The following is a 72,089-nucleotide window of genomic DNA, read 5'->3' as shown; positions in this document are numbered from 1 at the left end:
ATATCTCGACGCATGCTCGACATTAGAACAAATTGAATAATTTATATTGAACAAGAGGCCCATGGGACTTATAGGTCACGTTAGCATTATGTAACAACTTTCCAGTGATTGAATTTGATTCATGTTTTAAGCCATGACTTTCACAATTTTGAAAGAGGCACCCTTGATCATCTTAACGATACACTTAACAGTTGCGTAGTTTGTTTACTTAATACCCATAGGCAGAGTAGGGGAACAAAAAATGCATTTCAACTAATCAGTAATATTCAGCAATAATCGGTAGTGCCCCTACCACACATGAACCCCTGACCCTTAGGCCCAGATCAACACATTGCACAATTTTTGAAAAGGCATCCCTGCTTTTCAAAAATATTTAATTAATACCAAGGAGCAGATTTCAAACAATTCATTCCTTTTCACTATATAAGTACCGCCCCCCTTCTATGGTACCCCTGACCCTGGGGTCTTGAAATTCACAATTCTGGAAGATTAGGGCCCTTGTCCAGCATAACTATATAGGTATTCCTCTGTTTAATACCCAAGAGCAGAGAAGATTTTCAAAGAATTCGTGTATTTTCATTATATAATTAATAGAACCCCATCCTAACACCAGAACCCCTGACCCTGGGGTCATAAAATTAACAATTTCGGTAGAGGCACTCTTGCTCATCATAACTATGCACTTAGTTAGTTTATTAAATACCTAAGAGCAGAGAAGAAGATTTTCAAAGAATTCATGTATTTTCACTAAAGCTTTATATATATATATTTATTTATTTACCAATCAAGGGTCCTCTGGAGGCATATACAATAAAGAAACAAACAAAATAATCATGACTATAACAGTGCAAAATTGACATAATCCTCACTTGTATAATCTATAGAACTCCTGACGGGCCATAAACTTCACAATTACGGTAGAGGCACTCTTGCTCAATATAACTATGCACTTAGTTAGTTTATTTAATACCCAGGAGCAGAGAAGAAGATTTTCAAAGAATTCGTGTATTTTCAATATATAATCAATAGAGCCGCGCCCTAACACTAGAATCCCTGACCCTGGGGCCATAAAATTCACAATTTCCGTAGAGGCACTCTTGCTCATCATAACTATGCACTTAGTTTAATTCCTAGGAGCAGATAAGAAGATTTTCAAAGAATTCATGTATTTTCACCATATAATCAATAGAGCCCCGCCCTAACACTAGAAACCCTGACCCTCGGGCCATAAAATTCACAATTTTGGTAGAGGCACTCTTGCTCATCATAACTATGTACTTAGTTTATTTAATACCCAGGAGCAAAAAAAGATTTTCAAAGAAATAATGCATTTTCATTACATACTTATTTAGCTCCGCCCTAGCACTAGAACCCCTGACCCCAGGGCCATGAATTTCACGATTTTGGTAGAGGACTCAACGCTGATTACAATTATGCAAACAGTTTGACTGCTTGATGTCCAGGAGTAAAGAAGATTTTTAAAGATTGCATCAATTTTAGTGGTTTTGGCCTCGCCCCTCAGGCCCCAGGGGGACAGGGATCATGAAATTCACAATTTTTGTTCCCCTTCACCCATAGATGCTTTGTGCCAAATTTGGTTGAAAATGGTTCAGTGGTTGCAGAGGAGAAGCTGAAAATGTTCAAATGTTAACGCACGACAACGGATGAAATCAGATAGCAATAAGTCACCTGAGTTTACTCAGGTGACCTAAAAATGTATTTATCATTATTAAGCAATGGTGCCTCTTTCAAAATTTTGAATTTTCTTGCCTCTTGTTTAAAACACAAACCAAACTCCATTGTTTGATAGTTGTTACGTGATACTCAGATGACCTATAAGGCCCGTGGGCCTCTTGTTTTATTTGCGACAAACAAATTTCAAGTAGGTGAAATCTTTCATTTCTCTGTATATTTAGTTCTGTAAACAATCATGTCAATCAGTCAACATTTGTTGTCATGTACAAGATTACATGTAATTGTGATGAACGTCCAATTGGCATAAAAAAATCAGTGGAGTCAATCTGTCTTTAAGAAAAGGATATACATGACATCAAATGCATGGCTGAATGAAATAAAAATTAAATAGAATGTTCATTAATACAAAAGATAATTTCTACTTCTTGATCATGTCTTTGGGCAAAGTTTACTTTCTAAAATGCAAGGTTACCTTCTGAAAATGCAGGCTAACTACATGTATATGTTTTAATTAAACGCATCCCGGAATTCGTAGTTTATTAGAAGTTTCTAAACATGCTTTTTCATAAATTTGGGTGTGAAATGCTCTACTGACATATGTCATATTATATAGACATTTCCGAATACACGAGCTTCAAATCTATGTCCTAGTCTCCTTAAGGACAGAATTAGATTACTTAAAGAAGGATATGGAGATAACGAACAGTATTCAATCTCAACGTCCATTAAACAATATACAAAATAAGAGCAGAGCAAACACGGACCTCCGAAACATCAGAGGTGGGATAAGGATAAAGTGAAGGACAGAGAATTTTCAGATTGCAAAACTGATAATTTTTGGAAAAAATTGTTTTGCAGAATGTTCAAAACTGCTAAATTCTTTTGGATTCAAATACTTTCTAGTATTAAAATAATTCATTAATCAATTCCTCTTAATTATTAAGATTTAAAAAAAAGAAAAATTTTAAAAAATGCTGATTGAACAAGAACCTTTATAGTATTATAATTTTTAAAAGGGATTTTATCTTATATAATTTTGATTAAAGAGCCGAAGAACGGTACACTTGTAGTTTTGTACTGATCATACAGGAATTTATTTGAAATACGTGAAGATTTAGATTACGTACCTTATATTAGAGAATCCTGTAGTTTATTTGAGGTTCCTTGATTTTACACTTATATAGATATATAAATTATTGAGGATCGAAAACACATGTTATATGACAGGTATCATATGAACAATTAAAATTATGGTGTTTTAACGATTTACAGAGGACGTATCAATGAGTCATCTTGCAAAGGATGAAATTGCATATTTTTGCCTATTAACACGTCTATACCACGTATTTGTCAAAAGACTGACAAATTCATGATCAATTACAGAACAATTATTTCATGCTAGTAGGCAGAGAATATCAAGTTTCTGAAACTTAAAACACCTGCAACATATGATAAAACAGAAAACAAGAGGCCCATTGGCCACATCGCTCACCGGAGTAACTTGGGTGATGCAGTTTCTTTAGCAGATTTCCGCTCTTGCTATACCCATCGTGTAAAAATTGCATTCCCTTTTGTGCCCTCCCTCCCTTCCCCCGGGGGTCATGATTTTACAATTTAATATCTACACTACCCAAAGATGATCTCCCACATAAGTTTCAACTTTCCTGGCCCAGTGGTTCTTGAGAAGAAGATTGTTAATAAAGATTTGTTCTACATATTTCCATGTAAAACTTGCATTCCCTATTGTGCCCCACCTACCCCCGGGGGTCATGAATATAACAATTTAATATCTACACTACCCAAGGATGCTTCCATAAAAGTTTCAGCTTTCCTGGTCCAGTAGTTCTTGAGAAGAAGGTTTTTAAAGATTTGTTCTATATATTTCTGTGTAAAACTTGCATTCCCTATTGCAGCCATGCCCTACCCCCGGGGGTCATGAATTTAATATCTACACTACCCAAGGATGCTCCCATATAAGGCTCATTGGTTCTCGAGAAGAAGAGTTTTAAAGATTTGTTTTATATATTTCTATGTAAAAATTGCATTCCCTATTGTGGCTCCTCCCTACCCCCGGGGGTGATGATTTTAAAATTTTAATATTTACACTTCCCAAGGATGCTTCCACATAAATTTCAGCTTTCCTGGCCCAGTGGTTCTTCAGAAGATTTTTTTAATGACCCCACCTTATTTGTGTCTTTTCTTGATTATCTCCCCTTGCAAGGGAACCTAGTCCCTCATTTTAACAATTTAAACTCCCCCTCACTCAAGGATGCTTTGTACCAAGTTTGGTTAAAGTTGGTCCATTGGTTCTTGAGTAGAAGTCGCAATCGCAGTACTGTTAAGGCTTTCCGTAGCTTAAAATGCATTTAAAATGTACCACTGCATTCCAAAGATGATTTTGAGTTTTATTTTTAAGTTATGTACTTCAGTACGCCAAATTCATACAGAGAATCCTCTAGGCTATATATAAAAATATTTTTACGATGTCACATGACCTTGATAATCATGTGACGGTCATTTCTTCTTTTTTTGAAATGTTTCACATAAATCGCTTTGGCGCAGGATATTAACCCAATAATTAATGACTTTTTGTCACATAAATAAACTCGTTGCATTCTTGTGAAACCAAAATGTGCTTGGGAAAAGTTAAACAATTTCTTTGGAACAATTTATTTCATATTAACTTCAACTTACCGACAAATCTGAGGGTATTTTCCGCTGAATATCGTCATCTGTTTTAAAACAAAGCCATCATACATTTTTCCCAAGTAGGATTCGGTTAGAGGGGAAACGCCTCTTACATATTTCCACAGAAAATATTAAATAAATCCTCATTAACAACCTGCGCCAGGCTCTTTTATACACATATTATGAATTCTGCCTCTGTCCACGGGAATGAAAAAGGGTAAATGTCGAACGTATATTTTCGTTCGTAGTTTGAACACGCTGACTCTTAAACAAGAGTAATAAAGCAAAGTTTTCTAAATTATTCGGATATATAAGACTTTAAAACAAATGATAAAAACACGTTTATTTTAAACTAGCATTCTGAAACTTTAAATTTTAAACTTTAAAACCAGATTGAAATAAGGTGTAAAGTTTATGACACTCTCCCCATTATTACAGCTCAAGTATGCAGTGACTTGACGTCATTTTCAATTATGACGTCATACATTTGTAGTTCAGAGAAGTGCATGCAGCAGTAAATATTCTCTGGGGAAGCCTTATCGTACCTGCGATGTGAAAAGTTTACAGACGGACGACGGACAAAATGTGATCAGAAAAGCTCACTTGAGCCTTCGGCTCAGGTGAGCTAAAAAAAAATGAAATTTCTTTAATAAACCCACCTATCATGTAAATCATTGGGCAAAAAAAGTATTTACATTTACTTGTCATTTGAAATAACTTTATCAGTGGAGTATGCATACAAAAAATGAAGTCTGTGTCTCCTATGGTTCAAAAGTTATGGCGAAAATTCGGAAAAAGCTATTTTTAGCAGTTTTTTTTGACACTCAAGGTCATAAGGTCATTTATCTTGGTGTCATTTGTATAAGTTTAATTCGCGAAGTATGCATACCAAATATGACGTCTCCATCTTCTATGGTTTGAACGTTATGGCAAAAGTTAGAAAAAGCTAATTTTATCATGTAGGTTACAGTCAAGGTCACGAGGTCATTGATTTTGAAAGAACTTTAATAGTGGAATGGCATACCAAATATCAAGACTCTATCTCTCAAGGTCCAAAAGTTATGGCGAAGGTTAAAAGTTGACTACAGACAGACAGATAAACAGACAGGAAAAAAAACAATATACATGTACGCCTCGAATCTATCGATCCGGGCGCATAAAAATTATCATGATTATCAGTAGGTGTGGAATACTGTAAACCAACTTTTATTCGCATGCAAGATATTATTGCGAGTTTTACGACCTACTTCAAGTCGGAATAATAATCGTCGCGAGCCATTTAGTTTGCTTTTGTAGAAAATGTTTCCTTATCCGTAACGTTAGTCATCGCAGATTGATTTCAAACTGCCTAATTGTGAATAAAAGATGACGCTAAAAATAGTTGGTTTACAGTATAGTTTTACTTTGCTAATTTATGCGCTTTAGATGGTGACCGTCATAAAAATACTGAAATTCAATTTCTATGAGTCCACGTGAAAATATTCAATTTCCAATAATCCTTTGCGATGGCACCGTGCATAGCAACATGGTGGCTAAAACATAGCAATTGAAAAAAAATACAAACAACGGTTAAAAGCAATTTCCATGCCACAAAACTATCGTTTGCCTTCTAAGTCAACAGGACTTTTTATTTGACATCAAACTTTCGTCACTTAAACGGCTCAGGTATTTCTGATTTTGTCGGAAACTTCCAAAAAGTTCGGAATCTCCATCCCGATGCCTGGGAGGTGGTTTTTTAAAATTCTTTTCTTCTTTTTTTAATGAACCAGCTGAGGATAGGCAGTGCAAGTAAAAGCTGTGCAAGTTTTTGAAAGTAAATAGCTGCGCTCGCCCCAACAGTAGCTCCGTAAAACATGTATTACTTCAATGATGTGGAGGTCAAGCAGATAAAAATTAAAAAAATGTTTTAGTGCCAATTCACACTTGTGTTGTTACTTGCAAGTTTTTAGAGTAAATACGTAGTTAATAAACATTCTACAAGTGATTATGTTGAAAATTTGACTTAAGTCTATGTCTGTTTCATGATCATGATGATCCTGGAGCGAGCAAGAAGTCTTAGATTATATGACATGATACTTCAAATACATGGATACTGGATCCCATAATACTGACTGCATTACTACATTAATCATACATGTACGATGCTTTTCTTTTTAATTGTTATACATTTTTCCTCAACCTGTACATTTCGATTTTTGTTTATCAATTAAAATATATATTGTATTTTAAGTTGTTTTGCCACATCCTATATCTCGCCCCTATACCTACAGTGCGAGTTTCCATCATGCCCACTGTGCATTATTTTTGTTTAAGCTTTGTGAATTTACATCGGTATCTACAAAAACATAGCGTTAAGATGAATATCTTCGTTTATAAAATCGTCAGACTTAGCCGGCAATATTGATTGCAGAATAAGTCTGAATAACTCAAAATGTTGAATTCATAATATCTCGGAGTCTCAATGCAAATAAAAACATCGCATCAGGATGATCTCGGACCATCTCCATCATTGAATCGGTACTTCCACATAAGTTTCAGCTTTCCTGGCACAATGGTTCTTGAATTTTTTTAAAAAGATTTGTTCTATATATTTCTATGTAAAACTTGGATTCCCTATTGTGGCTCCGCCCTATTCCCGGGGGTCATGATTTGAACAATTTAAAATCTACACTACCTAAGGATGCTTCCACATAAGTTTCAGCTTTATTGGCCCAGTGGTTCTTGAGAAGAAGATTTTTTAATGACCCTTCCCTTTTTTTTGTCTTTTCTTGATTATCTTCCCTTGTAAGGGGACTTGGCCCTTCATTTTTATAATTTTAAACTCCTCTTTACCCAAAATGCTTTGTAGCAAGTTTGGTTAAAATTGGCCCATTGGTTCTTCAGAAGAAGTCGAAAATGCAAGTTTACAGACGGACGGACGACGGACAAAATGTGACCAGAAAGGCCTTCGGCTCAGGTGAGCTAAAAATTGTCTTTAAAGTCAAATATCTTCTAGCCTTCCTTCACCTTCACCTATCCCTTGACTTCCGTGGATGACGTTGGGGCACCATAATTTTAAATTACATCTACAATTTGCGTCCAAATGAGGAAAACATGCATGTTGTCAGGCCTTAGAACAAAACTATTTTGACCTTAAGCCCAAAGATAAACAGTTTGCCTCAAAAGGTCGAGTCGCCTGCGTGGCGCAGTGGTTAGAGCGTCTGCTCTAAAGTCGCGAAGTAAGGAGTCAATCCTTACGTCGCGGGTTCGAATCCTACTGCAGGACGTGGAGACCGATCTTCGGATGAGACCGTATAAACCGAGGCCCCGTGTCGCAGTAGGTGCTGGCACGATAGAGATCTCTCACTGCTCAAAGGCCCCGAGTGCCGAGCATAGGACAAAATTTGTAGCCCTCCACCGGCAAGTGGTGGCGTCTCCATATGAGTGAAAAATTCTCGAGAGGGACGTTAAACAATATACAATCAATCAATCAATCAAAAGGTCAACAAACGCATTTTGCCACAAAACACAGTCCATAATTTTTTGCGATACATTAACTATTCATTTTGATGTCCTGAAATGGGTTCCATGTTGTCGACAAATAGGTGATACGCTTACAGTGTGTCAAGCAGACTAGGACAGATTTTATATAGATAGGTGGATGGTAAAACTGTTTGTTCTCCATTTAATCTTGGGGGGGGGGAGACACAATATTCATATAAAATTATTCTTTATGAAGTTAAAATCTAACAATTACCGAAATGTTAGCAAATTTCTTCATATCAAATCATATACAACGTCTTTGAGATGATGAAATGTTTTCTTCACATAGTAGTATCTTAAACGAGACAATTAAAACATACGGAGATAACGTACATTATTCAAGCTCTTAAGTCCATAAGACAATACGAAAAAGTAACAAACACGGACCTCCAAAACATCATAGGTGGGATCAGGTGCCATGGAGGAGTGAACTTTCCCTGCCGACCGGCCAAATCCGCCGTGTGCTCCTTGTCATGATCGGGAAATAATGGGAATATCCGTCGACAACTCACACAAATTATCGACGGTTAAATAAGCGGCGAAGTTCGCTAACAAATCCAATTTTCTCTCTCTTCTGCTGAAATGAAAGGTAAACATAATCATTTTTTAAGGAATCGTTTTTGACATTAGTTATACAGAGTGAGAAGTGGGACACATTACGGAAAATCAGCTGTGAGATTCATAAAAAATTATTGAAAGAAGAGGAGATTCAACCGGAGATCCATGATTCAGGTGAGTGTATGTTAAAATTAGGACTAAAAGTAGCAGAATTGACCAAGAATGCTTCATCTAACAAGGCCTCTGAGAATTTTCAAAAATTTACATCTATGAATTTAACCCAGAAGTCTTTGTCGAGACTGTAGCTCTACTGGTTTATACTTAAATCAAAGGAAGAGAAAAGACGCAGTTGGGACTTGAAACTTTAAAACAGCATTAAATAGGAAAATGATCATTGCGGCTCATTAAAATAAAAACAGATACACAGAATTATTTATTTAAGTATAGTCTACTTGTGTGCCAAGTTATAGAAGGAGTAGCATTTTGAAATGCATTTCACACAAATTTCTATTTTTAGTAACGATGGCAACACTTCATCGAAATCAAAAACCAATGCACTGAATTACTTATCCTAGTGAAGTCTACTTGTGTGCAAAGTTATATTGAAATTGGACCAAAACTGTAGGAGGAGTAGCATTTTAAAAGAATTTCACAGAATTTCTAATTTTAGTAACAACGGAAACACCGTTCATCGAAAATCAAAAATCGATGCACAGAATTACGTATCTTAGTGTTGTCTACTTTACTGCCAAGTTATATTGAAATCGGACCAAAACTGTAGGAGGAGTAGCATTTTGAAAAATTGTTTACAGACAGACAGACGGGCGGACGACGGACGCATTACTATCGCATAAGCTCTTCTGGTCTCTGACCAGTAGAGCTAAAAATGCACCGTCGTTTATTTCTACAGTGTAGCAACGATCGTCGATCGCTTTTAAGTGAGGAAGCACTTAGCATTGTATCAGGATTTAGGGGACGACCATTTGATTCTGAAAGGGGGGGGGGGGCTGGCAGATTTTGGAAATAAATAATCTGTCCCTGAAAATATTGAAAATAAATAATCTTTCCTCCACTACAGAGAAAATAAATAATCTGACCTTGACTTATGATATTTAAATATTGTGAAAAATATCTTTTTTTTTATTTACGTGTAATTTAATCTCAAAAGTCTTCAATTCAAAAAAAAATTTTTGGCTCGCTTCGCTCGCCATTTTAGAACCAAATAGTATTTAAAATCAGATTATATGGAACGTCATTACTGCCTTATAGCATAAAACTATGCATTGATTATGTCAATCTATCATTACGTGATGTGAACATATCTTTACGTTATGTCAATTTTTTATGGGGTGATGTAAAAACATCTTTACATCATGTCAACGCTGCATTACATGAAGTAAACACATTCTTCCATTATGTCCGCACTTTATAACTTGAAGTCCAAAGTTCATTATGTGAAGTGAAAATATGTTTACATTGTGTTAAAACTTTATTTCGTGAAATGAATGTTTCTTTATATCATTTCATTTCTTTAATATGTGAGGTCAAAATTGCATTACGTCAAGTTAATTTCGTTTTACATGTGTTCAATGATTAAATTTATCATTACGTTAAGTCAAAGTCCATTCCCTTTTGTGAGTGTATATTTCTATTATAATTAAGCATTATTACGTGATGTTAATTTATCTTTATTTTACGCCGAGGTCATCACAATGTGAGGTGAAAACATCTTACCTTTATGTCAGTGTTTTTTTACGTGATGTAAAAAGGTTTATAACATAATGTGAACATATATTATGGAAACAGTCCCGGCGTTCCATATTATGCCAACACTTTATTACATTATGTCAAAACTCCATTCCGTGATGTGGATGTATAATTACGTTTTATCTCATACGTGTTGGTGATACAGGCCGTTGGATAAACTTATGCTTTATCAACGGGTAGATGCTTTATCAATAGCACTTCCGGTTTTGACACGATCCCTCGATTCAAGATTTTATTTCATTGAAACTTTTATTTGTGAAAATCATTGACCTAATAAAATGAACGATGAAGAGCTATAATATCGTTAAAAGCCAGAAAAAGAAGAAGTGTCTTTTTTTTTTTATCAAGGAACCTGTATTGGCTACTTGAAGACAGATGTTACCCCCCCCCCCCCCTTTTAAGGTTTCGTCAAAGGTCAACATGGTCAAAAATTATTTTTACAATAGCCCCAAAATTACGTGAGGTATAAAGTTAAAACTTTTACAGTTTATAAATTTTTAATTGCTTAACAGATAAAAAATATCACTTGATAAAAAAATACTTGGAAAAAATATTAATTGAGAAAAATTCCTCTTAAAAATGCACATATTTTTTAAAAATACACCTAATTAATCCCGCGCTCTTAGTGAAAACCATCATTGCAGAAATAATATACGTTTATCAATGAAGGGCAAGTTGGACTTGGATTGCCTATGGAAAGTTGTTTTTCCTGTTTATTTTGTCCAAATGTTAAGACTTGAAAGTGAAAGTACATTGCAAATGGCGGATTCTATAGGGGAATTGTCTTTATACATGCCATGCTCTCAATAACAGCCTTTCAGAGACCATTCACGTTCAACTTGCCCTTTAATGATAAACGTATATTATTTCTGCAATGATGGTTTTCACAAAAAGGACAGAATTAAACAGGTGCATTTTTTTTTAAAATATGCACATTTTCTGATACAATTTTTCTAAAAAAAAATCTTTTTTAAAACATTTGTTATCAAGTGATACTTTCTATCTATTAATCAATGATATATTTATAAACTGTAAACGTTTTGACCGTATACAACACATAGTTTTGGAGCTATTGTAAAAATAATCTTTTAGACATGATGACCTTTGACGAAACCTTAATTCGTTTTCGGAAAAAGTAAAGCCTAGCAGTTAAGTTGTTGTAATAAGATTCCTTTAACATCTTCAATATTGCTTTCTTATATTATACTACGTATGCCTACCTAGTAATGTAGGTGTAACTTACCATGGATCAACAATGAGTCTACAAGTAGGCCCCTAACGTTAGCCTTGCCCCACACGTTTTGTACTGCCATCGTCCAAAGAGTTCATTTTCACGATCCTATGGTCCTTACAACTTTCATTCAGAAGTTCGATTGATGTTAAGCTCCAGCAATTGTCACAAAATGTTTTCAAATACGCAGATAGCAAAAATTCTACATTTTGAATACGATCTACTTTCTTTCGAGGGAATATAAACATCAACGGTGCTACGTCATCAAGTTAGCCTAGATACGTCACCAATTTGCAATCATTCATGTAGTTTCGCAGGGGAAGTCTCAAACTTTTGTTAAAACGAAAGTCGTATGAGATAAATAGAACATTTATAATTGTGTGATTTGATATTGGCTTTATCCAACTCGTCGAAATGGTGTATATTCGCTCGGCAAGCCTCGCGAATATATACACCATTTCAACTCGTTGGATAAAGCCAATATCAAATCACACAATATAGATATCCTCTATATATCAATTCTTTCTTATGTGATTTAAAACTATCTTTACAGTGTGTTAATTCTTTATCATGCTGATTTCTAATGTTCATTACGTGCTGTAAAATACATTTACATTATCTCAAAGTTGATAACCGTCTTTTCACGACTGGGAAGGGGGGTGGGGGGAGGGGGGGTCTTGATTAATTAGGCCGAATTACAGACACATTATATGAGGGGGGGGGGGGAGTCTGGGTTTCCTCTTTTTTTTCGACAAAACTTTCTCATAGAAAATGCTCATTAAAAATCCGCCCCACTTTTTGCTGAAGTATATGGGTAATGTTGTATATTTGGAAATTTTTTAGGACTCATCGAAGTTGCCCCCCCCCCCCCCCTCTTCCACCAAAAAGGATTTTCGAGTTAGGATTTTTTGCTTTATTTTTTTCTGGCTGACAAGCATCCCCAACTAAACATAGGCACATATCAGTGGCGATCTTGGGTTCTTGAAAAGAGTAGCTATTGGGGGACGGTATAGTGTCCAAGTTGGGGATCAGGGGGTGAAAGCCTGGAGGCTTTCAGGCTTAAGTTTTATATATATATATATATATATATATATATATATATATATATATATATATATATATATATATATATATATATATATATAAACGTTTCAACTTATTTCAGTTATACTTTTTGTGAAACTAATGCAATGTCCTACAAAGTTAAACCAATTGTTTAATTTCATGCATATTTTGGTCACTAAAGATGGGAGGGCGGGATCCCTCTCTCCCCACCCGACCACCAGTGCACGTATGAAATACGATGTGTTTACACTTAAAAAAAAAGGAGGGTTAAAGACTAATAAAAAGCTTAGGACAGTGTGTTGTAGTTAGATCAGAAGTTTCGGACTTTTCAAAATAATTTTAAACAAGAGGCCCGGGGGCCACAGCGCTCACCTGAGCACATCGGGCTTTAATTTAACCCCCCCCCCAGGCGTTCATCATTTGAACAAACTAGAATCTACACTACCTGAGGATGATTCCATGTAAGTAACACTAAAGAAGATTTTAAAAGGTTTCCCTATATATATCCCTATGTAAAACTTGGATGGGCCATTTTGGCCCCACCCTAACCCCAGGGGTCATGATTTGAACAAACTTGAATTTACACTACCTGAGGATGATTCCACATGAATTTCATCTTTCCTGGCCCAGTGGTTCTGGAGAAGAAGATTTTAAAAGATTTTTTCCTACATATTCCTATGTAAAACTTGGGTCGGCCATTTTGGCCCCACCCTAGCCCCAGGGGTCATCATTTGAAAAAACTTGAATCTACACTATCGGAGGATAATTATGTTCCCCAAACGAAGTTGGGGAACATATTGTTTTTACTCTGTTTCTTATTATGTTCCCCAAACGAAGTTGGGGAACATATTGTTTTTACTCTGTTTCTTATTATTATTATTATTATTATGTTCCCCAAACGAAGTTGGGGAACATATTGTTTTTACTCTGTTTCTTATTATTAAGGTCTTCCGACTTCCTTCGGAAGACCTTATTGTTATTCGTCTGTTTTTTATTATTATTATTATTAAGGTCTTCCGACTTCCTTCGGAAGACCTTATTGTTTTCCTTCTGTTTTTTATTATTATTATTATTCTATTTTCATAGTACAGCCGATATCTCAGCTATGAATGGACAGATTTCAAAGATTTTCTCAGGGAAGATGCATCATGAGAATATCTCCAGACGTGTTTTTCCTTTTTTCAAAATTTACTTCCGTTCGCGATTTTTGGGGATTTTTGGTTTTTTTTAAAAGGCATTTGTCCAGCAGTTTTCTCGAGAACGGCTAAAGATATGAAAGTGAAACTCACTAAGCTGATAGAACATCAAACTCCATTATGGGCAACGACCTTTATTTTTCGTCGTCGGCACTTCCGGTCGCAAACGGAAGTGAATTCAAAAAGTCCCATTTATCAACTTTTTTGTTTTTCAATATTTTTCTTTAGGATTTACAGGGTTTATAGTGTGTCTTATGAGAATTCTAAATATGTGTTCAGTATCTTGATGCGTGCATATATTGATAAGATATGACCGAACCAAACTTTGTCCTACTGTCGGTGGTTCGAATCCCGCTGGGGCCGTTTTAAAATTTTTTTCTTTGTTTTTGTCTTTTTTCAGTTGCAAATGACTTTTATCTCTTTTATTATACGTATGGAAGATTTTGCCGATTTTTTAAAAGCTATTTTTGAGATATTTTGAGTAATACGAGGGGCATTTCAAAAGTCCTGAGAACTGTTTAATAAAAAATTAACCGTTTTACGGAAATTATTGAGTTTGGTATCATTGGAAAGAGCAGAAAAATACACACATATTGTGACGTCACTTTATAATTTTTATGACGAAATATCTCCGAAAATGACGTCAAACTTCCACATACTTACAATACTGACCATAAAAATGACGTAACAAAAGACACAATTTCATCAATGTAAAATTTAAAAAAACTTTTGCTCATTAATCGGGTGCAAGCTATCGGACGTAAATGACAGTTGGTAGAATCTTTACATAGACTACAATCTATTATATGGTGGTCTATTTCAGAGATCTTCTTGTTCTGAAATGGTTTAAGCGATTGTCAAACATCGCAATTTTTTATCGAATCTTGCTCAAAATATTGCGTAAAACAGACCCAACTGTGAGAATAAGGCAAAGTTGGCAATCAAAGAAAAATAGACGATCGTGTTACTTAATTTCATGGCATCAATTCGTCAGGTGTTTTAACTATATTTGTGGGATCGATGAAGGCTCAAGAGAAGTTAAGTTGAGTGTGCCCCATATTTTCTCGTAAAATCCAAAATGGCGAGGGCGCAGTTGTAACCCCACTGTACCTCCACATATTCGCAAAAATAAATTCATGGAAATTAAATAAGATTCTATATGTCTGTGTAACATAAACCTTTTTTGGAGTTAAAAGTCAAAAGAAGTTCTGAATTTTGGGGGCGCCGAAGTTGAATTAATGAGAAAAATACGTACAGAAACAAGTCAGGGGCAAGACTTTTGTACATTTTATTTGTAAACGGTAAGAGTACTGTTACTCAAAATATATTTGTTGAAAATTGCAATAATATACTTTAGTTTTATACAGAAAATATTTAATTTCATACAATGTAGAACTATATAAAAGACCGAAAATACCGTCGTATCATGTAACTTAAAATCTTGGATGAATGTCGATGATAGCATAACCGGACATAAACCATGTAAACCGCGCTAGTAAACGAACAAAACAATGAAATATAGTATTGTTGATAAACAGTACCATAGTCCTACTCAACTTCCTTGCAAATGAAAATTTTCTTTGAAATATATTTTCAAATAAGCCTTTGGCAGCACTTTTGAAATTGTGCCATGTGGATAAAAACGCGAGTTTTCAGTATGCTAAACATTTTATATTCTGGCGTCATTTTCGGAGATATTTCGTCATAAAAATTATAAAGTGACGTCACAATATGTGTGTATTTTTCTTTTGTTTCCAATGATACCAAACTCAATAATTTCCGTGAAACGGTTAATTTTTTATTAAACAGTTCTCAGGACTTTTGAAATGCCCCTCGTACTTGTAATAATCATGAGGTATGTTGAGAGGCTGCTGTAAATGAACGTAAACGAAAAAAAAAACACATTCTGAAATCTATTTCATGGGATGACGCAGTATAGAATTCTAACAAAAATCGATCGGAAGACCTGCTTGTTGCAACAGCAACAAGAACGCATCTAGTTATTATTATTATTTTTCTTTTTTTCATAGTTAGAGCGATATCTCAGCTGTGCGTGGACGGATCTAAAAGATTTTTACAAGGATGATGCATCATGAGAATATCTCCAGACGTGTTTTTCATTTTTTCGAAATTCACTTTCGTTCGCGATTTTGGGGGATTTTTGTTTTTTTTAAACGGCAATTTGTCCAGCAGTTTTCTCGAGAACGGCTGAAGATATGAAAGTGAAAATCACTGAGGTAATAGAACATCGAACTCCAATCTGAACAACGACCTTTATTTTTCGTCGTCGGCACATCCGGTCGCAAACGGAAGTGAATTCAAAAAGTCCCATTTTTCAACTTTTTTATTTTTCTATATTTTTCTTTAGGATTTACAGGGTATAAAGTGTGTCTAATGTGTATTCTAAATATGTGTTCCGTGTCTTGATGCGTGCATATATTGAAAAGATATGACCGAACCAAACTTTGTCCCACTGTCGGGGGTTCGAATCCCGCCGTGGACGTTCCCAATTTTTTTTCTTTGTTTCTGTCATTTTTCAATTGCAAATGCCTTTTCTGACTTTTATAACATGTATAAAATATTTTGCCGATTTTTAAAAGCTATATTTAAAGATATTTTGAGGTTTACCTGTAATAATCATGATATATGTTGAGAGACTGCTGTAAATGAACGTAAACAAAAAAAAAATTCTGAAATGGGATGAGGCAGCTTAGATCTCTAACGAAAAGTCGGTCGGAAGACCGCTTGTTGCTCTAGCAACAAGAACACATCTAGTTATTATTATTTTTCTTCTCCCTGGGAAAATTTTGTCCACGAGTGATCTTGTTAACTACACATCCTACTAAGGTAAAATGTTTTTAGGGTTAGTAGGCATGTTAAGTAGAGTTGCCGAACGAAGGTCATTTTGCGCGCACGTGCTTGTAAGAGCGGGCACGTGCAACACGTGAAATGACCAATATAATGACTCCTACCGTAACTTTTCTATTTTTTGATGAAATGTTTTGAAACTCATAATATAAGGATATATTAGTAGTTTAAATAAGATGACGTGGTCAATATGGCAAGATCTCACGCGCATGCACGTGCGCTTCCCTCTGATTGGCTGAAACTAAAGTCTCAATATCTTTCTTGTTTCTTGTCATAATCTTTTGAAATTTTGAACATAGTCCTATATTATGAAGATCTACAGCATGATATATAAAAATTTTCATGAAAGTATGCGCATGCGCGTGTGCTGTAATCTGATTGGCTGAAACTTTAAAAGGCAAAATCTCCTATCAATTATGACGAAATTCTATGAAATTTAAAACATAGTCATGAATTAGGATATACTAAAATATGATATAGAAAAAAAATAATGAAATCACGCGCATGCACGTGTGCTGCAATCTGATTGGCTGAAACTTTAAATGGCTATATCTCCTTTGTTTTTTGACGAAATATTTGGAATTTTAAAATATAGTAATTCATTTTGATATCCTTCAATACGATAAAGATAAAAAATTATGAAATCACGCGCATGCATGTGTGCTGCAATTTGATTGGCTGAAACTTCAAATGGCTATAACTCCCTTGTTTTTCAACCAAACAGGATGGGATTTAGAGCATAGATAAATATAAGAGACTCCTACAAGAAGGTGAAGTCATTATGCACGTGCTTGCACGTGCGTGCAAGTCCGTGCACGTGAAATAAGTAAAATTAAAAATACACTCGAATGAGTGCATTTTTAATGCTTTTGGATTAAATGCTTTGATATTAAGTATATTAAAATTTTAGATAGTGTAGACAAGATAATATGGTCGTTACGCACATGGACACGCGTGCAATGCCTATTTTAAAATATATTTTGTTTTTTTCTAAATTCCATAAAGTATTTCTTATTTAATAGAGATTACAGGGAATATGGCACCAAAAGGGAGTTGGGGAGCGTTTGGGGAACATCTGTAACGGTCCCCGTTACAATTAGCACTAGTTATTATTCTTTTTTCTTCTTATTTCTTCTCCGGTACTTTTTTGTCCGGAAGTGTTCTCAGAAACTGTTCACCAAACTAAGTTAAAACCTTTTTAGGGTTACTAGGCATGTTGTGTAGATGTGCCGAACGAAGGTCATTTTGCGCGCATTCGCATGCACGTGCGGGCGCGTGCAATGAGTAAACTGACTGATATATTTAATATGGATGTAACTTTTATATTTTTTGATAAAATGTTTTGAAACTCATTATATAAAGATATATAAGTTGTGTAGATAAGATGACATGGTCAAATTTGCATGAACTCACGCGCATGCACGTGCGCTTTGCTCTGATTGGCTGAAACAGAAATCTTAATATCTTTTTTGTTTTATAATGAAATGCTTTGAAATTTATAACATAAACATGCATTAGGATGTACTACAATATGATATATGAAATTTTTCATGAAATCACGCGCATGCACGTGCGCTGCAATCTGATTGGCTGAAACTTTAAATGACTATAACTCCCTTGGTTTTCAACCAAACAGCATGGGATTTAGAACATAGATAGACATAAAGGTCTCCTACAAGATGGTATGGTCACCATTCACATGCATGCACGTGCGTGTACGTGCGCTTTGCTCTGATTGGCTGAAACAAAAATCTCTATATTTTTTCTGTTTTTTCACAAAATGCTTTGAAATTTAAAACATAGGCATACTTTAAGATGTCCTACAATATGATATATAATAATTGTCATGAAAACACGCACATGCACGTGTGCTGCAATCTGATTGGCTTAAACTTATAATTGCTATAACTCCCTTGTTTTTCAACCAAACAGGATGGGATTAAGAACATAGACAGACATAATGGACTCCTAAAAGAAGGTATGGTCATCATGCAGGTGCATGCACGTGCATATGAGTAAAATAGTGTAAACAAGATGATATCGTCATTACGCTCATGCAATTACATGCGCACGCCTGCATTGCTTAAATTTGAAATACTTGGTATACTTTTGGGGAAACGTTGTTTACGTCTTAAATGCATAGATTTTGCCTTCTTTAATGAAAATTACAGGGAATATGGCACGAGAAGGGAGTTGGGGAGCGTTTGGGGAACATCTGTAACGGTTCCCGTTACAATTAGCACTAGTTATTATTATAATGTTCCCCAAACGAAGTTGGGGAAAATAATGTTTTTACTCTGTTTCTTATTATTATTATTATTATTTTTTTCTTCTTCTTCTTCCTGGGTACTTTTTTGTCCGGGAATGATCTTGTAAACTGTTCGTCCGATGTAGGTAAAACCTTTTTAGGGTAAGTAGACATGTTATGTAGATTTGCGGAATCAAGGTCATTTTGCGCGCACGTGCTTGCAAGAGCGCGCACGTGCAACACGTGAAATAACCAATATAATAGATATAGCCGCAACTTTTCTATTTTTTGATGGAATGCTTTGAAACTCATAATCTGAGGATATGTTAGTAGCTTAGACATGATGACATGGTCAAAATAGCAAGATCTCACGCGCATGCACGTGCGCATCACTCTGATTGGCTGAAACTAAAGTCTCAATATCTTTATTGTTTTTTTATGAAATCCTTTGAAATTTTGAACATAGTCATGCAATAGGATATCCTACAACATGACATATAGCAATTATCATGAAAACACGTACATGCACGTGCGCTGCAATCTGATTGGCTTAAACTTTAAATAGCTATAACTCCCTTGCTTTTCAACCAAACAGGATGGGATTTGGAACATAGATAGATATAATGGACTTCTACAAGAATGTATCGTCACCATGCACATGCATACACGTGCGGGTACGTGCGCTGTAATATGATTGGCTGAAACTTTAAACAGCTATAACTCCCTTGGTTTTCAACCGAACGGGGTGGGATTTAGAACATAGATAGATGTAATGGACTTCTACAAGAAGGTACGGTCACCTCGCTCATGTATGCACGTGTGTGCACGTAAAATGAGTAAAATCAAAATACTCTTAAATGAGCGTATTTTTTCTAATACTTTTGGATTAAATACTTTAATGTTTAGTATATTAAAGTATATAGATTGTGTAGACAAAATGATATGGTCATTATGCACATGCATTCACATGTGAATGCTGCAATGCTAAAATTTTAATGTACTTGGTACACTTCTGGGTAAACGTTGTTAAAGTCTCAAATGCATATAGGGTTTGTCTTTTTTAATGAAGCTTACATGGAATATGGCACCAAAAGAGATATGGGGAGCGTTTGGGGAACATCTGTAACGGTCCCCGTTACAATTAGCACTAGTTATTATTAAGGTCTTCCGTCTTCACGGAAGACCTTATAGTGATTCTATTGTTTCTTATTATTCTTATTATTATTCTTTTTTTTTTGACAAAATTTTGTGCAGGCGATTTCTCGAAAACTATTCAGTGGTTTTTCATTAAATTTTCACAAAATATGCGTCATTATATGAAGTTGTTACATCCGAAGAGTAATTTGGAAAATTCGCTTCTGGTGCCAAGTTATGGACAATTTCCTGATTTTAAAATGCGATTTTGCCGCGCACTTTTATCGAAAATGGCTACGGATATGAACTGGAGACTTATTGGAGATGATAGATCATGACTTTGTGGCTTGCAGAATCGCCTTTTCGTGCGTCGTCAGTACTTCCGGTCGTTACGAGATGCAAATTTAAAAAAGTCGTATTTTCTAACTTTTTTGTTTTTCAGTATTTTTCATTTTTATTTGGTATGGTAATAGAAGCCCTCCTTATAATGCTTACTATTTAATTTGTTTGAATGTTGATAAATCTAAAGTCTAGATATTTGCATTCAAAAATCTGAAGCGGGTCCAAAATGGCGGCTGTCTCTGTCAACTCCGCCATTTCGCGAGTAGGGGTTTATGGAGGCAGCTGAGCGTTTGATTAAACCATTCTGACATAAGGATACATGAAATGTAAAAAACTACTTCGACTCTCACGTAGTATTAAATGGTTGGAGGAGTTACCTCCCGTTACTTGTTTATATTATAATAGATAATCAATGTAAATATTGTAATTAATTGGTCAATTGACTAAAGAATTAAACAAGTATTATTGATAAATGATGTTCTGTTAGAAAATGATAATGGTGTTGCCAAAAGAAAGACAGTCTGTTTTATTTTATCAATATGATATCTGATAACTTATGATCATTGATTAAGTTGAGGTACACGGGGGCAGTACAGCCAACTGGCTTCTGTCTTCACTTTGGTACAGAAACCAATTGGTGTATCAATCAAATCGGATTGAGCAAAGTTGCCATAGTCAGTGACTAGTTAAAATATAGCTGTGTGACATTAGCTATAGGTTTGTCATTAGGACAGAGAAGCTCTTACAAAGTTAAATCATACTGTGTAAGTATATTGTAGCCACTTGGCTAGAGTTATATAGGCAACTTGGTAAGCAGTAAGACACCAGGCAGATGTTAAAGGCTAATTCAAGAGGCACCAGGCAGATAGATGTTGACTTATATAGTCACTTTTACGAGTATAGTGAGGCAATTATCATATGGCACCAGGCAGGTGCCGGTATTAACTGAAGATATATAATTATACAAAGCACTTAGGTCATTTGATTTAAAGACACCAGGCAGGTGTCATATTATTATCTGTATATATTGCATTCAATCATATCCCCAGTAAAACTCGGTAATCCGAGCACGGACCTACTGACCGCTCAGATCCGACACGTTACAGTAGTACGTTGCAATTGAGTGTCAATCTTAAAACTTAATTTCCGTTTCACTGCTTTAGTGTAACTGGGCTAGATACGACATGTAATGTGTATAATGTGTTACATATACTTTCTTAACGTCAAAATGAAATAAAGGCGCTAAGAATGTTTTATTTTTAAAATTTAATTGATGCTATCATACCTATCTAATAGATCAGTCCAAAGAAAAGGCGCAAATATTTACTCGTGGCGTTTGGTGCGAAATTATGAATGCTTTTTATAATTCTTAGACTGGTGAACTGTTGCAAAAGTACCGTGGTATACACAAGTATATTTAGAGCAGTACTCCCAATAGCTTAATTGTTAGCGCGTTGGGGATATAAAAGTAAAAAAAGAAGCGCATTCACGTTGGCGACATGGTTTCAATCCTCCTTGTGACCAAAATTTTGAATCTCTTTTCAGCTCGATTTTATGTGGGTTTCTTTTCCTAAAATGGACGGAAGACCTCTCGTTGCTCGCAACGAGATCGTTTCTAGTATTCTTACTATTTTCGTATTGACCAACTTTTGGAAATGACCTTTGTCCGGTCCATTTCTCCAGAACAGCTTAAGATATGAAAGTTTACTGTGTCGAATATCATAGATCATGACTTGAAGATGTGTCGAACAACATTTTGTCCGTCGTCAATTCTTCCGGTCGTCACAAAAAAGGGGATTAAAAGTCGATTTTTTAAATTTCTTTGTCTTTCTTTCTATCTTTTTCTGTGATATTCACGGCATAAGTAAAGGCCCCTATTTGCTGATTTTACGTATAACCAGTTTCTTGATTTGATAAAGAAGGAATTAAATATCTTTGAATGTCTTAGAACTTTCACAAACGTAGGTTTAGCGTTTCCTTAAACACTAAAAAATATTAATTTCTTTTTCTCATAAATAGACTGCGCGAGAGATAATACACGTTGTACCAATGTGCAGGTACGGTCTTCCCCGGGATGGGGAATGGACCTTTACAAAACCTTCCCTGGTTCAATAGAGACGAGATATTAGCAAATAAAATGTTGAAAACATACTAGTATATCATGTGTGTGCATCTTATTACCCCCACCCCCCATTTTTTTGTAAACTGTTAAAAACCTATCCCTACCTTTCTAACTTATTGAAAAGAATGCTAATTCCGCTTTAATGTTTTACATTCTACAAAAAATGACCTTGACGTTTATATAACAAGGCACTCTTCTAGAAGTTAAGAAAATGATAAGGCTTAATTCTTTCTACAAAATAATGGTAATTTACAAGTCTATATTCAAGACAGCCCCCCCCCCCCCTCGGAAGCGCGCAGCCAGGTAGAATTCGCAGATATAACATATACAACTTACAAATAACTTTTTAAAAGTTTCATTCATAAACAAATTAGTTCCCCTAATGTCATCTGATAATTTGCTATCATTCATTCTTTCTATGTTTTGTCTGTAGAATTTATAATTATTTCATTTAAAAAAAAATTTATCTTGAGAAAATAAAGATTGTCAGCTGCATTTATTAGCATCTCGCATTTTCTTCTATATCTTTTACTTGCATATAAATAATGTCATTAAATAAAATAAAAGAAATTGAACTCTATTACCATCTTTTTTAATTCATTCATAAATCCTTGGATCCGCTCGCAGCTGCGCGGTGGCCTCATCGCTACTGTAAACAATTCATTCATCACGCCGAAAATGTTCATGATTCCGCTAAACTAAGAAAGTTTACACATGGTTTATCATCTCATATCAAACATCAGACCTGTCCAATGCAGGAAGCCTCGAGTTAAAGAGGAAAATTCAGGAATTATTTTGCGTCGGTCATATTTTGCCGTGAACCTAGGCGACATTTTGTAATTAAGGTCTTCCGACTTCCTTCGGAAGACCTTATTGTTTTCCTTCTGTTTTCTATTATTATTATTATTATTATTATTATTATTCCACTTTTCATAGTACAGGTCATATCTCAGCTGTGCGTGGTTCAATTTGAACAATTTTTTCAGGGATGGTGCATCATGTTTATATCTCCAGGGGTATCCCTCACTTTTTCGAAATTTACTTCCGTTCGCGTTTTTTGGGGAAATTTGTATTTTTTAAATGGAATTTTGTCGCAAAAAATTCTCGAGGATGACAATTGATATGAAACTGAAACTCACGGACGTGATAGAGTATCGAATGTAGATGTGTTGAACGACCTTCATTTTTCGTCATTCTGACTTCCGGTCGCAAAAGGAAGTGAATTCTAAAAGTTTAATTTTTCAACTTTTTTCTTTTTCAATATTTTTCTTTGGAAATCACAGGGTTGATAGAGTATCTTTTAAGAACTCTAAATATGTTTTCAACATTTTCATGCGTGCATTTGTTGCAAAGATATGACCGATCCAAACTTTGTCTCACTGTCGGGGGTTCGAATCCCGCTGGGGGTGTTGCAAAAATTTTTTCTTTGTTTCTGTCTTTTTTCAGTTGCAAATGACTTTTCTTTCTTTTTTATCATGTATGGAAGATTTTGTCGATTTTTAAAAGCTATATTTTGAGATATTTTGTGGAATAACTGTAATAATCAGGATCTATGTTGAGAGACTGCTGTCAATGAAAGTAAACGATAAAAATACATTCTGAAATCTATTTCATGGCCTGACGGAGCAGAGATTTCTAACGAAAAGTCGGGCGGAAGACCTGCTTGTTGCCCTAGCAACAAGAACGCATCTAGTTAAGGTCTTCCGTCTCCAACGGAAGACCTTCTTGTTATTCTTCGGTTTCTTTTTCCCTATTATTATTATTATTCTTCCAACCGATTTTGTGCAAGCGATTTCTCAGAGATGGCTCGTCCGATTTCTACCAAACTTTCAGATCTGAAAGATATTCAATTGATCTTGATAGGTTTTTTTCCTTTTTGATTATCTCACTTCCGGTCGTGAGATATGGACGATTTTCTGATTTTCAGAGGGTCGGCTTGTCCGGGAAACTCCTCCGAAACGACTTAAGATATGGACTTGAGATTTTCAGGGAAAATAGAGGAAGGTTTGGTGAGTTGTAATTGGGTCTCCAAATCTTTCTAGCGCAAAAGGCACCGAAGTTCGGTAGGGCCGAAAAAATGTCTCAGAAATATCTCACAAAATTTGACGCATTTTGTCTCATATCTTCACTCCTGTTCATAATTTGTTAAAACATATTGAAGACAAAATATTCAATATCGCAAGACCTTTCATTTGATATAAAAAAAATAGGGCTGACCCTTCAAATTAGGGGCTAAGAGGGGCCAAAAGTCTTTTATCTATAACTCTCTAATGATCAATTCTTTGTTATACATTACTGATCAAAAGTATTCATCTTAACAATTAGATTATTACTATCTAAGTTGTTTGAAAATTGGCTTATCTGAATTCTAGATATTAATATTTGAAAATCTGAAGCGGGCCCCAGATGGCGGCTGTCTTTGTCAATTCCGCCATTTCGCAATTGGGGTTTATGGAGGCAGCTGAGCGTTTGATTAAACCATTCTGACATACGAATGCATGAAATGTAAACAAAACTACTTGGACTTTCACGTCGTAGTTCGTTGCAATTCAGTGTCGATCTTAACACTTAATTTCCGTTTCACTACTTAAGTGTAACTGGGCTAGATACGATATATGTAACGTGTACAAAGACTTTTTAAACGTCGAAATAAAATAAAGGCGATAAGAACGTTTTATTTATTTTATTTCATTGCAATTTAATAGATAAGTTCAAAGAAAATGCGCGAATATTTACTCGTGGCGTTTGGCGCAAATTATTAATAGTGACCAGCCTTTTATGATTCTTAGACAGGTGTACTGTTGCAAAAGTATACACAAAAGTATATTTAGAGCAGTACTCCCAAAAGCTTAATGGTTTGCGCGTTGGGGATAAAACAGAAAAAGGCGACATGGGTTCAATCCTCTTTGCGACCAAAATTTTGAATCTTTTTCTGTGATATTCATGGCATAAGTAAAGGCCCCTTTTTGCTGATTTAACGTATAATCAGTTTCTTGATTTGATAAAGAAGAAATTAAATATCTTTGAATCTCTTAGAACTTTCGCAAGCGTAGGTTCAACGTTTTCTTAAACACTAAAAAATATTCATTTCATTTTCTCATAAATAGGCTGCGCGGATAATACACATGGTGCCAATGTGCAGGTAAGGTCATCCCCGTGATGGGGAATGGACCTGTAGAAAACCTTCTCTGGTTCTGCAGAGTCGAGTTTTTAGCAAATAAAATGTATGAAAATGCGCGAATATTTACTCGTGGCGTTTGGCGCAAATTATTAATAGTGACCCACCTTTTATGATTCTTAGACAGGTGTACTGTTGCAAAATTATACACACAAGTATATTTAGAGCAGTACTCCCAAAAGCCTAATGGTTTGCGCGTTGGGGATAAAACAGAAAAAGGCGACATGGGTTCAATCCTCTTTGCGACCAAAATTTTGAATCTTTTTCTGTGATATTCATGGCATAAGTAAAGGCCCCTTTTTGCTGATTTAACGTATAATCAGTTTCTTGATTTGATAAAGAAGAAATTAAATATCTTTGAATGTCTTAGAACTTTTGCAAGCGTAGGTTCAACGTTTTCTTAAACACTAAAAAATATTCATTTCATTTTCTCATAAATAGGCTGTGCGGATTATACACATGGTGCTAATGTGCAGGTAAGGTCATCCCCGTGATGGGGAATGGACCTCTAGAAAACCTTCTCTGGTTCTGCGGAGTCGAGTTTTTAGCAAATGATATGTATGAAAATGCGAGAATATTTACTCGTGGCATTTGGCGCAAATTATTAATAGTGACCCGCCTTTTATAATTCTTAGACAGGTGTACTGTTGCAAAAGTATACACACAAGTATATTTAGAGCAGTACTCCCAAAAGCTTTATGGTTTGCGCGTTGGGGATAAAACAGAAAAAGGCGACATGGGTTCAATCCTCTTTGCGACCAAAATTTTGAATCACTTTTCAGCTCGATTATACGAGTTTTTTTTCCTGAATCGGACGGAAGACCTCTCGTTGCTAGCAACGAGATCGTTTCTAGTTATTCTTCTTCTTCTTCCTGGGTACTTTTTTGTCCGGGAGTGATCTTGTAAACTGTTCATCCGATGAAGGTAAAACCTTTTTAGGGTCAGTAGACATGTTATGTAGATTTGTGGAATCAAGGTCATTTTGCGCGCACGTGCTTGCAAGAGCGTGCGCGTGCAACACGTGAAATGACCAATATAATAGATATAGCCGTAACTTTTTTATTTTTTGATGAAATGCTTTGAAACTCATAATTTGATTATTTATTAGTAGTATAGACATAATGACATGGTCAAAATAGCAAGATCTCACGCGCATGCACGTGTGCTTTGCTCTGATTGGCTGAAACTAAAGTCTCTATATCTTTCTTGTTTTTCGACGAAATCCTATCAAATTTTGAACATAGCCATGCATTAATATATCCTACAACATGGTGTATAGCATTTGTCATAAAATCACGTGCATGCACGTGCGCTGCAATCTGATTGGCTTAAACTTTAAATAGCTATAACTCCCTTGGTTTTCAACCAAACAGGATGGGATTTGGAACATAGATAGATATAATGAACTTCTACAACATGATATGGTCGCCATGCACTTGCATACACGTGCGTGTACTTGCGCTGTAATCTGATTGGCTGAAACTGTAAACAGCTATACCTGCTTTGGTTTTCAACCAAACGGAGTGGGATTTAGAACATAGAGAGATGTAATGAACGTCTACAAGAAGATATCGACACCATGCTCATGTATGCACGTGCGTGCATGTGAAATGAGTTAAATCAAAAATACACTTGAATGAGCGTATTTTTAAATACTTGTAGATTAAATACTTTAATATTGTGTAGACAAGATGATATGGTCATTACGCACATGCATTCACATGCGCACGCGTGCAATGCTAAAATTTGAATGAACTTGGCGTTGTTAAAGTCTCAATGCATAGATTTTGTCCTATTTAATGAAGCTTACAGGGAATATGGCACCAAAAGGGAGTTGGGGAGCGTTTGGGGAACATCTGTAACGGTCCCCGTTACAATTAGCACTAGTTTTTCTTCTTCTTCCTGGGTACTTTTTTGTCCGGGAGTAATCTTGTAAACTGTTCATCCGAAGTAGGTAAAACCTTTTTAGGGTCAGTAGACATGTTATGTAGATTTGCGGAATCAAGGTCATTTTGCGCGCACGTGCTTGAAAGAGCGCGCACGTGCAACACGTGAAATTACCAATATAACAGGTATAGCCGTAATTTTTCTATTTTTTGATTAAATACTTTGAAACTCACAATGTGAGGATATATTAATAGTATAGACATGATGACATGGTCAAAAAAGCAAGATCTCACGCGCATGCACGTGCGCTTTGCTCTGATTGGCTGAAACTGAAGTCTCAATGTCTTTCTTGTTTTTTGACAAAATCCTTTGAAATTTTGAACATAGTCATACACTATGAAGATCTACAAGCATGATATATAAGAATTGTCATGAAAGCATGCGCATGCACGTGTGCTGCAATCTGATTGGCTGAAACTATAAATGACTATATCTCCTTTGTTTTCTAACGAAATGCTTTGAAATTTAAAACATGGTCATACATTAGGATATCCTGCAATACGATATACAAAAAAATTCAAGAAATCACGCGCATGCACGTGTGCTGCAATCTGATTGGCTAAAACTTTAAATAGCTATATCTCCTTTGTTTTTTGACAAAATGTTTTGAAATTTAAAAGATAGTCATTCATTAGGATATCCAACAATACGATATAGAAAAAAATTCATGAAATCACGTGCATGCATGTGTGCTAAAATCTTATTGGTTTAAACTTGAAATGACTATAACTCCCTTGTTTTTCAACCAAACAGGATGGGATTAAGAACATAGATAAATATAAGGGACTTCTACAAGAAGGTATGGACATCATGCACGTGCACGCACGTGCGTGCATTTAAAACGAGTGAAATTAAAAATACACTTAGATGAGTGATTCTTAATACTTTTGGACTGAATGCTTTAATATATAGTATATTAAAATATATAGATAGTGTAAACAAGATGATATGGTCATAACGCACATGCTTTCACATGCGCACGCCTGCAATGCTAAAATTTGAATATAATTGGTATCCTTCTGTTAAAGTAAAAAATGCACAGACTTTGTCTTATTTAATGAAGCTTACAGGGAATATGGCACCAAAAGGGAGTTGGGGAGCGTTTGGGGAACATCTGTAACGGTTCCCGTTACATTTAGGACTAGTTCCACTTGAGTTTCACCTTTCCTGGCCCATTGGTTCTTGAGAAGAAGATTTTTAAAAGATCTTTCCTATATATTCCTATGTAAAACTTGGGTCGGCCATTTTGGCCCCACCTTGTCCTGGGGGTCATCATTTGAACAAACTTGAATCTACACTACCTGAGGACGATTCCACATGATTTTCGTCTTTCCTGGCTTAGTGGTTCTGGAGAAGATTTTTAAAGATTTTACCTATATATATCCCTATGTAAAACTTGGGTGGGCCATTTTGGCCCCTGAGGATGATTCCACATGAATTTCATCTTTCCTGGCCCAGTGGTTCTGGAGAAGAAGATTTTAAAAGATTTTTTCCTACATATTCCTATGTAAAACTTGGGTCGGCCATTTTGGCCCCACCCTAGCCCCAGGGGCATCATTTGAAACCAGAAGTCTCTGTCGAGACTGAAGCTCTACTGGTTTGTACTTATAGCAAAGGAAGAGAAAAGTACTTAAGCAGTTGGAAATTGAAACTTTTCAACAGCAATAAATAGAATAATGATCCTTGATTAAGTCTCTTTATGTTCTTAAAGCAGTCTACTTGCATGCCATATTTATATTGTAATCAGACTAAAATTGTATTTGGAGTATCATTTTGAAAGAATTTCACAGAAATTTCTATTTTTAGTAACCATGGCAACATCGTTCATCGAAATCAAAAACTGATACACAGAATTATGTATCTTATTGTAGTCTACTTGTGTGCCAAGTTATATTGAAATCAGACTAAAACTGTTGAAAAAGTAGCATTTTGAAAGAATTTCACAGAAATTTTTATTTTTAGTAACCACTGCAACACCGTTCATTGAAATCAAAAACCGATATACAGAATTGTGTATCTTAGTGTAGTCTACTTGTGTGCCAAGTTATATTGAAATCAGACTAAAACTGTACGAGGAGTAGCATTTTGAAACAATTTCACAGAAATTTCTATTTCTAGTAACCACGGCAACACCGTTCATCGAAATCAAAAACCGATAGTCAGAATTATATATCTTAGTGTAGTCTACTCGTGTGCCAATTTATACTGTAATCAGACTAAAACTGTAGAAGGAGTAGCATTTTGAAAGAATTTCACAGAAAATTCTATTTTTAGTAACCACGGCAACACCGTTCATCGAAATCAAAAACCGATACACAGAATTATGTATCTTATTATAGTCTACTTGTGTGCCAAGTTATATTGAAATCAGACTAAAACTGTAGAAGGAGTAGCATTTTGAAAGAATTTCACAGAAATTTCTATTTTTAGTAACCACGGCAACACCGTTCATTGAAATCAAAAACCGATACAAAGAATTGTGTATCTTAGTGTAGTCTACTTGTGTGCCAAGTTATATTGAAATCAGACTAAAACTGGACGAGGAGTAGCATTTTGAAACAATTTCACAGAAATTTCTATTTTTAGTAACCACGGCAACACCGTTCATCGAAATCAAAAACCGATATAAAGAATTATGTATCTTATTGTAGCCTACTTGTGTGTCAAGTTCTACTGAAATCAGACTAAAACTGTAGAAGGAGTAGCATTTTGAAAGAATTTCACAGAAATTTCTATTTTTAGTAACCACGACAACACCGTTCATCGAAATCAAAAACTGATACACAGAATTATGTATCTTATTGTAGTCTACTTGTGTGCCAAGTTATATTGAAATCAGACTAAAACTGTAGAAGAAGTAGCATTTTGAAAGAATTTCACAGAAATTTTTATTTTTAGTAACCACAGCAACACCGTTCATCGAAATCAGAAACCGATATACAGAATTGTGTATCTTAGTGTAGTCTACTTGTGTGCCAAGTTATATTGAAATCAGACTAAAACTGTACGAGGAGTAGCATTTTGAAACAATTTCACAGAAATTTCTATTTCTAGTAACCACGGCAACACCGTTCATCGAAATCAAAAACCGATAGTCAGAATTATATATCTTAGTGTAGTCTACTCGTGTGCCAAGTTATACTGTAATCAGACTAAAACTGTACGAGGAGTAGCATTTTGAAAGAATTTCACAGAAAATTCTATTTTTAGTAACCACGGCAACACCGTTCATCGAAATCAAAAACCGATACACAGAATTATGTATCTTATTATAGTCTACTTGTGTGCCAAGTTATATTGAAATCAGACTAAAACTGTACGAGGAGTAGCATTTTGAAACAATTTCACAGAAATTTCTATTTCTAGTAACCACGGCAACACCGTTCATCGAAATCAAAAACCGATAGTCAGAATTATATATCTTAGTGTAGTCTACTTGTGTGCCAAGTTATACTGTAATCAGACTAAAACTGTAGAAGGAGTAGCATTTTGAAAGAATTTCACAGAAAATTCTATTTTTAGTAACCACGGCAACACCGTTCATCGAAATCAAAAACCGATACACAGAATTATGTATCTTATTATAGTCTACTTGTGTGCCAAGTTATATTTAAATCAGACTAAAACTGTAGAAGGAGTAGCATTTTGAAAGAATTTCACAGAAATTTCTATTTTTAGTAACCACGGCAACACCGTTCATTGAAATCAAAAACCGATATAAAGAATTGTGTATCTTAGTGTAGTCTACTTGTGTGCCAAGTTATATTGAAATCAGACTAAAACTGTACGAGGAGTAGCATTTTGAAACAATTTCACAGAAATTTCTATTTTCAGTAACCACGGCAACACCGTTCATCGAAATCAAAAACCGATACACAGAATTATGTATCTTATTGTAGCCTACTTGTGTGTCAAGTTCTACTGAAATCAGACTAAAACTGTAGAAGGAGTAGCATTTTGAAAGAATTTCACAGAAATTTCTATTTTTAGTAACCACGACAACACCGTTCATCGAAATCAAAAACTGATACACAGAATTATGTATCTTATTGTAGTCTACTTGTGTGCCAAGTTATATTGAAATCAGACTAAAACTGTAGAAGAAGTAGCATTTTGAAAGAATTTCACAGAAATTTCTATTTTTAGTAACCACAGCAACACCGTTCATCGAAATCAAAAACCGATATACAGAATTGTGTATCTTAGTGTAGTCTACTTGTGTGCCAAGTTATATTGAAATCAGACTAAAACTGTACGAGGAGTAGCATTTTGAAACAATTTCACAGAAATTTCTATTTCTAGTAACCACGGCAACACCGTTCATCGAAATCAAAAACCGATAGTCAGAATTATATATCTTAGTGTAGTCTACTCGTGTGCCAAGTCATACTGTAATCAGACTAAAACTGTAGAAGGAGTAGCATTTTGAAAGAATTTCACAGAAAATTCTATTTTTAGTAACCACGGCAACACCGTTCATCGAAATCAAAAACCGATACACAGAATTATGTATCTTATTATAGTCTACTTGTGTGCCAAGTTATATTGAAATCAGACTAAAACTGTAGAAGGAGTAGCATTTTGAAAGAATTTCACAGAAATTTCTATTTTTAGTAACCACGGCAACACCGTTCATTGAAATCAAAAACCGATATAAAGAATTGTGTATCTTAGTGTAGTCTACTTGTGTGCCAAGTTATATTGAAATCAGACTAAAACTGTACGAGGAGTAGCATTTTGAAACAATTTCACAGAAATTTCTATTTTTAGTAACCACGGCAACACCGTTCATCGAAATCAAAAACCGATACACAGAATTATGTATCTTATTGTAGCCTACTTGTGTGTCAAGTTCTACTGAAATCAGACTAAAACTGTAGAAGGAGTAGCATTTTGAAAGAATTTCACAGAAATTTCTATTTTTAGTAACCACGACAACACCGTTCATCGAAATCAAAAACTGATACACAGAATTACAGTGCAGGGAAATAATTTTGTTACAGCATCAATGCTGATTTTGGTGCTTCCTATGCTTGCTGATTTTGATGCTTCCTTTGCTTGCTGATTTTGATGCTAGTTATCCTTATCCTGATCCTGGTTTGATCCTTATCCTGATGCTGGTTTGAAACTAGGTCAATGCTAGTAATGCTACCGGAAGTAGGATTATCCTGCCGGAAGTGGATAATTCAAAAACAGCATCGCTATTTTAAGCCATTAAAAATAATTTTTGGGGTAACTTTTATTTGTAATATGTATTTAATGACTTTCCTTTATCTGTTTTCACTTTTTACCGAAAAAATTAGCGATTTTTAACGAATTTCGTTTTGTCGTATTGCAATCGTAAAGAAACAAAATGGCGACATAGTGGAAGTTGGAAGTAAATCTTCATCTTGCGAAGTTATCGTAACATAGTTATTTGATATTGATTGCAGCTAAAATGCGATGATTTATCCTTTTTGTGATGCGATTTCAGTAGGTGAAATAGTCCTAGTGTGTGCAACGTGTAAGCATGGAAACGTGATGGACAATGATGAAGTTTATGTCAAATCCAGATGAAAATTTATTGCGTGTCCTGTGAATATTTTAGCGAAAATATTATGCTTTAGCCTAAATGGAAAAGTCGTAATCCAAGGAACCAATAGATCATCAGTACAGTCACTACAACCACTCAGAGGGTATGTAAACAATGTTTTTTTTTTTTTTTAAATAAGATTATATAAAAATGGTAAAGATTATGTGTTACAAAAAATCAAAAACTCAAAATTCTGAGCGATTAAGGCATTTAAACATGGTAAACCCATGTGATTTTAAAGGTCAATTTTTACAATTGAGTAAAAAATAAATGATTTTTTTTTTAATTTAGAATCTGCAGATGCAGTATTCTGTAGTTAATCCACAAAGTATCAAGTCAAATTATACATAACCCATTGTTGCAACCACGGCCAAAATGTACAACCTTCTCCCATTCTGACCGTGGTCAAATGAGAAAGAATATTTTGTAGCTCGATCATTAATATTTTGTAGCTCATTCAAATATTGACCACTTGCAAATAAAGCAAAGTAAGATATTTTACTTTGATCATGATACCCAGTCGCAGTGTAAGAAACACTGTTGAATGAATGTAAATTGTTCATTTCAATTGGGATGGAAAGAAACCCATGTTCACTTACACTGTCATATGACGTCACAATAAGATTGAGGCATCAAGATAACGATTAGGAAATTTTTTGATCAAGCAGCCACGAGCAGGAGAGCTTTACGCTTACAACAATGTGGTAATGTACATATATAACCTGACCGACTGATAACCAAGTCCACTCAAATGTACTTCACTCAAACGTAGTACATGTATTTCAACTTTTGAACCAATCTAGAAGTCAACTCTTAAACAATAGTATGCATGGTTACGGATTTTATCTTTGCAGTCTTAGTTAGGCTGTTCCCTATCAAGTACTGTCCTGTGTCTAGTTTATGAGTAGAATCTAGATTGTACTTAAGGCTTTAAACAGATATATAATTTTTTCAGAAGGCAGATATGTATCTATCCTGATATTTGAGCTACAATACATTACAATGTCAATATGTATCAAATATTTGAATTGGTCATGTTGATCAGGAAGTCTTTTTTTGTATTGAACAAGATGTGTTTGTGAAACACTGTGCGGCTGGCGGTAACAAAGTTAAAAAAAAACTGTTTTAGCATATAGGTCACAGTCTAGGTCATAAGGTCATTGATCTCAATGTCGTTTGAAAGAACTTTATCAGTGGAATATGCATACCGAGTATGAAGTCTCCATCTCCTATGATTCAAAAGTTATGGTAAAAGTTCGAAAGAACTATTTTAAGCATGTAGATCACAGTCAAGGTCACAAGGTCATTGAAGTTGGTGTCTTTTGGAAGAACTTTTTAAGTTGAGTACGCATGCCAAATATCAAGTCTCTACCTCTCAGAGTTAAAAAGTTATGGCGAATGTTCAAATTGACAATAGACAGACAGACAAACAGCTGAACAGATAAACAGACAGGACATAAACAATATACGCCTCAGATCTATCGATCCGGGGGCATAAAAATTTTAAGAACAAACCATTTCTTCACAATTATTTATGAATAATTTTCATTTGATTTAAAAGAATAAGCTGTATACATGGTATATCCCCGCTGTAAAACAAAATTATTTTATATAAGTGGTGAGAATTATTACTGGTATGTATTTTTATGTAAAATTTTTTTATTTTAAAATATGTTTATCGTATATAATTTAATTAACACAAAATATAAGTATAAACAAAAAAATGCCTTATTCTTTTTGCGATATTTAAATATTTTTACTTACATATTGATATACGTGTACTTAATCCTCACACAGAATCTTTATTATCGATTAATCATTTCAGCCTCAATGGCTCCTTTTAAATTTTACTGGAGTTAAAAGAGAAAAGATGAGTGTTTGAAACTGTGATCATTACTTTGATATTAAATAGCCAAATTATGTTCAAGTTGTAAAGTTACTTATTGTCATTGTGCCCCTATTTCATAGCACAAGTTTTAGTAGTCAGTGACAATTTATTTTCTTTTACCTGTAAAAAAAAAATTAATTGCTCTAAATGTGTAATATTAAATAATTTCCTCCTCAAGTTTGTATATGTATATTTGTGTGATGTACACATTACTCACTGTATAAAGTTAACAACTATAGTTAAAACTGTATTATTAGCATTGTATTTTAATATTTGGCATTTTTTGAAATTAACCTAATTAATGTTTCATATTTTTTCAGGCCCATGACAGAGTAAACAAAGCAGAAATTGCTCCAGGATTAAAGTATGCTGGTCTTCTCTATGGACCTAAATCCAGCTGATGAAATTCTGTTAAAATAGTGAAAATTCAAGCCAGGAACTTCTGTTAATCAGACAGTGGCATTAAAACCGTTGTGATGATGTGCACCAAATCCATTGATGACATACATATATACATTTTAAAGTTATCTCCCACTTAGATCTAAAATGAAATGGACAGAATTTAAAGTTTAAAGTGGATTTCAAGTGATTTGTGTATTGTACATAATTAGATATGAGATGTATGTAAATAGAAATGCATCCTGCTCTTTTGTACAATCTTACAACTGTTCATGATGATTGTCCATATATAAATTGATTTTATAGAATAAATGAAAACATATATTTTACAATATAGTGTGATGTTTGTTTTAAGTATAATGTACTAATTGAGAGATACATGTTTATATGATATTCTGTCCAAGTTGTGTTTTTAGTATATACATTTTAAAAAAAATACTGCCCCTGATATTTTATTTTTGAGGACACCAACATTCCATGTAAATAGGCAATATTTCTGTTACATGTAGTGTTCTTATTGAAGCTGAATGAAGCATATATAATTCTTAATTGCATTTTCATGAATACTCTAAAAATAGATTTTTTAGATCACTTGAAAAAGAATATCAAACACTTATTGATGACTGGTAAAATTTTCACTGATGTGCCAAGATTAATGAATTGTAATGACAAAAATAGTAATACCAGTGTGTCCTGATTCATTTAATTCTTAATATTTTGAATTTAAATAAAAACATTTCTTTATTTGGATTTAATTCATTTAAAACTTTAATTGGAAAATTCCATATTTATAAATCTGCAATAAGAAACTGAATGTGGGGGTAACACATTGTTATGTAGGGTATTTTAGACTGAAGTAAATCATTTAAATACACAGAAAAATAAGCTTGTAGTATTTTAAATGCCTGGGAAACACACTTTTTGACATTTTAAAATTATGTTCACTATCCATAGGATTTTAAAACCAGTACAGGGAATGAAAATGACTCCACCATCAGCATGAATTCATTAGGCCGAAATAAAAAATACTCTTGTTTCCTTTCACCCGTCCTACCCTACATTTTACCCTCCGACCCTAAAAGTTTTTATTACATTTTCATTTTTTGGGTTACTATTTTACTAAAGTTGACCAACAATATTTACAGAACTAATACATCGTAAGTGTACAGGATACCTTTACTTTATAAATCTTTTTTAACTAACTTTCTTGTTATTACATACTATATGTTCTGGCAGTTCTGCATTCATTGAGTTTTGAAAATAAAATTTTTTCCCTACCTACCTACCCTAATTTTTTTGGTCAGGGGACAGGAAACAAGAGTATATTTTCTTTTGGCCTTATAGCGTGTTCGTTATAACCATGTTTTACTGTGTAGATATTTCTTCCCTTACATCATGATACTAGACAGTGTAATAAATACATTTTCCTAATTGTTTAAGCCAGTAGTTTAAATCATCCAATATTTATATATGCTCTAGTGTACCATAGATTAAGAGTTTGCTGCTAGCCAGATAATTCTTTTCATCTTGATGATATACATGTGAAATTAAAACTGTTAAGGGACTTCGACCCTCAGCCAGGAAGGACAACTCTTTAATTTAATTCAAAAAGTCTTTAAATGAAGCTCGAAAATTAAATCTTTTCATGCAACAATTGTCATTATATGCCTATCAATGTGCTTCAAGGTTCTTTGAACTTCTCAGAAAGGTCTAATTAAAAGTAGAAATTTTTAGATACCAATGTTTATTAACATGATATGAAATTAGAAGTGATTTATGGAGCTTTGCAAAGAACCTTGAAGCACATTGAGAGGCATATAATGAAATTTGTTGCATGAAAATATTTAATTTTCAAGCTTCATCTGAAGACTTTTTGAATTAAATTATAAATTAAAGAGTTGTCCTTCCTGGCTGAGGGTCGGAGTCCCTTAAGTACCGTACAAAACAAATTTCACAATTTTGAAAATGAAAACTTAACATGAAATTTACATTAACATTTTCTATCCGTTTTTCTGTTCTGTCTTAATTAACCGCCTTGGTAAAATGTTCATTTTCTGAAAATTTAACAAAATCCTAAATCATCTTTACCAAATTTTTCTTCTACCACTCCTTAGAAGCTAATAGTGCTGTATTAGGGCACAATATATTTGAGGTAGGAGACAAAATAAAGATTATTTTATGTTTGTTGTAGAACAACAAAGTACACATGTAAAATTTTAACTTCATGGAAACAATAAAAACAAAATTTCCAGTGTCTAAAAATTACAATTTATTTATAGTCAATGCCAAGTTAACCAATGAAATTATAATATAAATGAAATTACAAAGTGTCCCATAACATCTTTTAGAATTTTATGAAATAGTGTAATCATGGAATTATTAGATTAATAGTTTTACAATTCATGTCCCATATTCACTCTTTTTCACTTGTATTATATTATGTCAATAAAGTCAAATAAATAAATAAATAGAATCATGGTGTTCACATGAACAAATGAAGTTTTTTTTCTTTATCACCAGTAGTTTCTTTCAACAAATTCACTTTCTAGAATTTTTTTTATTGTAAGTTATAAATCCACCATTACATCATACTGTTCAAGTCCTCTACTGTCCTGTCCTCTACTTTTAGGAATGAAGAACACTTGTCTTTTTTAAAAAGCAGAATTTTGTTTGAATCATCAGTCTCCGACATCACTGCATGTAGATTGTCCGGTCCTTTGAATGAAACCATATAAACCGAGTTCCAGTGTCGCAGTTCATGTAGGTGTTGGTACGAAAAAGATCTCTCACTTTTCAAAGGCTTTAGTGCTGAGTACAGGTTAAAATATGCAGCCCTTCACCGGAACGTGTTGGCGTCTTCATATGAATGAATTAGATCTAGATTCTTATGTGCAGTGATGAAGCAACAAAACTGTGGACTGTTCATAGCACTCCATTTCTATAAAAGTACAAAGAAGACAAGATTTATTTATTGATGATTGATCACCTTAATATTATTATTATTTTTTTTTTTAATCTCCCACAATTTTAATTTGGGAAAAACACAAATAATTATTTATAGCATATATAATTATATAGACTTCCTATTGATTAAAGTTTGTGTATTTAATTGAATTGAGATCTTATTTGCAAGGGTATAAATGGATTCAAGTACATTTAAAAAATAAATTCTACATACAGGACATACTAGCTGCAGATCTGTAGCTCTCCAAAAAAAAAAATATTGATAGACCGGAGAGATACAGTGCCACCCATTGAAAAAACTGTATATTTATTGCGCACAAAAAAGTGCGCTTGGTTCTCAAATTATTTCTCCATGTTTTTAAAACTGTAATCTCAACATATTACTGACCATGTGTTCCTATTTAAACATATTCTTTCGCTGTTTCCACAACCAAACATTCCTCATAATTGTTGTTAATAATCCTCCTGAACCTGATATTGTAGTCATCGAACATTTTGCTTATTTATACTGCCATTTTGGTTTCAAAGATAATTTGGTCCAATATGCTTCGTTAAGATGTCAACTACGAGAGTACTTGATTGAGGATAAAGGAATATTTTTAAATCTTTCTTTTTGCAATTGAGGTAAGAATTTGGAAGAATTAATCAAGAACCGAGCACACTTTTTATGCGCAATAAATATACAGTTTTTTCAATGGGTGGCACTGTAGCTCTCCAGTCTATCAATATATTTTTTTTCGGAGAGCTACAGATCTGCAGCTTAGGACATACAAACTACTTTGTATACACAATTTTCCACTATGAAGATGCTATTCATCAAACAAGGAAAAGAATATGTAGTGAAAAGTTTTAAAATAAATGTATGCATATTTTCAAGCACAGATCCTCTCTCCTATATATCATAATTATTTTAGCTATTTCAAAATGATTTTTTGTACATACACAAATTCATTTTTCTGCACAAGTTTTTATAAAGTTAAGAACTTTACGTATTTAAAAAAATAAAGCTACAAAAGTACATGATTTTTACCTACATAATAACATAAAATCAACATGGTGAATACTATTTTTTGATGCGGTCACACTAATGATGAATACGACAAAATTTTGGCAAAAAAATGATTACTTCCTGAATCAGGAATTTCACATTAGTTTCTATGCAAAATTGATAATATACGAAGTTTTCATTTTTTGGTCAAATTTTTGTCATATTCATCATCAGTGTGACTGTATCAAGAAATGTTGTGCTCCCCATGTTGCGCCGTTCCTGCATTTCGCCACAAAATGCAAGTAAAGCAGAAAGTAGGTAAAAATAGCTACTTTGGGTAGCTTTAAATACCTAGGTAGCTATTAATACCTACGTAGGTAAAAATAGTCTTTGGACTGGACCTGATTAAAAAAATATTTACACCAGATTCATTAACATAAAATCAACTATTGCATTGGATTAATTATTACGTTTTGTTCATTACACCTCAGTCTATGATTAATTGCTTGCAGATAATCTCGTCAAAGGCACTGCGACTTTTATTTCTGACTTCCGTAAATTTAGAGGAAATTCGGATTGAAAAACTTCGTAGCATGTGTATGCCCATAAAACCCAACGGAATTTTGTAGTAATTAGTCATACTCACAATATCATACTTTTATTGTATTGTTTAACTGATTTTTCATGTGCATGCCTAACTACTTACCCCTTTATCACCGATCTCAATCAGCAATCCGTGGCGTGGCCTCACCAGTAGACTCCATAGCGTTTCCGTTTGGTGATCAGCTGATTCAGATTTGAAAATATCACGGGGTTATTGCTATTGAATTAATTTAATAATAATCTTAGGATTATATTGGCCAATTTGTCTGCAAGAAATACATTCTTTGTATTTATTTCCGACTGAAATAGGAATGTCTATTTTGCGGTTTCGTTTTGTGAAAATCAAATCTGTAGTTTTAGTAAACCAGGATAATCCTGATTTTAAGTAGGTCAATGCTGGTTTTAAAATAGGTCAATGCTAGTTCTATCCTTTGCTTGCTGATGCTGATCCAAGTAATGCTGTTTTTTTAAATGCTGATGCTGATGCTAGCTCTATCCTGATCCTACTTATGCTGATCCTGATGCTGGTTTATGTAACAAAATTAGTTCCCTGCACACGGCAACACCGTTCATTGAAATCAAAAACCGATAAAAAGAATTGTGTATCTTAGTGTAGTCTACTTGTGTGCCAAGTTATATTGAAATCAGACTAAAACTGTACGAGGAGTAGCATTTTGAAACAATTTCACAGAAATTTCTATTTTTAGTAACCACGGCAACACCATTCAACGAAATCAAAAACTGATACACAGAATTATGTATCTTAGTGTAGTCTACTTGTGTGCCAAGTTATATTGAAATCAGACTAAAACTGTAGAAGGAGTAGCATTTTTAAAGAATTTCACAGAAATTTCTATTTTTAGTAACCACGGCAACACCGTTCATCGAAATCAAAAACCGATACACAGAATTATGTATCTTAGTGCAGTCTACTTGTGTGCCAAGTTATATTGAAATCAGACCAAAACTGTAGAAGGAGTAGCATTTTGAAAAATTGTTTACAGACAGACAGACAGACAGACAGACAGACGGACGGACGGACGGACGACGGACGCATTACTATCGCATAAGCTCTTCTGGTCTCTGACCAGTAGAGCTAAAAACTTGAATCTACACTATCTGAGGATAATTCCACTTGAGTTTCACATTTCCTGCCCCAGTGGTTCTTGAGAAGAAGATTTTTAAAGATTTTTCTTATATATATTCCTATGTAAAACTTGGGTCGGCCATTTTGGCCCCACCTTGTCCTGGCGGTCATGATTTGAACAAACTTGAATCTACACTACCTGAGGACGATTCCACATGATTTTCGTCTTTCCTGGCTTAGTGGTTCTGGAGAAGAAGATTTTTAAAGATTTTACCTATATATTCCTATGTAAAACTTGGGTCGGCCATTTTGGCCCCATCCTAGCCCCAGGGGTCATCATCTGAACAAATTTGAATCTACACTACCTAAGGATGATTCCACATGAGTTTCATCTTTCCTGGCCCAGTGGTTCTGGAGAAGAAAATTTTTAAAGATTTTTCCTATATATTCCTTTGTGAAACTTGGGTCGGCCATTTTGGCCCCACCCTTGCACCAGGGGTCATGATTTGAACAAACTTGAATCTACACTACCCTGAGGATAATTCCACTTGAGTTTCACCTTTCCTGGCCCATTGGTTCTTGAGAAGAAGATTTTTAAAGATTTTTCCTATATATTCCTATGTAAAACTTGGGTCAGCCATTTTGGCCCCACCCTTGCCCCGGGGATCATGATTTGTACAAACTTCAATCTACACTACCTAAGGATGATTCCACATGAGTTTCACCTTTCCTTGCCAAGTGGTTCTGGAGAAGAAGATTTTTAAAGATTTTTTTCTATATATTACTATGTAAAACTTGGGTCGGCTATTTTGGCCCCACCTTTGCCCCGGGGGTTATGATTTGAACAAACTTAAATCTACATTACCTGAGGATGATTCCACATAAGTTTCACCTTTCCTGGCCCAGTGGTTCTTGAGAAGAAGATTTTTTAAAAATGCCATTAATTTTTCTCTTATTCATAATTATCTCCCCTTGGAAAAGGGCGTGGCCCTTCATTTGAACAAACTTGATTCCCCTTCATCCAAGGATACTTTGTGACAAGTTTGGTTAAAATTGGCCCAGTGGTTCTTGAGAAGAAGATGAAAATGTGAAAAGTTTACGACGACGACAACGACGACTACAACGACAACGACAGACAACGGACAAATTTTGATCAGAAAAGCTCACTTGAGCCTTCGGCTCAGGTGAGCTAATAAAAAGGAAAATATTATATGCTGCATGACACATACAATTTGATTTGCGATAATTATGATATTTAACGGCCATTGAATTTCGACGTTTTAAAAAAAAAACAATCGTCAATAAAGATTCCACGGGAACATGATCCCATTTTTAAATTTTAACCTGATATTTAATTAAGAATTAATTAAGTCTTGTGTATAATTTAATATTTGATATGTTTAATTTGAATTATTTGCATATTTAACATATGTGCATGTAATATTGAAAACACAAAACGAACTTTTATGCATAACCTACACCTTACGTCATATAAAGAGTTGAAATATTATAAGATATACTGACAAGAGGCTAAGCATTTTAGACACAATGTAAAGATACAATGGCATTACATAATAATGATTTGTCAAAAAGTAAGGGAAAATTGACATCATGTGATAGATTCCCGTCGTCCTGTAGCATATTGATGACACAATTTAGTAAAGAATTGGTCACATGTGACAATTTTTTTTCACATCATGCAATGAATTTCTGCCATCGTGTTATAGCGACTTGATATTGAATTAAAGATAAATTCACATCATATAATGAACTATTTAGACCAAATAGTAGAGAGTGCACATAATGTAATAATGAGTTGAAATTATATAAAAACATCTTTACACCACGTAAAATTGTTTTGACTTAATGTCATAAAGAGCTGATATAATCCAATGGAAGATTGCATGGCGAAATGTAATTGAAGTGCGAGTAAATGCCAAAAAGACTTAACATAATGTAATGGAAAGTTGACATAACGCAATAGTAGTGTGAGTATATGTCATAAAGAGTTGACATAATGTAATGGAAGGTTGACACAATGCAAAAGAAGTGTGTGTAAATGTCATAAAGTAACAATAACAGCCGATACACGATGCACGCGTCGCCTATGTGCCACTGTGTAAACCTGCTTTTTCATAGGACACATTTATTGTATTATATTATGGTGAATAAATTAATTAATATCAATATATTCGAACTTTATTTTGTGCATTTAAACCTTGAAATGAATATTAACTCGATGTATGAGTCGAAATTACAGGATCAAAGTTGATCAACCAGTACCGGAAATGAGAAAATATAGAGATCGCAATTTCAATTGACTCGACAAGGGGTACAAGAATTTTTCGGTTTTTGTCCTAAGGAGACGAAACATTTCATGTGCGATATATTCAAATTGAAGAGCAGACACTTCCTCTTCAATTGACAGATCCGAAGGCCATGGAAAGCGGTGTAATTTGAAATGTAAGCATCAGTGTTTAATCCAAATAATTTAGATGTTTATTTTTATATCATTAAGACAATTCGAATAAAATGGAATGCTATTTTCAGGAAGAATAATTATTTTAGCATCAAGTTTCATTTGTTTGATGTCAAATCATGCATGCGCAGGAGAGCGCTGGTGTTGAAAACACGAATTGACATTTGGGCGGGAAGAGTTATCCCCCGCAAGAACTTTTCAGTACAGCAGAGGAAATTCCAGCTGGTTATAAAAATAGCATAATATTTAGGAAATGAGTAATTTAAAGCCTTTATTATTAAGAATAGCATGAAATATTTGCTTATTCTTGAAATTAAAACCATTTGATATATTTTACTCGATAAATTTTAGGAGTAAAGATCCTAAATATAAGACTGAAAGTGATACCAGTGGCAGTGCCAGTAGAAGTGATTGTGAATCTGATTTATCTGAAAGTTTGCCATCAATATCAGAAGCAGTACCACTAAGTTGGTTTGATGCTTTACCAGAGGCGGAGCCTGAATCACAGTCAGAATTTGGATCGCAATCACTATTTAGTGATACAGTAACAGAAAAAGATACAAGTAGTGACACAGATAGTGATTCAACACAGCCACCATCAGATTTTGAATTGATGCCTCTGATGGTATTGTATTCTTGTTTGTTCCCTTTTTATTTTATTATTAAAGTGTCAGAAAAATAAATTTACATACTATTAATTATTAGATCAATTATCAGTGCATAACTCCACATATCTAACTTTTTTCCTTCTTATTTTTAGCCTAGTCCTATATTTGGCAACACTGTAAAGAGAAGACGTTTAGACCAAGTATGTATTTACCCATATAAGTTTAAGCGTGCTTATTGTTTGCTGTGTGCTTATATAGTGTGCTTTGCTGTGTGCCAATATAGTGTGCTTAATATATATAACATGCAGTTATTAATATCAATAGTGAATGCTTATATATAGAACTTATATATATAAATATAACATTAGATCTTAATATATAGCTTGATATGACTTTCTGCTGAAGAGGAAATTGCTAATAACAAACTGAAAAAGATTTTTTTTTTATTAAATGTTGCACTGGCTTGAAAAATCTATATTATATTAAAAACTCTCTCATTCGTGTCCACTTAGCTTTGATTAGGGAATGCTTATGCTTAATCATCATCTTTCATATGTCATTCATTAATTCATGTCAGGTAGATAAAAGAACACAAACAGAAATAGATTGCATAAACAACTATGGAAAAAGACTATTCAGTAGATACATAAATGCTCATGAAATTCTTTGTGGGGTCATTCCTTAATTACTGAAAATACTCAAAGGGATGATGAAAACATAATATATGTTGAAACACACACACAGACAGTTGAATCTGGTGAGTTGGTCACTTGCACTGCAGTTCAAACAGCTGATGCAGAACTTTCAAACTGCTTACTTTTTACTGAAAATTTACTGTCAACAACATACAACAGTGGAAACATTTTATCAGAATCATTCAGTCAAACTCTACTTACTCTAAATAAAAATGGAAGGGTTTGAAAATGTTTTTAATTTTTCATTCAAGGAGAATGGAAAAATTAAACAATGTAGTGTAGAAAAATTAGCAGCAAATTTGAAAAAATTGGTTAGTCATGCTTTTACCATACATGTTAAAGAATCAGACTGTCAAGAACACAGTCCCATTCTGGTAGGAAAGGATGTTCAACACAAGTTTGTAGATTCAGATGCTTGTGAAAAGTGGTGGAAGGGTAAAGTTGTTTCCCAAGTGAGTCATTAATGATGATTAGTTTAAGGGGGTGTTGTTGCTGCTAGATACCACAAAATTAGTATATATGCATGATATCCATATTAACAGAATAGAAATAGAAGAGTAATAAGTTATACACATTCAATTTTCTATTCCTAAATACATATATAGTGCAACAAACACAGGTAACTCATCAAAATCAACTTCAGAATTTACAAAATTTAATGCTTATTAACTTGTTATTACTATTTTCTAAACTATCTCTGTATCTCCACAGGTTCCAGGTTACCCTTCATGGTATAACATAGTGTACGATGGGGATGTTGCTGTGTATACCTACCAATTACTAGAGGACTGGAAGAAAGGAACCTTAAAAATTAATGTTTTTAAAGAATAAAATTGTTTTAAAGGGATTTGCTCTTCTCTTTAATTGATTTACACATGATTTTTACACAAGATTTACGAGTTTCCTTGGTGTTTGACTATTCATTCATTTTTGGTATCGTATAAGTTTGACGGTAGGCATCTTTACCGTGGCACAACTTTTTAACCACTTAAGTTATTTGAAAAAACTTTCCACCATTGATCTGCATTTAAAATGACCTTTGTAATGATACCAAGCATGTTAATATTTACTTGATATTGAAAAATCATCTGTTTTCATTACATAAAGAGTTGATATAATGTAATGGAAGATTGACACAATGCAATAGTGGTGTGGTTAATGTCATAAAGAGTTGACATAATGTAATGGAAGGTTGACACAATGCATAAGTAGAGTGTGTAAATGTCATAAAGAGTTGACATAATATAATGGACGATAGACACAATGCAATAGTGATGTGGGTTAATGTCATAAAGAGTTGACATAATGCAAAAGTAGTGTGAGTAAATGTCATAAGGAGTTGATATAACGTAATGGAAGATTGACACAATGCAATAGTGGTGTGAGTTAATGCCATAAAGACTTAACATAATGTAATGGAAAGTTGACATAACGCAATAGTAGCGTGTGTAAATGTCATAAAGAGTTGACATAATGTAATGGAAAGTTGACTCAATGCAATAGTACTGTAAGTAAATGTCACAAAGTGTTGACATAATGTAATGGAAAGTTGACACAATACAACTGTGGTGTTCTATAAGGCAGTGACGGCGTTCCATAAGATTACCAGACTTAAGTCAGTTTGTCATCATGACAATGTGCACTTAGTAGGTGTAATGAATAACACTACTTTAAATAAAAGCCAATTCTAATACACCACAAAAGATAAATTTTCTTGTCGAAGAATTACACTTCCCCGGTAAATTAATACAAAATATACACTGGTGGATTAAGTGGGACGTACATGTGTACAACCCCTCCCCTAAAATTTCAAAGTATGATACGAATAATAATAATAATGCCATACTTTGGGACAATACCAATATTTTTGTGCCTAGTTTTACTCCTAAAATACACAAAAACCCAAGAGCTTCAGGGGGCTTTGCCCCCTGGGCCCTTTTCATTCAAAGTATGATATGACTAGAATTAATAATGTCATACTTTGGTACATATCTAACCAATTCCTACACAATTTTGTCTAGTTTTACTCTTTTACATACAGAAAAACCCCCTTCATTCAAAGTATGGTATGACCAGTTCATAATAACCAATACCACTATAATAGTGCCTGGTTTTAACTCTTAAAACACAACCCAAGATCTTCGGGATGGGGGTGTTACTCCCTTGGCCTCCACCAGGGCTTCGCCCAGGACCTCTTGCCTAAACGAAGTTATACACGCCCCTCCCCAAATCCTGTATCTACATATGGTATATAAATGATTAGTCTTTTAGAATCAATTGATCACCGTACGGTAGACAAAGAAGAAAATAAATAATCTGTCCTCTACAGGCATGAAAATAAATAATCTGTCCTCGACAGGCATGAAAATAAATAATCTGTCTCAAAAAAAATTTGCCCCCCCTCCCTCAGGATCAAATGGTCGTCCCCTTAGTTTGATCAATACCAACTATAGACACACATGTTCAATATATTTTTATTCGACAGCCATGGACAAAGTCGTTAATGTCCATATCCAGAGTTTTAATGACTTACAATACTCCAAGTTTAATTCTGATAGTTCAAGAAATTTTCGACAAAATTAGGCGCCGTATGAAAGGATTAAAATCTATTTGAACTGATGAAACTATCGATTAAAAATTCTAACCCCAATGATTAACAACTACCAGCAGATAACTACACTCTTAAATATACCTGATAAGTCTGAGTAGAAGTTTAAATCTATACCAACAGAAAACCAGAAGTCTCTGTCAAGACTGTAGCTCTACTGGTTTATACTTAAAACAAAGGAAGAGAACAGCAGCAGTTGGGACTAAAGACTTTAAAACAGCAATAAATAGAAAAATGATCCTTGCCACTCATCAAAATAAAAATTGATGCATATAATTGTGTATCTTAGTTTAGTCTACTTGTGTGTCAAGTTACTAGTATATGGAAATCGGACCAAAACTGTAAAATGAGAAGCTTTTTGAAAAAAATTCTCAGAAATTTCTATTTTTAGTAACCATGTCAATACCATTCATCAAAAGCAAAAACTGGTGGTCTACTTGTGTGCAAAAGTATATTGAAATCGAACTAAAACAGTAGGAGGAGTAGCATTTTGAAAGAATTTCTAAGAAATTTCTTTTTTTAGTAACAATGGCAACACCGTTCATCGAAATCAAAAACTGATGCACAGAATTATGTATCTTAGTGTAGTCTACTTGTGTGCAAAAGTATATTAAAATTGGACCAAAACTGTAGGAGGAGTAGCAATTTGAAAGAATTTCTAAGAAAATTCTATTTTTAGTAACCATGGCAACACCATTTATTGAAATCAAAAACCGATGCACAGAATTATGTATCTTAGTGTTGTCTACTTGTGGGCCATGTTATACTGAAATCAGACCAAAACTGTTTGGAGGAGTAGCATTTTGAAAAATTGTTTACAGACAGACAGACAAACGGACGACGGACGCACTACTATCGCATAAGCTCTTCTGGTCTCTGACCAGTAGAAAAATGAGCAAAAAATATTCCCATAATGTGAATTTACATTTAATCAGTTAGTTTACTTAATCATTTAAAGTGATTTCCCAATAGTAAAAGGACTACCAAACCACTTTAGGTAAAATAATGTATTAATAAAAAACAATCGAGTGGAATTTATATAACAAAATCAGGCAGTTCTCGCAACATGGCTTGCACTCATCGTGGCGGGAAGAGAGCGATGAATGGGCTCCCGAGCCCAATAACCCCCCCCCCCCCCCCCCAAATACACAACTCCTTCGAAGAAATTCAGTTTACTTAGAATCATTGAAGAACTTTGCTATTCCTTCTTCAATCTCTGTTACACATGATATAACAAGAGGCCCATGGGCCTTATAGGTCACCTGAGTATCATGTAACAACTTTCCAGCAATTGTATTTGGTTCGTGTTTTAATCCAAAAGCCATGAAATTTACAAATTTTGAAAGAGGCACCTTGCTAATCAAAGGGCAGATTTCAAAGCATTAATTTATTTTTAGTCAAAGTACCCCCCTGGTACCCCTGACCCAGCGGCTTTGAAATTATCTATTTTGAAAGAGACGGCCCCTTTCTTCATTATAAGGCCAGCATTTTTTTAATGTTTAGGTTTAGTTATGAACATGAGAATAAAAAAGTTCCAAAGGAGATGGAATTTTTTTTTTTTTGATAAATCAATTATTAACATTTGTACATTCTTTTTTTGTGCTATCCTAATAGGCTCCTTACCACTGGACACATAATGCTTACAAATAGGAAAGTAGAACATTTAATTGCTTATTTCATCATCTGCCAGTTTGGGCCAGTTATATAAATTTTGTGATGTTGATCAAAATATATTTTTAAAAAATCAATTCTTTAATAGTTTTTCAATATATCTTCTTTTTTTTAATATGTGTAGGTGAATGTGTAGACATTGTTCTAAAATTTACTAAGATGCCTAAAATTATAATTCCTACCATAAAACAGACACTGGGAGTATTGGGGAGTAGGGTGAACATTTTTTCAGTTAAGTGTAAAATAATTTTTCTGGCTGATACAAATGATACTACATGCCTGTATAAATTTGTTTATTCTAGCCATTCAATAGTTGAATTTTTTTTTATTTCTTCAGGTTATTGTTTATTTCTTCCTCAAATGGACTTAACTCCTCCCATAGTTTTATTCATTATATCTGATGCATAAGCAACCCTTTTCTGAAGAATGATGCTTAGACTGTAAATTATAACAGAGACCTAAACAATGTCGCTGGCAATATGCAATAGCTACCACGGGCAGTTTAAAACCTGGGGGAGGAAAATAATTTACAGTTACTTTTGAAACGAATACATAATTATCTCACCAGCATGTCATTGTGCAACAAAGTCGTCAGCATTTTATTTCTCCTTTGAATGGGTGAAACGTTTTGAATGGCACTCTTATCGATGAAATTTACACTTAACCAAGCTATCTTCTCAGATCTAGCTTTATTTACCCGCCGTTTCATCGTAAATCCGGAAGTGCGAGTTCGTAAATTTGAAATCTCGATCCCGACTCAAATTTGACATCGGAAAGAAATTTTTTTAAAAATTTTTTTCTGAATATTCAAAACCTTGAGCGGAGGGTTTGTAAAACTGAAAATAAAATAAATCCTGGCCTTAAATATGTAATAAGATCATTAGCATATTAACCAGGAGCAAAGGATTAGATGTTCAAAGAAATCATGCATTTCACTATATAATCATTAGAGCCCCACCCTAAAACAAGAACACCTGACCCTGGGGCAATAAAATTCACAATTTTGGTAGAGTCACTCTTGCTCATCATAACTATCTACTTCGTTGGTTTATTTAATATCCAGGAGCAGAGAAGAAGATTTTCAAAGAAATAATGCATTTTCACTAACTACTTATTTAGCCCCGCCCTAGCACTAGAACCCCTGATCCCAGGGCCATGAATTTCACAATTTTGGTAGAGGACTCATTGCTAGTTACAATCATGCAAACAGTTTGACTGCTTGATGTCCAGGAGTCAAGAAGATTTTTAGGGTAGTTCTACACTCGGCGCTAAATGGGCTCAATCTTAAAAAATCTGCTTTTATAAGTTAGATATACATCCCAGCAATGGATAGACACAAGAAAAATTATATGTCAACATGTTCACTTTTCCGCTATTGCCTATCGGTAAACATGCCCCGAAATGTAAAATACTGAAATTTACCTATCCTACATTTTGTTGTATTTAAATGAATTAAAGTCTAAATGTTCAACTTTAATACACAAAATAGAGTAAAGACTTGTTAGTAAACCATATATAATCATTGTTTTGCATGAATTATTATAATTATTTGCACTTTGCTAGGCTAACGTATCAAAATGAAATATGAGAAAATGTGCTTCACAGGCCAATCTCGGTCATTTTAGAAAAAATTATGGACTCAAACTTAAAAAATTTGCATTCTTTTTACTAAATAACATTTAAGAAAAATAAGAAGCTAAAAAAAATTATATGTTGACGCATTACTTTTCCTGGTATGAGCTCTACACTAAAGGGACCCCCATAATTTCATTCATCCAAAAGTAATATATTGCCACATTTTCCTGTAGTTCTGTTAAAGTTTGAGTGTATACTTGTATTAACAAGGTTGTACATATCTAAAACAATGATAATACACACCCAATACCTATTGTCCCTAAAAATTTATCTTATAATACTCTAAAACATTAATACACTTGTCCGTAAATTGGAGACAATGAAAATGGGCGTGATTGACTGATTCTCACAAACTGGACGCTTTTGTTACAGAAAGTAAGTATGCTGCGAGTGAATCAACTTTTTTCATATAATTATTATTCTAGCCTAAAGATAATTTTGCATTGTGATTGTTGGGTAAGCCGGTTTAAGGGGGGGGGGGGTATGCGTCTTATGAAATAATTATTATTCAGTGAATTTATAATTTGTGATGGATAAAATTAATTAAATTTGTCTAAGTCAAATCGTATTAATTACTTTTCTTGCGAATTATCACTATTAGCTTTAACTTGGCACCGACAATAGTCGCCCCGACTTTCATGTACTGATGTAGCATGTTCGTAGTCCGTATTATCGGCGCAGCGTATTACACATGTATCATTCACAGACATGTTGTTTTATTACCTAATTTTTTCTCTGTCAACTGTAAGTTCTCTTTTTAATTAATTGATCCTTAAACTGTAAAATCACTCAATGTTTGTACGTTTGTTGACACGAGCGACTTCGAGCAAAATCGTTACCGGATATTTCAAGCGCTGAGTAAAATTCAAACCAATATAGTTCAAAAATCAGATCTCGGAAAAATTAAGTGTGGTTCCGGTTTTACTATTCGTAAATGACGTAGTGTGAGTATAGACTTACTTTAAAGATTGCATTAATTTTAGTGGTTTTGGCCCCACCCCTCAGGCCCCAGGGGGGCAAGGATCATGAAATTCACAATTTTTGTTCCCCTTCACCCATAGATGCTTTGTGCCAAATTTGGTTGAAATGGGTTCAGTGGTTGCAGAGAAGAAGCTGAAATGTTCAAATGTTAACGCACAACGCACGACGACGGACGAAAACAGATAGCAATAGGTCACCTGAGTTTACTCAGGTGACCTAAAAAAATTCAGCCAAATATGAAATTTTTAAAAATGATATAAAAAACTTCAGCCACATATGAAATCGTCAAGTCCATTAAAGATTTGACCAAAGATTAATTTTTGGAGCATGCTATAGCTGCACATAAAGCATATATCTTACCTTTCATAGGTTGATTTCTTTTCAGATTTTCGCAACAAAGAAGAGATGTCATTTAATACAGGATTTGTGGGAAGGTCAAGGCCGCAATATGATAACTAGAAGGGTGGTAAAATATACTCAGTTTGTCTTCGTAATAAGTCCATTTAATGAAGCAGAGTCTAATTCGAGTTTACGCGCTTTACTTATGTTTACGAGCAGCTTATATTTCATGTAGTCGTTCGTGCGAGGTGGAACCAGTGCTTACGCAGCTAGGATAAGGCTGCCTGTAAATTATCAAACTGTTCAAACAATAGTTACTTCTCTGAACTACATATATATGACGTCATAATAGAATATGACGTCAAGTTACTGCATACTTGAGCTGACATGACGGGGAAAGTGTCATAATTATTACACGGCATGTAGATTTATTTTGGGGACTTGTTGGTCAATTTAAGTGTAAGGATTGTTTTTTAAGCTCGAGTGCTGTTAGGATGTTGAGCATTTGAAATTGAAAGATCCCTATTCCTTTTGCTTGTTCAATATGCACATATTCAAACAATAGATAAATTATGTGTGAAATGCTCCCCTTACACGTTCGTAGACAGAGTTAGAATTTCTGAATCGTGTTTATATTGGACTGGCACAAGTGATAAACAAAGACAAATTGAAGATATTCTGCGTGAATTTACATGAGAAGTATGTCCTCTAGCTGAATTCTGCTGGGGGATTGTGTGTAGTGTATCCATTTTTGTATGAATCGCGAAAAAGAGTGGAAAATACCCCTCCCTATGTTGGTAAGTTTAATTTCTCGTAAAATATTTTCTAAACGAGTAAAAATTAAACCTGCCCCCAGCACATTTTATAAACCAGAGATCACTATGAATTGATATATGTAACAAACTTTGCACAATATTTTTGTTTTGCATTTGTGCCGAAGAGATTTTTGTGCAACAATTAGGAACATCATAAATCTTCGTTACGTGATCAACACACTTACGTGGCGTCAAAAAAATGCTTTATAATAAAACCTAATTGAACTATTATCTCAAGTTGACTCATTTCGTACAAGGATTACATATTAAAACTAAAATCTAGCTCAAAATAAGATGTCTATTTGCAAGGCATTTTAAGCCTTCGAACAGCCTTATCATAACTGCGTAGTTTTTTTTTTTTATTTTTCTTAATCCAGAATAAACATTGTAGAAAGACATATTAGTAATAAATATTGTATGCAAGTCTGAAATTTGAATTTTATCGCTGGATATATTGTACGACATAAATGACAGCTCGATCAGTTTGCGGTATTGACGTTCCATAGCAGAAGACTATGAACGGTGAAGACGATAAAATTTCGAGTATGACTCGTGCTCGAGATGGCATGCTGCGTTTCACATAGAAGTCGATGATAGAACATTGTAGGAAACGAGTAAGTAATTTACAGAGATCAATTCCTTTGCGAAATGATTCTTTTACACCAGAGTTTTAAACTGTAAATGTATTATATTTCGCAAGTACGATATTTGGCGGAAATTGAGTTTTGAACAAGTTAGTGTAGATGTAATTTCATTTAGCGCATTTCTTATCGTTCTGATTTACGTATATATATATATATATATATATATAAGTACAAAACATTTAGCGCTTGAATTAGCGGAAGTGTCTTTCCGCCAAAAGCGCTTAAAAGAATACACAGCCAAAAGTAATACGTTAACAGTACCTTGACCATTCTTACCGGAGCACTTTACAGCCTCCCGATGTTGGGAAGCTATCTAAAGATGCATTTAATAATATAAATGAACTTTGTTTCTGGCAAATTGAAACCACTGAACTCTTCACGTTTTGTTATAGATTTACATACTTTCTATGAAAATATGTAATTTACAGTTTGCACAAGAAATGTTTTGTTGGAGGATGCAATGCCATATGAAAAGAATCTATACGACAGCATTTTAGCATTTTTGTGATTTTCAGTAAACTTTGTTAAAAACATGAAAATAATGAATTTTTAATTGGTCTCCTATGATTTAATAAAAGACATATAGGTGACTCTTGTGTGAACTGACAATAGTATAGACAAATTTAAATTTATTTAGAGATTTTTTTGCTGAAAACAGTACGTAATATTAATTATGATTAATCATTTATTGGATGTAATCTCCAAAAAGTCGATCGAAGAGCTGGAAATTGTAGAGATATGCGGCCCGTCGAATGCAAGGATTTAACCAAAGATCACCAACACCGTGTACCTTTCCCTTGGCCTGGGTGAAATGAAAAGAAATATAGATAAAATCAAATTGAGGTTCTGGAACAATCTTTGTACATCAAGCTATTCCCTATTCTACAAAAAGCTCTTCATTGCAAGGTTGTGCTCTTTTGGTTCGGCGACACCAAGACCGAATCGTGGATTCCTAGCAGATATTCATATCCATAATCCATAATGAGGGAATACAGCATCGAGTTTCTTTTTCAGAGAGTACCTTTTGAATCGTGACGTTCCTCCAAATCACACCCGGAAGCAATTCGTAGGAACTGTAGTTGACACTGCTGCTGATCGTGAATGGAGGGAGAATTCAAATCAAATAGCTTCGCAGATACGCTGAAATACATGAAAAATTATCAATTTATCTCCTTTGGCTACTCGGTTTGAAACTTCCTAAACACACATTGAAACAAATTTCAGTAATTAGACTCTCGGTCGACATCGTTAAAGAAGAAGTGAACTACAAATTGTGTACGCGTACAACAAGTGATATTGCAGTGCATTTCCTCCTTGAATGAACAATGCTATTTGCTAGCAAAGGCAGCTCGATGGACGAAATAGTAAACCAGTTCCTGAATGTATACCGTGACTAGTTTCTGTAAGGCCTTGAAAGTATACAACTGAATTTCATATTTTGTACGATATACCACAGGTAACCAATGAATAGTTATTACAACCGATGTTCCATAATTATGTTTTCTTAAACGTGTCACTAGTCTGTCATCAGTGTTTTGAATTTTCTGCAAGTTTTTTAAGGATGTGGCATTAAGGTCAAACAGAAGTGCATAGTCATAATCCAGTCGAAACGTCACGAGTGATTTTACGAATGTCCTGCACGCACCCTCTGCTATGAGTGATGTTACGAAGATGGAAACAACAGGATCTAATGACCGACTTTACTTGGCAATCCATACTAAGTTTGCTGTCGAAAAACACCGCAAGTTTTTTTTTAACACAGGAAGCATTAGTAATGACTGATCCAGCCTAAGCGAGTTTACGTCCTGAAAACTCATTTGCCATACGTTTCGGAGTACTTATGATTAGTTCAGTCTTCTCTTGGTTATGCATAAGGTTGTTGTTTTTCATCCAGTCTTGTATATCAGACAGACACCGTTCAAGTCTATTGGCAATGTTGTCCCAACTGTTCTTCGGATTATTAATCAGGTTAACCTGTGTGTCGTCGGTATAACAATGATAATATATGTTATGTCTCTGGGACAGCAAATTTCTCCGATGGGTTTGGAAAACATTTCAATGAAAACAGATCAGTGTCCCGGATATCTTTAGAAACACTTTAAATTTTTAAAAATTTACTTTTAAATTTATTAATTCAATCAAGAAAATATACATTGATGTAAATGTGAAAATCTAGGATAAAGCGACGTTAATGAAATTCATTCAGACATCGAGTAACAAGTTTCATAAATAAATACAGCAGCTACAACAATGATAACAGAGACAGTATCCAATGGACCTGTTGCACCATATCCAGCAGTGCGGTTGGTTCCTTTCCCAAAAAGACAACTACAGCTGTCCGAAAAATGAGCTACAAAATAATTTTTTTTATATTTGTTTGCATATAAGTACATTCGCCGGTGTGGCGCAGTAGTTAGAACCTCTGTCCTAGAGTTGCGAAGTAAAGAGTTGATCCTTACGTCGCGGGGTCCAATCCCACTATGGGACGAGGAGACCGGTCAATCGGATAGGACATTATAAACCGAGGTCCAGTGTCGCAGCAAGTGCTGGCACGAAAAAGATCTCTGCTAATTGGTCCTTATTATGAGTGCCGAGTATAACATTTGCACTTCTCCACCGGTAAGTGGTAATCTCCATATAAGCGAAAAGTTCTCAAGAAGAACGTTATACAATCAATCGTTACGTTCAAACGAAATAAGCTAAATTGATTGTAAGTTTTCCTGTCTGTTGTTACCCGCGTGTCGACTCAAGAGTCGCGGAGTAAGGGTAATGGTCCTTGCGTATCGGCAAGTGGGTGCGTCTCAATGCAAGTAAAATCAAAGTACTCAGAAGTACCTCTGTACTTCTGAGTACTTTGATTTTACTTGCAGCCGGACTCATTTACAGAGTTGAATGGATTTCTTACATGAATCACGTTTATATTCTGATGAAAAAATTATTTTAAAACTATCAATATAAATGATGACACTGACAGTGAGTTTTTCAATCCTAATACCACGGTCCGACTTTGTCAGAATCAGAATTAATCTGGTACCGCAGCTGAATGTAAACAAACAGGCCAGTCTGGTTCCCTCTCCTGCTTTACCTCGTATGTGTAGAGAACTACGGTAACACTGATTATCAAAAATCCTTACGCTAATGAACTATGTTCTTTGACTTATGAAGTTTTCAAAGTCATTACTACTATAGTCTGTCCCACGACCGGAACGTCACTACTTTTTGCAAAATATCTCAAAATAAATAAATACCTTGGCTTTCAACCTATGTCCGATTGGTAGATTGATTTTTTTCCAAACTTTCTGCATTTATACGAACCCTCGAGGTCAACCGGTGTAAACACACGGCGGCAAATTCAAAGTCTACGGGGATTTAACATTTCCAAAATGGCTGCCACTTCGGAAGGAGATCCTGTATTATTTTTTATTCTTCGGAATTTTCCGTAGCCTTCCGTAAGTGACGTCATGTATGTTTCAACGCTGCGCACGTTGTATCTATTTACGCATGCGTTACAAAATAACGTGTTTTTGCCATTTTACCATCTAGGCCTTAAACGTATAATTTTTAAGTACTACAGCAGAATGCCACGGCAGAAGAAGACCAGACAAGCTGTAAAATCTCTGCAGGTATTATAGCATGATAACAGATACACCCATGTTGACAACTTTGAGCTATGCAGCTATGTTTGCAACCATGGACCTACGGTGCTATATTCTGGGATGTCTATAAATCCCTATCACAAATATTTCTGTATAAAAAAATGACTTTACCTTATGTGAACATAGCCCGGTATTTAATCCAACATAGAAGGCAGGACATTAAGCCTTTTATTCTTCAGAACTTTGGCATCCCCAAACAGTTACACATTGCATACGTCACGTGTACACATAAACCACGTAAACGTAAACATGTCAACCTATATCACGCACACTCTTGTTATAACCACTATATTTTCACATCAGCCATAACTGGAACACTATAATTCAATTGCAATTCATGTTCAAAACATTCTACACACGCAAAAACCTTCATATTCGGTCAAACATAATGGACAACAGTTTTGAAAGTTCCTGCTGTTGTCTGCACAGGCACCTGACGTTACTTATTTTTCTTTTAATTAAAAAATATACACATACCTAATAATTAGGTATGTGTATATTTTTTAATGAAAAGAAAAATAAGTAACGTCAGGTGCCTGTGGTTGTCTGCTATTGCTTGGACAAGAATGACGTCAGGAAGCGACCTTGCCCTTTATAGTGTGGTGAAAGGTCTATTCACACCCATGTAATTTTTACCCGAGTTGTTATTTTACACACGTAAGTAGTGGTAGAAAAGAAGTTTAAATTCAGTATACACTGTTTATGGTTTCATACAGGGCCGTGCCTTTTCTTTCACATTGTAATAAATAATAAAAATTATTCGAAGTCCAAAAACACGTCTTATTTATTCTTTTTATATAATATATATAAACAAGAAAGATAACTCTTAGATAATGAGTAATAATTAGTATCTCAATTGCTGGTAAGAGTTACCTCCCACACAAGTTAACCCCTAAAGCAAAATAAACTGAGAAAAACTTATCATGGTGATTCATTGTTCACAGTAAGGACAACAAATTATAAAACCTATATTTTCACAGAAGCAAAATCTTAAATATAATAGATGAATATAGTGATTCCATGAGTTGCAAATCTATATGCATAAGCTGTCTATTTTCATTAATTGTTATAATTTGTGCAAGTTTTTTGTATACATCAAGAATATGAGCCTTTCACAACTTCTAGATGGATTTTAACTTTAATTGTAATTTACATGTATAAATGTATAAAATTGAAATCAGAAAATAGCTTTCTTTGAAATACATGCAAGAAGTTGTGATTGGACAAAATTTAAAAAATATGAGTGCATTACAAAACCTCACATATTGTCTTGAAATTCAAATAAAAAAAAAAATCGGGGGGAGGGGGTGGAGCTATGCATTTTCAGTTAGAGGGGCACTATCAACTACCAACAAATCCTTGACAAACAAAGATTATTGATGGGGCACAAGCAGAAAGTAGTAGCTGTAATTTCTATATATCAGCGAAATCATTAAAGGGGGGGGGGGGGGCACCCCATCCCCTGGTTCCTACAGCTATGAGGGTTATAGCATTCATTTTAAAGAAAGCTGAGTTAAGAATTTTATGATTTTCTTTGATTTCAAGTTAGATAATACATCTATAGTAATAACACAGGAAATATTGCATATTCTCAAAACAATTGCTATCAATATTTAGTGGATGAGACAAATGATAAATCTACTGTGTTTAGAATGAAAATTGGGTCTCCAGAGGCGTTTACGATCCTATAATACTTAACAAGAGGCCCAGGAGCCACATCGCTCACCTGAGCAATTGGTTAGGAAAAAGCACATATCAGAACTGAAAGTTTACTGAGGTGAGAGGGGGAGGGGGGGGCTTGAATTTTACTACCCAGGGGGTCATGGTTTGAACAAACTAGAATCTACATTACATGAGGATGATTCCCTATGAATATCACTAAGCATGGCTTTGAATACTTGAAAAGAATTTTAGATTTTTAAAGATTTTTCCTATATATTCCTATGTAAAACTTTGATCGGCCATTTTCGGCCCATCCTACCCCCGGGGGTCATGATTTGAACAAATTTGAATCTACACTACCTGAAGATGATTCCACATGAGTTTCATCTTTCCTGTCTCAATGGTTCTTGAGAAGAAGATTTTTAAATATTTTTCCTATATATTCCTATGTAAAACTTTGACCGGCCATTTTGGCCCTACCCTACCTCTGGGGGTCATGATTTGAACAAACTTGAATCTACACAACCTGAGAATGATTTCACATGAGTTTCATCTTTCCTGGCCCAGTGGTTCTTGAAAAGATTTTTTAAAAATGCCATTAATTTTTCTCTAATTCATAATTATCTCCCCTTGGAAAAGGGCATGGCCCTTCATTTGAACAAACTTGAATCCCCTTTACCCAAGGATACTTTGTAGCAAGTTTGGTTGAAATTGGCCCAGTGGTTCTAGAGAAGAAGATGAAAATGTGAAAAGTTTACAACGACAACAACGACGACGACGACAACAACAACAACGACAGACAACGGACAAATTTTGATCAGAAAAACTCACTTGAGCCTTCGGCTCAGGTGAGCTAATAAAGCAGTCAAGTTGATACAGCAAAAGTTTTTTTTAAGGGGAAAAACTGTTCTTCATAGGAAGAGATAAGGTTAGACAATAAAAACTAAATTCAATTAAGCTCATCTGTATCAACTGAAAATCTTTGAAATGGATTACAAAGGTGTTCTGAATATCTTATAGCTCAAAAGAGTTCACATAAACAAAAACAGTGACCTTGGACTAGACTACATATTAAGTTGATCTAAAACTATTAATTTAACATTTTTTTGTAATGCACAGGTTCTTGACATTCTTAAAAAAGTGTACCAGGCATTTGAGCAAGAGAAGACACAGGGAAGGGTAAAAAACATTTCCAACCCTCTGAAGAGACTTTCCACAGCAACAGGTATGAAATATGACACAAAGACTCTGCTACTGATACAGACAGATATCTGTAATAATGGACCTTTACACCAAATATCCAGAATACAAGACCAAAAAATCTAATGTTAATTCTGAAAAAGAAAATCTTTAGTTATTTAAGTCAAACAAGAGGCCCATGGGCCATATTGCTCACATGAGCACTCTATTTAGATAAAGCAATATTTAGTTCAGAATTGACAAGTATATTAAAGGGTATATACATATGTTATCTCATCATACCCTAAGGATCCTCAAGTTGGGTTGAAATTGAGTTAACTGACACAATGTTTCTAGAGAAAAATATTCAATAGTGAAATGTTTATGATGTATAGTGCTGACAACAATGAAAATGACAGACCCATTTTGATCAGAAAAGCTTATTTAAACCATTGACTATAGTGAGCTTATATTTTCTTGCTTTTATAACATTAAAACATATTGTGAGATTATATAAAAAAAAAATGACAGAGTGACAGAGTTATCTGTTCTCTGCTTACACAGTAAGTCATTTTACATTTAAGAAATAAAAAAAAAACATAGTCCGTGCATTGTATCCTCTGATACATGAAGTACATAAATCTTTTAATATATTTTACTATAGGAATATCTGAAAGAACTCTAAAGGCAAATCTCCTGTCTGATCCAGTGACAACTGTGGTTGAGGATCTGCAAGTCCCTCCTGTACAGCAGAAGATCCACTCCAATAAGGGGCTCGATGACTTCGATGAGGACCTAGTGAAAAGGACCATCCATGAGATGCAGTTGAAGCGCGAGTATGTTTCTCTCCGTCGACTGTCAGATGTGTTGGTAGAAAGAGGATCAGGATCACCAAATCATCATTGGCAAGACTCGTGAAGAAACTTGGATTCAGGTAGGAATCAATTGGAAAAATATAACCTACAAATAAAGCATATAATTTTCAAAATTACATGTATTTATTAAATACACTTATTGACTGGATTCAAGGCCAGCATGCAATTTGTTGGACCTACAGGGTGAAAAAAAAGCATGTCCGTTTCGGACCCAGTCAATAAATAATGTTATACAAAATTGCACCTTTCATTATATTATCATTGTCCAATATCTTGCTCCGCAATCAAACATTGATTTTACATTACTGCTCAGTAAACAAAGGAAATGTTAGACTTTTTCTGGTATAGATTTATATAAGAACAAATTTTAAAGTATAATAAAAATAAGCATTGTTTGCATGCTTAACAAGAGGCCTATGGGCCACATCACTCACCTTAGCACTGTGGCTGGGAAGAAAAGCAAAAGTCAATTCAGTATTGAAAAGCTTAAATGCATATCCCAATAATAAGGAGGGGGATATGGTTTGAATTAATACCTTGAATCTACACAAACTAAGAATGCTCACATATTTCTTTGACATAATGTGGCTTTTTCTCCCTAAAATTTGAACTTTTATTTTGGCCCCACCCTTCCCCCAGGGTCAGGATTTGAATAAACTTTAATCTTCACTACCCGAGGATGCTTCCACATTAATTTAGTTTCATCTTTCCTGATCCAGTAATTCTTGGGAAGGTTTTTTAAACATGCCACCTAATTTTAACTATTTCTGAATTATCTCCCCTTGAAAGAGGGCATTTCCCTTCATTTGAACAAACTTGAATCTTCTTCACCCAAGGATGTTTTGTGGCAGGTGTTATTGAATTTGGCAGATTTACAGACGGACAGATATACAGGACTTCAGAACAAATGTGAAAAGCTTACTTAACTTTATCACCTTTGCACCTTTGTAACAAACATTTTTCTTTTTCTTTCAGATTCTACAAGTCTGGTTCAGATCGGAGGTTTATTGGTGAGCGTAATGACATTGTCAGTATGCGCCAAACTTACCTGAGGTCCATCCGAAACTTTAGAGAGGCGGGTCGTCCTATTGTGTACTTGGATGAGACTTGGCTGAACACCAATCACGTAGCGAGGGGAGATTGGGTGGACTGTCCTAGGACTTCTACCTCTGCCTTTGAGTCACACCGTGAAGGTCATGGGCGCTTCGTCCCACCTGGGAAGGGGTCTCGTCTGATAATTGTGGATGCTGGTTCTTCGGCTGTAGGCATGATCCCGGGATCAAGCCTAGTTTTTGAGTCGAAAACTGGCACTCAGGATTATCATGATGAGATGAACTCGGGAAACTTCACGAGGTGGTTCACTGAGCAGTTGCTCCCTAACCTACCGGGTAATTCAGTCATCGTGATGGATAATGCTTCCTATCACAGTCATCTGGATCCTGAGTCTAAGTGTCCGACATCGTCGGCGCGAAAGGCCGAGATCCAGTCTTGGCTTGATAGAAAGGGTATCCATTACACCCCGGCAATGTTTAAGGCTGAATTACTAACATTGGTGAAGCAGCATAAGCCTCGTCCTAAGTATGTGATTGACGATTTGGCTTCACAGGCAGGTCACACAGTTTTGCGTCTACCTCCTTATCACTGTGAGCTGAATCCCATCGAGCTGGTCTGGGCTGAATTGAAAAGCTTCATCGCCAGGAGCAACGCCACATTTAAGAAAGATAAAGTGATGGAGCTATTCAATCAAGCAAGATCAGCTTACGATGTGGAGAAGTGGAGGAGGGTCGAGAGCCACGTGATAAATGAGGTAGAGACAAAACTGTGGAAACTTGACGGAGTTCAGGATGACGAGGTCGCTCCGGTGATCATTGACTTGACGGACTCCGACGACAGTGACAGTGACTTAGACTCAGATTTTGGTGATGACGAAAGTGACGCTGACTCTGACGTTTCCATGAACTCCGTCGAGGAATCTGATGATGAAGTCACTTGTTGCATATGTGGTGACTATAATGCTCCTGGACGGTCACGAAAGATTGCGTGGGTGGAGTGTGAGTTGTGTAAGAGGTGGAGTCACCGCATATGCACCAAACCCTCTCTAAAGTCAGGTAAGTGCCTCCGATGTTGAAACAGTTTGTACGGACTGAATCCGCTTTCTTCATGAGTCTTCCTCTGATGATTGGTGAACTGTTCCTCTTTAAAGGTAAACGAAAGATTATTAATCATTAATTGATGCATGTATCACTTAGTGTTGGATTATAGATTTACATATAGGTATTCACATTTGAGAAAAATAAGCCATTGCAGTAAATGCTAAGAATTCAGTAAAATTTTGACATTGTTTGAATGTTCATAAATAGATGAGAGTGCACTGATTTCAAAGAAAAATTTAATTAGCAGACACAAATCTTTGTATCAGTTATTGATTTCAATGAATGGAGTTGCTTTTGTTACTAGTTTAATTTGGCAGAAAAACAGACTACACTAAAATACATGATTATTTTTATTGCTGTTGCAATGTTTAAAATCCAGGGGCTACTTTTCTCTGTTTTTGTTTGCCAGAACAAACAAGTAGAGCTACAGTCTTATCAAATACTTCTGGTTTCGATGTGTGACACATCTTCTATCCAATATTTAAGCTGACAAAATTTAATCATGCAATTTAAAATTAAATATTTGAATACTAAATAAATAAGGAACAAATTTATTAGACATCCAATTTATATATGTAAACTGTTTATAACATATAAATTGGGTAGCTATTTAATTCATTCCTTATATTTTTTTCATTCATCAAATGTGAGGAAAAAAGATGACTGCCTTGAAAATAATTTCAAATTTAAAAAAAATTAAATGTTCTGTTAGGCGAATCGATACATTTTTTTATGCAACTCATTGGAACATAGGCAATCTAATTTTAATGATATAAGGTAATTTTTTATCCATCAATGAAATACCCCTTTATGACCAGAGTCAAACTATTCAAAACTGAAAATATTTAAAGTCTCTTAGGGCAATGAGAACTTATTATATCATTGGTTAATCTATGATACATGCATTGTTTAATGATTAATTTGTCTTTCAAGAGGTGGGACTGTGTGTAACTAATCTTTTTTATGCATCTTAATTATCTACATTCTTGATACTTTACCTTATATTGCTGTAAACACTTTTTTGTCCTTTGGTCAAAATTTCATCAGTATGGATCAGCTATAACTGAAAATAAGGAAGGGCATTACAGATTTGAATCCCTATTGTAGATCCTTGCAAACTTATAAATCTATTAAAAACTTTTTGCACATACATGCTTAGATATGAATTTCATTTTACCCATCTAGTATATAGATATAGAGGTAACCATATCCCGTTAGTAAACTGCAGAAATAAATTTTAATGAACATGTCAATTTCACTGCAACTGGAATGAGTTAAATTTAAAAATACACTCAATGTCAACTGTAATTTATTCTGATCCCTAATAAATTCTACTTTTACCTGTTGCTTTATTTTAGTCATTCCATAGTTCAAATAGAGTACTGCATATGTGAACACAATATACTGCCTGATTATCTGATTAGTTACACACAATGTCCCCCTACCGAACCAACAAACCTGACTTTCGATGAGTGGAGCTGCTCCCCCTCCTCTGTATCTCCTGCATGTTAACTTTTCACAGGCCAGCATTTAGTCTCAGTTCCTTATTGTGATCCACTTCTCCTCTACAATTGGGACTTGCATGATCAATATTATTTTCCATTTCTTATATACACTTTGTAAAATTAATTGCAAGAAAAGTGGTTTTAATTCATGAGATATATTGAATAAATGATACATATTTATTGAATTTATGCATATCTATAAAACCCCTACTGATTTCAAATTTTCCTTTTAACATGACCAATTTACTGTGATTAAACCTACTGTGATATACACTGTATACTGTTTTTTTTTTTAACTTATGTATAAATTAATGGCAAGAAAAACCAGATTAATTTCAGTGATTTTGATTCATGTGTGTATATGTTTTTTGATCATGTTACACTGTTTACTATATTTAAGCTTTAATATAAGAATCATACTATATTTCTATTCAGTTTACTGTGATAAAATCTGCTGTGATAAATGTTATTGTTTAACTTAATATGTACATGTAGTACATTTGAACATATGAATTGTAATAGCAAGAAATGGTATAATCACTTGATTATTTACATTTTTTATTCAATATTTTATATTTTCACTCTACAAATTATGCACTTAAGCACTCTACGTGATAAAAACGTTGCCGTGATTATTGGTTTAACTTAATATCTAAATACTCTACTTTTACAATTTAGTGTCCCACTTCTACCATATACTCTGTATCAGTGATTGTTCTATATCTGAAAGATGCATATTTGTGTTCTATTACCAAAAATGTTTACATATTGTGAAAAAAATGTTGCTGTTATATACCCTCTTTTTTTATTTATTTTTTTTATCTTCAAATTCACCATATTTAGACTTACTGCTACTTATCAACTGACTCTAAGTGCTGTAGTTGCTATAGTTTCATACAGACATATAACTTGCTTATTCAATGCTTTTGTGCCCAAAATACACCTTAAAACATTTTATTATGACTGTATGTTTGCATTATGGATATATCATGTATTACTTAAGGTTCTTTCAACCAAACATTGAATGTGTACAACAAAGGTGTGGGTTTGAAATGCACTACTACATAGAGCTAGTTAAAAAAAAAAAAAAAAAAATATATATATATATATATATATATATATATATATATATATATATATATATATATGTATATGTATATATATATATATATATATATATATATATATATACAACAAACTAGTTATAAAGTTTGTAGTCAAGCACAGCAGTACCTTACTGCATACAATAAAGTTATACTTTTACATACATATGCTGAGTCCATTTTTACATGGACCCATGGATGTCATATGATTACAGTGGTTACATTCAGTACATATCTCAATGTTGGTTTACATGATATGGAGTCACTGGCACGACAGAGATGTCTGTAAACTTCCGTCTTTGTGACATTACCTAAATGCTTACATACAGGGCAAGATATTTAAGGAATTCCCCAAATATCTTAATTTCATATTACATAAAGCAAGTAGTGTCTGTGATTAAAATACTATAGGAAAGTTTCAAATGTTTGTCTGAATTATTTGTATTGATTTCTTTGATGAGCATAATATGTATTGTATTCATGCAGTGAATCACTGGGTTTTTTTATGGGATGACACTATACAAACTTCAGTCACTAAAGAATTTCTGAAATTTTCATTAATATTAATCCTCAGACTGTTACATGTATACCGGGTAGTTAAGAAAAACTAAAATTCTGCAATGATTTTTTAAATATAATATTTACTTTGTGATAATAAGTTATTAATCCACACCATATGATACCAACAATATTGATGTTGAAAAGAATTTATTGCAATATGAGTTATTGATTCATTCTGTTATGTGTGTTCATCTTACATGTAATGATGCAGATTTTCTAAAATTTTTGAAATAAATTCTTTGTGCATTCCATAAATATATTGTTTTCCTTTCGAAAATATTTTAAGAAGTTTTATGATTGAAATAAGAAATCTCATATCCCTAGACAATATGCTGCATAATGCATTATAATGAAAAGTCATATTATATACAGCTATACTTATCTTGTTTGACAAGATATGAAAAGTATGCATGGGTAAAAAAAGATACCTTCAAATAAAGTGAAAGTTTATCCTAACAGCGATGTCCATCAAAGGTGTGGCACCTGTTGAAGTCTCCTCAGCTGTAAATATGTCAATATTAAAGCTGAACTTTGACTTTATGAGGGTAAAAATATGTTTGCTCCCTGTAACAGTAAACCAATCAACTCAATCAATATATATGCAACTTTTACACAGTACTATAATCATGATAATTTAAATTTAACGCATTCTCAGGGTACATGTACATATAGAGGTAGCATCAGTAAACCCTGTTAATGTGGGTAGCATATGTGACCTGTATGTACACAATAAATTAATCTCTTTTTTATTTTTTAGCTTTTATGAAAGTTGATTTTAACTGATTTAAAGTAATTGACTTCAGCATATTTTAATTGACTGGGAGAATGTTTGTGAAATATGCTGTATTAAACATTCCATGTCTTGGGTTTTCTATATATCATATATATAAGCAAAATAAATAAATATTTAAAAAAAAATAAACAAAGAATTTTTAAAAGAAATCAGGAAAGAAATTTGAGTGCCAAAATATTGGTAATTTATATAGAAAATAGCATATTAGATACTTAGGGTAATTTTTTAGACATAAACAGTCTAATAAATGGATTTTCATGCACTATACATCTACAGCTAATTGGTGTAGAGTTAAAAGCGAAAGTAGACTTGTTAATGAAAAATTACAATTTTCTAACACAAATAGAAAGTCGGCATTGCTTTCCTAAATGTTATCCCTTTTCCTGTGTAGCTCTTTAAGCCAACTGATATGGTCAAATCAGTTCATTCATCAATGTTAGCCCGTAAACCGTTATATAGCTGTTACATATAGGCTGCATACCGTCTATAATGTAGGTCACTGTATTTCTGTTGTCTATAGCCAATACGGACGCGTGTGAACAATGCATTTAGGCATACTCTATCATAAAACTTAATATACATCTTCAATGAACGTCTGAACAGCAGTAGATAACAAAATTAACATTTAAAAACTTACCTTTCTGAACCATGGATGGTTCAACAGCCCGCCATATGAGGAATGAGTGCGTCCATAAGATGCACTGTTTCATATTCGGAGTATTCCCTCATTTATCACGATAAAACTCGCTGAAATATTGCTGAATAATGTGTATTTCTCATATTTGTATTAAAAACACGTTTATTTCATTTCTTTCTATTTAATTTTATTTTTTGAATTTTTCCTTTGGAAAGAACGACTACTCCCTTCGAAAACTGGTTCCCGGCCCCGTAATTCAGACGCTAATGGACGAGTTTACCATGTTAAATCCCCGTAGACTTTGAATTTGCCGCCGTGTGTTTACACCGGTTGACCTCGAGGGTTCGTATAAATGCAGAAAGTTTGGAAAAAAATCAATCTACCAATCGGACATAGGTTGAAAGCCAAGGTATTTATTTATTTTGAGATATTTTGCAAAAAGTAGTGACGTTCCGGTCGTGGGACAGACTATAATATTTATTTTATATAGATAAAACTTCGTTTTATTTTTGTTGCTTTATTTAGCGTTTGTATTATCTCAAAAGCGGTTGAGAGTAAGAACTATAGTTTTGCACGTAACTTTAAAATGGCGACTATGGGGTCAACATCCTGCCTTGAACAGGATCACATAAGCCGGCAATTGCTCTCTGAGCAATAAGCCCGGCTAAAAATTAGTTTAGACCATACGCGACTGTGTCTATCAACCAGAAGTCTCTGTCGAGACTGTAGCTCTACTGGTTTGTACTTATCAAAAACCATTGCACTATTTTATGTATCTTTGTGTAGTCTACTTGTGTGCCAACTTAGTTTGAAATCACTAAAACTGTAGAAGGAGTAGAGTTTGAAAGGAATTTCACAGAAAATTTTATTTTTAGTAACCATGGCAACACCGTTCATCAAAATAAAAAACCGATGCACTATTTAATGTATCTTAGTGTAGTCTACTTGTATGCCAAGTTATATTGAAATCAGACCAAAACTGTAGAAGGCGTAGCGTTTTTAAGGAATTTCACAGAAAATTCTATTTTTAGTAACCATGGCAACACCGTTCATCGAAATCAAAAACCGATGCACTATTCTATGTATCTTAGTGTAGTCTACTTGTGTGCCAAGTTATATTGAAATCAGACCAAAACTGTAGAAGGAGTAGCGTTTTTAAGGAATTTCACAGAAAATTCTATTTTTAGTAACCATGGCAACACCGCACATCGAAATCAAAAAACCGATGCACTATTCTATGGATCTTAGTGTAGTCTACTTGTGTGCCAAGTTATATTGAATTCAGATCAAAACTGTAGAAGGAGTAGAGTTTTTAAGGAATTTCACAGAAAATTTTATTTTTAGTAACCATGGTAACACCTTTCATCAAAATCAAAAACCGATGCACTATTCTATGGATCTTAGTGTAGTCTACTTGTATGCCAAGTTATATTGAAATCAGACCAAAACTGTAGAAGGAGTAGCGTTTTAAAGGAATTTCACAAAAAATTCTATTTTTAGTAACCATGGCAACACCGTTCATCGAAAACAAAAACCGATGCACTATTCTACGTATCGTAGTGTAGTCTACTTGTGTGCCAAGTTATATTGAAATCAGACCAAAACTGTAGAAGGAGTAGCGTTTTTAAGGAATTTCACAGAAAATTCTATTTTTAGTAACCATGGCAACACCGTTCATCGAAATCAAAAACCGATGCACTATTCTATGTATCTTAGTGTAGTCTACTTGTGTGCCAAGTTATATTGAAATCAGACCAAAACTGTAGAAGGAGTAGCGTTTTAAAGGAATTTCACAGAAAATTCTATTTTTAGTAACCATGGCAACACCTTTCATCGAAATCAAAAACCGATGCACTATTCAATGTATCTTAGTGTAGTCTGCTTGTGTGCCAAGTTATATTGAAATCAGACCAAAACTGTAGAAGGAGTAGAGTTTTAAAGGAATTTCACAGAAAATTCTATTTTTAGTAACCATGGCAACACCGTTCATCGAAATCAAAAACCGATGCAGTATTCTATGTATCTTAGTGTAGTCTACTTGTGTGCCAAGTTATATTGAAATCAGACTAAAATTGTAGGAGGAGTAGCTTTTTGAAAAATTGTTTACAGACAGACGGACAGACAGACAGACAGACAGACAGACGGACGGACGCCGGACGCATTACTTTCGCATAAGCTCTTCTGGTCTCTGACCAGTAGAGCTAAAAATGACGTAATTTTCAAGCTAATCAATGCATTATGACGTCATGAATTGCATCATTTTCCCCATGTCCCCCATAAATCCTTATAAATTATGCATGAAATGCTTTCGAATAGTTGATGTGTTTTTGACTAGATTCTGAGTTGCTGGGCGAAGCAATGCGGTATTATTTTTTCTTACGGTAATACCTGTTTCTCATTATCATTAATATTGCAATTACATTCTGGTGGTCTTCTAACATAAAAGTACTAAGTCTTTTTATGTTTGAAATGGAATATAGAATAAATAAAGAATGAAAAAAAATCGGAACAGTATATCTATTGGGCCATAAATGCAAAATGTGAACCTAGATCTTTGAACACCTTTTGCTCCAAAATATCTTTTTAAGAGATAATTACTGACATTGATCAAATATATGAAACTATTATTTTCATTAAAGTCTGAGTCATGTGTCATTTCATCGATATGCAAGTTTCCAACAAAAACAACGCACAAATAGTTATATTTTTAAAAAGACACAAACTCATACCCGGAGCACTAAAATGAAAATTCTTGACGTTACTCGATGTTAATAGCATTAAACGAGTACATGTACATGGGGTGTTGCTAAAACGCGGAACGGAACGGAAAACAGAAAATAAATATCAAGGAAGGAACCTTGATTCGATATGAATCAGAAATAAAAAGCAATATTCATGATATTTATTATAGTCATATTTAATGAAAAGTTAACGTATAATATGTTATATTTGTGAATGATGCTCCTCTATTAACATGTACATGTGATGCTCAATAAAATACATATTGTGATTTAGATGTACTAACTACTGTAAATCACTTTTTATTTTCGCGTAATTACGCGAGACAATGCGTTCGCAAAAATTAAATTCTCGCGTATAAAAAGTATTCCTTACGATTATATAGAGGAATAACAACTATTCGTGAAAATTATGTCTCGCTTATAAAGAGTCAATGACAATCTCTCGAAAATTTAGTGATCTACAGTATTATCCATCTGTCAAATCATTTTTTAGAGAATGCTTATTTATAAATAAAAAATCTTGTATTGAAAAAGACGGAAGGAAAAAGACTAGTAGTATATATACATACGCGTGTATCGGTAAAGACAAAAAAGAACTAGTATTGACATACTGGTATACAGATTATGCCGCATACATTGGCGAATCCAGGAATCTTGAAATGAGGAGGGGGCAGTTTGGAGTCGGAGTAGGTTCCCTCAGTCACACACATATATTGGTCACAAAAAGGACGGGGGTCTTTCTCCCCTTTAATCCATGAGTGGCATATGATATGTATATTGAAAAATTCAAATATGAATAGCTGCAACATAAGAAAACACATTTTACTGGGTCATTCACCCCCACTCCCCAAAAATGAAAAACATACTTTAATAACTTAATTAAACGTATGGACGATATATTATTAATTTTACTACAGTTAAGATTTGCCACTCCATCTATCTAAGATGTTAATTGATATATAGGAAGCGACTCAACTTGTATAAAATTTTTAAAACCAGTTTTACAATCGAAGTGTTATCCAGGCTTGTGGGAAAGTGGTGTTCTAATAGTAATCTTATTATAGAAGTTTTTTTTACATTTTATTTTTTTTTTACCAATTATAATGATTTATAAAAATAACAAATATCCCCTTGTTTTCCAGACATAACCTTTATACTATTGAAATAATCATTGAAACCTCCAACACTTTCTGTCTGTTTAAGTAATAGTAGTCAGTAAGTGTAAGAAAATAACACTGAAAGAAATTAAAGCTGTCATTACTTTGTCAGCGCTTTTCGTAAGAGACTTAAAATGACTAATAAAACTTGTATTGATCTTAGAGGGATTAAATATGTATAACATATATCGTTTCAGAGAATTTTATATATTTTAAATGATTTAATCTCAAATAATATTTTCCGTTTTCCGTTCTGTTCCGCTTTCCGTTCCGCGTTTTAGCAACACCTCATGTACATGTAACTTTTCTCAATATAGTCACCATTTAACACAATACATTTCTTTTGTCGCTTTAACCAGTTATAAATATGTGCACAAAATGTTCAGGTTTCATTCGTAAAATAATATATAACAATCTCTGTCTCATATCCTGCAATCCTCCAACCTCGTAAGCCCCGTGGGGATCCGGGTTAGAATAGGTTCTCAGTATCCCCTTGCTTGTCGTAAAAGGCGACTACATGGGGCGGTCCT

General features: G+C 34.3%; 1 protein-coding gene and 2 long non-coding RNA genes across 3 annotated transcripts; 1 reads left to right on the top strand and 2 right to left on the bottom strand.

Annotated features, from left to right (window-relative positions):
• Positions 1-37,676: 37,676 nt before the first annotated feature.
• Positions 37,677-40,524, bottom strand: LOC134240261 (uncharacterized). The gene is made up of 2 exons (XR_009986401.1): positions 40,079-40,524; positions 37,677-38,358 (listed from the first exon to the last, which is right to left on the bottom strand). It is a non-coding gene; the product is annotated as an uncharacterized LOC134240261 (long non-coding RNA).
• Positions 40,525-43,188: 2,664 nt separating this feature from the next.
• Positions 43,189-45,902, top strand: LOC134239822 (uncharacterized). Its single transcript, XM_062721986.1, has 4 exons — positions 43,189-43,525; positions 43,893-44,166; positions 44,302-44,349; positions 45,556-45,902. Coding segments are annotated over exons 1-4 (444 nt in total). The 5' UTR covers positions 43,189-43,523; the 3' UTR covers positions 45,676-45,902.
• Positions 45,903-63,794: 17,892 nt separating this feature from the next.
• LOC134240190 (uncharacterized) lies at positions 63,795-67,982 on the bottom strand. Its single transcript, XR_009986392.1, has 4 exons — positions 67,662-67,982; positions 66,660-66,732; positions 64,521-64,627; positions 63,795-64,125 (listed from the first exon to the last, which is right to left on the bottom strand). It is a non-coding gene; the product is annotated as an uncharacterized LOC134240190 (long non-coding RNA).
• Between the last annotated feature and the right edge of the window lie 4,107 nt (positions 67,983-72,089).

The sequence above is a fragment of the Saccostrea cucullata genome, unplaced genomic scaffold, assembly GCF_032062105.1.
Source record: "Saccostrea cucullata isolate Sc308-1 unplaced genomic scaffold, CSIRO_AGI_Scuc_v1 ctg1460, whole genome shotgun sequence".
NCBI classification, from domain to species: domain Eukaryota; kingdom Metazoa; phylum Mollusca; class Bivalvia; order Ostreida; family Ostreidae; genus Saccostrea; species Saccostrea cuccullata.
The sequence above is the reverse complement of the archived record's forward strand: the minus strand, read 5'-3'. Positions and strand labels throughout refer to the sequence as shown.

Coding starts and splice junctions, on each gene's coding strand:
- LOC134239822 (XM_062721986.1), top strand. Junction 44,167..44,301: donor TTGAATTGATGCCTCTGATG/GTATTGTATTCT, acceptor TCTTATTTTTAG/CCTAGTCCTATATTTGGCAA. Junction 44,350..45,555: donor AGAGAAGACGTTTAGACCAA/GTATGTATTTAC, acceptor GTATCTCCACAG/GTTCCAGGTTACCCTTCATG.